Genomic DNA, 61,434 nt, shown 5'->3' with positions numbered 1-61,434 from the left:
TCAGATCCCACTAAAAGAGGAACAAAGTTTGGTAAGTGATACTCCTATTCGTGCAACCACAGAAAACATACATACATCTAATTCATTGAACAACTCAAGAACATGGGAATGAAAGCAGTTTAGCTCTGACGTCATCCTACGTCACAGCGTGAAGCCACGCTCGCGCTTGCGCTTCTTCTTGCATTCGCCTGAATACACCAAGAGGACCCAAACACACACGTGGTGTGTCCACAGAACAGCAGTCCTCCTACTTGTCTCAACTACACATTCTGACCTGCACTACGAAGTAACGGGTCTAAGCCAAATCAAACGGGGACAAGCTGCTGAGAAATTAAATAACTTAGGAATACGTAAGATAGATGCAAGAAGAATATATACGTCGTGTTCAATAAGATACTGACTCCAAGGCACTTAGCAAAAACAACAACCTGTATTTCCAATTTATAAATAAATTTAAAAAAAATAAGTTAGTCACGTTGTTGTTCAGAGACTCCACCGCGACTCGTATTCCGCATTAATTCACCTACTTTCATCTCAGCTCACAAAAACCACACCTTACCTTGATACTCCATTACAGAACCGTCGATATTTATACTACTAAAGTCCACCGCTTATCTAAAATGTTCAAGTAACCGCGAGTGCTGCTCAAATTTTCAAATAGTGGCGGAAATAGGGTGCGAGGCGGCAGCACTGAGGAACTCTGGGATGCGTGTGACGTCACAAATGACGTAGCGTGTATTGACCCCGCCTCATTGAAGTAGTTCGGCGTTTCAGTTGAAAGTTATGCTTTTCTGCTGGATATTTACGATGGATAAATTTAGGTTCTTTTGTTAGGTTATTTACTTAGCAGTAGTTATTCGATATTTATGGAGTTCACTTGACAGTAAGGTTCTACATTAATTCTTTAACTTTTTTAAATGTCCAAAGGACACGAATGTCAATATCCACTAGTTCTTTATTTTCGTACTTAAAAGTAGCCAATAGATTGCAAGCAAATGGCTTCGTTCGAGTCCGTTGTGTCTGTGATTCCTATTGACTGGCTCCTGTGGGTGTGGCGTAGCTTCCATACAGACTGGTCGAAAGCCATTCTTAACAGTGATTGGCTGCTTTGTGCATGACGTCGTGTCCCGGAGTTCTCGAAAAAACTGGTAAGTTATTGTCAACAGGTTAGAAGTACGAAATTTAAACGGATACCTTTAAAAGGCAAGTTTTTGATTGTGCTTAAACGAAAGTGTTTAGTTCCATTTTCTTTAGGTACAAGAAAACAGTGAACAAGAACAAGGTTTCCGGAAAGAAACTAAAGTGAATCGCTGACGTGAAGCACGTCGTCTTCGTTCATGATTTTGCGCGAGACAGATTTCCAGAGACCATTTGCCTTCCCGCGTTTGATTACGGTGCGCGCCACGTGTGTGTGTGTGTGTGTGTGTGTGTGTGTGTGTGTGTGTGTGTGTGGGAGAGAGTGAGTGAGTGAGTGAGAGAGAGAGAGAGAGAGAGAGAGAGTTTCATGATCGCACCCGCGCCACGCGGACTCTGGGAGGCGCCAGTTCTTCAGGGCCACCAGGTGTGCGGCGATTCCTGTGCATCAAGTAGCAGAGGAGCCACTGACTCCCTTGACAGTGTCATTCTTCATCATATCAGCTTTTTCTCCCTTACGGCAGCCTCCAGTGGAGCTCAGCTTTCATCGCTGAACGCCGCCTTTGTGGATCTGCCGGCTGCCTGCTTGGAAATTACAGGCAAGAGGCGAAGACGGTCGCAATGACTTTCTTCACACCAGAGCGAGAGCCCTGCCGTGTCTTCAAGAGGCCATGTGGCAACACACTGTTGGCTTTGATCATCATCATCGCCTCTTTGGTGGCAATCAGTTCCACCGATGAAGATTATTATGGCTTGCTGGGAGTGACCAAGGAAGCGTCCAGCAGGGAGATCCGACGTGCCTTCAAAAAGCATGCTCTGGCCACGCACCCTGATACGAACCCGGTGAGTATATCTACGTTAAGCAGGACACGAGTTAAAATCCTTGTAGAGCTGCCAGGCTCACCTTGACATCGGCATTTCGGTTTTTTGCCTCTTGTCCAGAAGAGCGAAGGTGTCCACACCAGGTTCCTGAGGGTTCGCAGGGCCTACGAGGTGCTGACGGACGAGGATCTGAGAAGGAAGTATGACAGATATGGAGAGAAGGGACTGCAGGATAGCCAGGAGATAGATGGATACAGAAGCTATGATTTTTACAGATACGACTTTGGTATGCAACATGAAATGAAATGTACCATATGCATTTTTTCTTTTGCATGATATAAAAGGCAAAAATAGGGGGAAAAAAATGAATTATAATATTACTGTGGTGCATTCTCTTGTGTTCCTTTCCAAAAGGTGTCTATGATGATGACCTTGAGATAATCACTTTAGATAGAGAGGACTTTGGTAAGTGAAATTTCTTGATAGAATTTGAAGTCTTGACTATAGTGTGTAATCTGTAGTGGCTTTGTGGTAATGTAGCGTATTTTCTCTATCTTGGCTAGAAATCCCGCAGCAGAAGATGGTCAATACTTGTCACTTTTTCATAACTCTGGTCGATTGATTGTTGTCCTACGTGTGCCAGCAGAATTTTTGAGGTAGAACAGCAGAAAGTGATATGAATTCTGTTGAAATGGCATTTTGGGGGTGGGGGAAAGAGCTCATTGTTGTTATTTTCTTAGACATGGCTGTGAACTCTGGAGAGCTGTGGTTTGTGAATTTCTACTTCCCCAACTGTGCTGACTGCCATGACCTGGAGCCCACGGTACGATCAACTCCCACACGCAAGCCTCTGTTCCTTCCCTCATTCATCCATAAATAATAAGAAATATGCAGGTGTATGGCATTTACATATTCGGTCACTTGCGTTAGCTAATCGGTTAAGTTTAATGTAAAGCACAAAATGCCTTTTTTTTTCTTTCTCCAAGAGGAAATCAAAAATAGTGTAGATCTCTTATAACGAAGACTATAAAGTCTGAAACTGTGAAATGATACATGCATGTCTATTCTTAATTTACCATTTACATGATATAGCAGCATTAAGTAAACATCCTATTGATTTTGGTTTGATAAAAGACTGATATCCTGTTACCGTGTAGGTTACTAGTTCACCTGCCACATGGTGACAATGACACTGCAGGATATTCATACTGACTTAGAACTGTATGATAGAAGAGGTAGTGAGGGGGACAAGTGGTTGTGCAGTGGTTAGAGCTGCTGCCTTTTGACCCAGAGGCCACAGGTTTGATTTTTAGGGTACTTACCCTAAAATTTGCTCCAGTAAAATTACTCAGCTGTATAAATAGTTTATTGTAAGTCGCTTTGGAGAAAGTCATCAGGTAAATGACTAAATAAAATGTAAGTGCCATAAATGCTTTGATGAAGCCATAGAACAACGAGAAGGGGATCACCAGTATCAGGATTTCAAAACTTGAGCTGTTCTGAATCAAATGTCCAGTTTCTGCATGCAAGCAGTGTGCCCAGTGTGGTGGTGTCCGGGGTCTGACTGTCCTGTTCCGCAGTGGAGGGAGTTTGCCAAAGAGATGGAAGGGCTGCTGAGGGTCGCGGCAGTGGACTGTGGGTACAGCGGGGATGTGTGCAAGAGAAAAGGCATTACCAGCTACCCCACATTTCTGCTGATCAAGGCTGGAATGGTAGGTGCACAGTGGGTGCGTTGTGGTGGGTAGGGTTGCTGACATCAGTCTGAGAAGCATCGTAACTGCCATGCTGGGTGACTGCCAACAGGATGAAGAGAAGTATTTGGGAGACCGATCGAAGGAGAGTTTGACCAACTTTACCATGCAGTTTGTGAAGAATAAAGTTACAGAGCTCTGGCAAGGTAAGATGTTTCTGAGGAAGGGGAACATGTGACAAATGTGCACTCCTTCACTGAAACGCGCTGTCTGAATGCCTTTAGGTAATGTCTTTGGGGAGATCGAAAGAGCCTTCGTTTCAGGAATCGGCTGGATCATTACTTTTTGTGCCGAGACTGGAGGTAAGATGCGATTGATCAGGAAGGGAAGGTTTTTGACATTAAATAATTAGTGGATGAGACCACTTTGAGCAAAGGTTTAGTGTTAAACCATGTGATGTTTAAAAATTAACAGACCATTGTACAAATTGTTCTTTTTTTTCTTAGACTGTCTGTCATCAGAAGCAAGACAGAAATTAGCTGGAATGCTGGTAAGCAAGGATGTGAAATGACGCAGAGCTGATCACCTGAGCTGAACAACACGTAACTTGTGGTGTTGCACATTACACAGTGTAACAGATCTTTTATTAAGTCTGTTTTTTATGTTTTCCATTCAGTTTCGTTAGATTAATCATCCTTTAGGCACCAGTTTGTACTTTGTCAGTTTTAAAAAAAAAATTCAACATTCTTGAAACTAGCAAATTCTTGCAAATTTTGGCACTGGGTTCCAAGCACCAAATGTTCCAGTATCTTTAAGGATCTAATGCTTTCTAGAATGTTCTGGTGCCTTCTACAATCTTCCAGTGGCTGTAAAGTATCCAACTAAAATTGATACTCTAGAAGAACCAGTGGTATTTTTGTATCTAATCATAATCAAGGCAAAAATTGACATAACTAAACTTTTTAAAAAAAAAATTTCCATTATGAATTAGTAATGGCTAAAATTCAAAGTTCTTTTTTTGCTGTACTGCAATATATAGCACATATATTGTAAATGGTTAAGAGCAGCCATTCCTTTAGGATCGGTTGTGATTCTGCTGTGGATTGATGATTTACTCACTGGCGTTGCTTGTTGTTCTCCAAGGATGGCCTCGCAAACGTGGGCTGGATGGACTGCTCCCGGCAGCCGGACCTGTGCGCCAGCTTCGACGTGACGTCCAGCACCACGGCCTACTTCTCCCCCAGCATCCAGACAGAGAAGCAGAGCACTCTGGTAAGAGCATGTGGCTCCACTTTGAAAGGGTTTCTTTGGTCTCCAGCCTCATGTGCTGCCAGTGATGAGTGTCACACTTTTGCACCAGGAATGGAGGTATCCAGTCTTATAATAGCAGATTGTATCACCAAATATATCCATTTCTGGTGCAAAAGTGACAGTTTTGCTCATCTGTACAGCTGGTTATATTTTACTGCAGATATTCTTGACTCGCATATACTGTACTGGGGCTCTTCTTGGTACCCTTCAGGTTACCAGGCCACTTTATTAACCGCTTTACTACCTGCTACTCTGTTTTTTTGAAGATTTGATTGTTGTTGATGATGTTTGGCTGCCCTCTGTAGTTCAAAACCTTTAAATTTTAACAATGACAGTGTTATAAGTATTGTATCAGAGGACTATTTTTTAATAGTTTCTTCAGAGCCTGGACACAAAGGAGATCTACTCTGAAGTGCTGCAAAGGATGCCAGATGTGGAAACACTTACAAAGGACATTTTTTCAGTAAGAGGGAACACCTGCATGACTGTCACCGGCGTCAATGAGATGCTGTAGCTGAGCGAGTGTCTTCTGGATGTCTTCGCTTTAGGATAAAGTGGCTCGCCATCGCTGGCTAGTCAGCTTCTCCTTTGGACAGGCAGGCTTGGCATCTCACAAGTACAAAAAGCTGAAAGTACTTCTGAAGGATTTGCACATCCAGGTAAACCTGCCATCGGCACTCACTAATAAAGAACAGTAAGTCACAGTAGTTGGTGAATAAAAAAGTTTCCTTTTAAACAAGATTTAAAAGAAAAAAAAAAAGCTTGCAGATGTAAATAAAATAGTGACTAAGGCTTCAATCTGTGCATCATGTGCAGTTAGTTTTGTCTTCCTGCTCAGGTGGGGAAGGTTGACTGCATCACACAGGCTGAGCTCTGTGGCTCCCTCTACATCCAGGAGCCCAGCATTGTGGTCTTCAAGGGACTTGGCATCAATGAGTTTGAAATCTACCATGGTCAGTGCCTCCTCATCAAACGGCCTTCCGGCACTGTGTATGTAATTCACGTCTGTGCACAGAGCTGATACGTCCTTGTTTCCGCTGGACTGCACAGGGGGTGACATGCTGTATGAAGTTGCATCCTTTGCGAAGGACAGTGTCCGTGCCCATGTGACAACCCTGAGGCCAGGACACTTCCCCAGTGACCGGAAGGAACCCTGGCTGGTGGAATTCTTCATTCCAGTGAGGCTCACCATCCCTCAGGCACATATACATACATACATACATACATAAACACACACACACACACACAGCCTAGTCTTCCTCAGGTAAGAACTGCTGTGTTACTATAGGTCACTGACTGTAGGTGGATGTATTCATAGCAGTGGATGAGGTGTTGATGCACCCTGGGGGTGGGGGTATATAGAGGGGTATGTCAGGAACCCTCTCTGACCAGATTTTGGCTGATGCTCTATCGCAGCGCTGTCCTCCATGTCACACTCTCCTCCCCGAGCTTAGAAAGGCTTCCGTCCAGCTGTTTGGACAGGTCAAGTTCGGCACCCTGGACTGTACCGTGCTCAAGGAGCTCTGCCGCAAGGTGAGGAACACAATCAGAATGGAACAGGAATGTTGCCCATTACCAAATGTTGGCTGTCCATAACATAACAATAATAGCATGCAGTTCATTTGTTCATCCATGCATTATCAGCAAGCACTTGCCCGAGTGAGGGCAATAGCAGTCCAGAGCCTGTCTGGGGATCAAGCAGGGTACACTTTGGGTGGAACACCAGCCCATAACAGGGTGGCCACAGACACTCAGGGAATCACACACTATGGGCAGTTTGGTGTCACCAGTCCACCTGAAACGCATCTTTGGACTGTGGGAGGGAAACGGGAGAGACATGCAAGCTCCACATCTGAAGCCACAGCCCAGAAGCTGTGAGGCACCTGGGCTACCTGCAGAAGGACTGCTGCCCGCAAACAAGAGCCTTCATACAAGCACACGCTCACACCGTCAGTAGTTTAGGACCTTTTCTTGCTGTCTGTCACATGTAATTCTCCAAGATGGAGTGCGTGGCTCGGTGGAGTTAGACGCCTCTGCTTCTCATCTCCACTCTTGGCTAATAAAGAGCAGGCGACAGTTGGGCGGGAGCCCAAGGAGTGTCGCAGCTCTCTGGAATGTGACAGCAAATTGTTGTGTAAATTACACAGGGAGGCGTGTAGCGCGCGGCACTCAAAACTCTTTCAGGGCTGCCACTGCCTGTAACGCATTAGCGCAGGGCACCTCTGTCCATCCTCGGTGCTGAGAGGTGGGGGGGTTGAGGTGGGGGGTGTCAGTGCATGGTCGATGAATGATGTAGATGCAGCTGTGATGCAACTTTGACATGATGAGTAAAATAAGGGAGGGGACACTGCGGTTCAATAGGACCACGTTCGCTGTTTGCAGCACAACATCCGCTCCTACCCCACGATGGTGCTCTTCAACCAGTCCAGCATCCACGGGTACGAGGGCCGCCACTCAGCCGAAGGCATTGTGGACTTCGTTGAGGTGAGGAGGCCACTCTGTGAGTAGTGTATGGTCTGCGAGTGGCTGGAAATGGCCTTCCTTTCTCTGACACGTCTGCCCCCCCCCGCAGCACCTCGTCAATCCTGTGGTGGTCACCCTAACGCCAGACACCTTCCAAAAACTGGTGAAGCGCAGGGAGTCCACCGAGGCATGGCTGGTGGACTTCTACGTGCCCTGGTGTGGGCCCTGCCAGGCTCTGCTTCCTGAGTGGAGGAAGGTTGCCCGGGTACGAGCCCTTGTGTTCATTAGTTTGCTACCTAGGTCAATGTTTGTGCTGTCACGAGTCAGATGGCAGCTTTTTGTGTCACCCGTCACTGTGTGTGTCTCCAGATGTTCAGCGGCATTGTCAGGGTGGGCACTGTGGACTGTGGCAAGTACCAGTCCTTCTGTGAGCAAGAGGACGTCCAGGCCTACCCCGAGATCCGGCTCTTCCCACAGAGCGGCAGTCACCCGGACCGGTACCAGTCAGTACCATTGATTTCTAGTCTTTGATGTCTTCATGTCAGTACAAGAAGAAAGGCGCAGATAACACAACGCAACACAATTTTCAAAGTTCTTAGTTGTGTCAAATTTTGCCTTGAATATGATTAGCTACAAAAATACCACTAGTTCTGACACTAGAGTGTCAGTTTTAGTTGGGTACTTTACAGCCACTTGAAGATTCTATGAAGTACCATAACATTCTAAAAGGTACTGGAATATTTGCTGTTTGGAACCTGGTACCAAAATTCACCAAAACTTGCTCAATTCAAGAATGTGGAATGTTTTTCTGGAAACTGACATATGGTACGAACGAACACCAAAAGTATGTTTAATGTAACAAAAGTGAATGGAAAATGCAAGAAATAGACATAAAAAAGTTAGTGATACATTGCGTAATAACTAATGAGTGTGTGTACATGGTTGGTGTGGTGGGAGGTGTTGGAGCGATGATGTGACGTGTGCTGATTCCTGAACCTGCTCTGCTGCTTTGGAACAGGAGCTACGGTGGCTGGAGCCGGGACGCCGCCTCGCTCAGAACCTGGGCTCTAGAGTAAGCAGCGCTTCTCCTTCTTCCTTCCAGCTTCTGGTACGGAACCGTGAGCCATCCAGATGGAATTAAGACTTGCTGCGGCGTGACGAAAAGATGCACTTACTGCTGTTTTAGTGGAAGAGTTGTGTCCTTCTCAGGTCACTGCCCCGGGCGTCTGAGGATCTGAGCCCCGAGGACCTCCGCAAGCACGTTTACAGCGGCAAGGAGCACTGGGTGCTGGACTTCTCTGCCCCGTGGTGCGAGCCCTGCCAGGACTTTGCCCCGGAGTTCGAGCTTCTCGCTCACGTAGGTCAACGCTTTTCAAAGCCTCTTCTGCACCCGTTCAGTCTTTCACTTCAGATTCTCACTTCACAGCCCCTGTGGCGTTGACACTTATTCATTTGGCCGATGCTTTTCTCCAAAGCAGCTTACAGTGTTAAACTGCATACAGTGATTTACCTATTAATACAGCAGGGTCATTTTACCATATCAGTTCAGGGCAAGTATGTTGAACAGGGGTGCTGCAGCAGGAGGTGGGGTTCAAATCTGGGACCTTCAAGTAAAAAGCAGTGGCTTTCACCACGACACTACCTACTCACTCACGCAACAAAATAATTTTTAGAAAACGGAAAAAATGGTACTAACCATTTGATAATAACCTAATAGGATAGTAACAAATCTGGTTTTAAAACTGCTTATGTTAAAATAAGCAATAAATATAAAATGGATGACGTAAATGCTGCTTTTCCATCACAGGTGGTGACTAACCACTACCCCACCTGCTGCCCTCTATGTTAAGTGATTTCCCCCCTGTCACGATAATCTTTGTGCTTCGCTCGCTTATTACTTGTCATCCTTGGTGAACCCCCTTGACATCCCTCTGATGTGTGGGTTATTTGGGCTGCACAGATGATGAAGGGCAGTGTGAGAGCAGGAAAGGTGGACTGTCACACTCACTCGCAGGCCTGCGAGAAGGCAGGCATCAAGAGCTACCCCACTGTACGCTTTTACCCCTACCTGGGGTCAAGTAAGGTAAGCGGCGCCAGCCTTTCCACCCACGTGGATCCCGCCTGCGTGCTATCTGTCCGCCAGAGCTGCCCTAATCCCGGCACCCGTGTCACCTGTCGCAGCAGGACCAGGCGGGAGAGCCCATAAACAGCAGAGATGCGAGCGGTATGGCGGACGCTCTGAGACGGCACCTCCGGCAGCTATCTGCTCGTTCTCCGAGAACATCCGCCAAAGTCAAGGTAAGCCTCTTATGTAACCTCGCAATTACCACGGTTTTTAATCTCACCTAGCTAGACGGGGGTGCTCTGAGTAAGACGCGTCAAGACCCAAGGGCTGCTCCAAAGCTGACGCGGGACTGGGATCAGCGGGCTTCATTAAACACGCTTTCTGCTCTCACACTCCTCCGCTTTAATGAGTTGTACAAATCCCGCAGCATTATTTGCGTTGCTGTCCTTCCGTTTGAAGGCAGAACATCTTCACAACACATGAATTAAACATACTGGACACACTTCTTTTAGCTGTTAATTTTTTTTTTTCCTCCCGACTGGTTGTCTTCTTAACAGGATGAACTGTAGTTGGGAGATGATGGAGTCCAGGTGACCACCTCCAGACGTTCAAGAGGACGTGACGATTGGCTGGACTCCTTTGCTACTGTGTCACTTTGTGACCTCACTGCACCACTGGACCTCTGCTTTACTGTAGAGCAGGGTGCGTTTAAGCACGGTGTTCCTCTTGTGATAAAATCCTGCGCAAATTACGTCCGTATGGAATGGTGTGTACACGGAGTGTATGGACTGAGTGTCTTCAGCTCCTTTCACATGACAGCTTGCTCTAATGTGCCTGTTGCGTCAGAGGCACTCATTTGTTGACCTGTGGTTACCATGACAACGTTTGTCCTGAAGAGTGAGACGTCAGTGTACATTACACATGTACTTACTTGACAAGGGTGAAAATTTCCTGAAGGATCTGTATGTTTACTGCCAGTCAGTAATATTAAAATCTGCATGTTTTTCTGACACTCCATACGTGTAATATTCACAGATTTGTCTCACCAGGCACTCCGTCTCTTTCTTAATTTAAATTTTGCAATGATACTGTTTCCACCGTAGTTAACCTCTGCAATTTAAGTAGCAGAACAGCATTAATACACTCTGCATTTTTGGTCATTCTCTTGTCGACCATCAGTTTAAATGAAATTTTCCGTAATGATTGTTTTGAGGCAGTGTTAGTTACGACTGCTGTTGCCGTTCCCTCAGGGTCGTTACTTTTTAACCTGTCATCGAATAAGTATTTACTTAAACATTTACATTTATTCATTTAGCAGATGCTTTTCTCCAAAGTGACAGACATGTCAGCAAAAATACAATTTGTACATTACATTAGGAGAGAGACATAGCTGCACACATGCGATTCTTCAGTAAACCTAGTTTGTTGCTTTCCACTTGATGCACAGATGTTCATCGCTCGAGTAGGTGCATAAAACGCAGGATAGATGAATCCTGATCACCTTCCTACAATTTTTTTAAAAACTTATTAGATACACAAACATTTACACAGCCGCTACTCCTATATTGTATGTAAAGGTTTATCAGGGGATGATCATGAAGTTACAGCGCGTGAACATTTACACCTTACATGAGCTGGAGAGATCCTGGGCGAAGTCAGTTGGGAAAAGATGAGTTTTCAGACCCTTCTTGAATGTAGACAGAGTTTCAGCAGTTCTGAGAGAGAGAGGGAGGTCATTCCACCGCAACGGAGCCAGAACTGAGAAACTCCATGCTTTTTGTGCGGGGGACCACCAAGCGAGCAGAAGTAGACGAGTGAAGGGGTCTGGCTGGGGTGTAGCGGTTGATCAAGTCTTGTACATAGCTGGGAGCAGTTTTATTGATGCATTTGTAGGCAATAACCAGGGTCTTGAATTTGATCTGGGCAGCTATAGGAAGCCAGTGCAGAGAAACGAGTAGAGGAGATGCATGGGAACGCTTTGGCAAATCAAACACAACTCGGGCAGCAGCTACAGAGGTTTGATGGCAGTAGTGGGAAGGCCAGACAGGAGAGAGTAGCAGTAGTCCAGATGGGATGTCACCATGGTCTGGGCAAGTAGCTGTGCAGAGTCTGTTGTTAGGTAGGTACGGATCCTGCTGGTGTTATGCAGGATGTATCTGCAGGTCTGGGTTGTAGCTTTGGTGTGCTGAGAGGAAGACAGACTTGAGTCAATCATCACTCCCAGACTCTTAGCCGAGGAGGCAGGCAAAATGAGTGAGTTGTCCAGTTTGATCGATAGATCGTGACAGGAGGACAGGCCAGCTGGGAGAGGTTGAGTTGTAGGTGGTGATCGAACATCCATGCAGAGATGTCCGACAGGCAGGCAGCAACGTATGCGGAAATGTCTGATGCTCCAGGTGGAAAGGAGAGGAAGAGCTGGGCATCATCAGCGTAGCAGTGGTATTTGAATCCATGGGAGGCGATAAGAGTCGAGGGAGGAGGTGTACATCGAGAAGAGCAGAGGACCTAGTATGGAGCCCTGCAGGACACCAGTTGAGAGAGGCAACGGAGAAGAACGGGAGCCCTGCCAGACCACTTGATAGGATCTGTCAGATAGGTAGGACTCAAACCATCTTAGTGCTGCTCCTTTGATTCCAAGCTGATTAAGAGAGGAGAATAGAATCCGGTGGTTGACAGTATCGAACGCTGCAGACAGATCGAGGAGGATGAGGACTGAGGAAAGGGAGGTGGCTCTAGTCGACCGGAGAGCGTCAGACACCGCCAGGAGTGCCGTCTCAGTGGAGTGACCAACCTTGAAACCAGACTGATATCCATCGAGGAGATGGTTCTGGGCGAGGAAATCAGACAGTTGATCACACGCCACCCGCTCTAGAATTTTAGACAGGAAGAAGAGGAGGGAGACTGGTCTATAATTTTGGACCTAATTGGGATCCAGAGAGGATTTCTTTAACAGAGGTGAAATGAGAGCAGTTTTGGAGGCAACTGGGAAACAGCCAGAGGAGAGCGAGGAGTTGATCTTAGGGATGAAGATGCAGAGTTGCAGGGAAATGTTCTGCGGGAGTGACGATGGGATCGGATCAAGCGAGCAAGTGGCGGCTCTGATCAATTCTGTTGTCTGCATTTATAACTGTATCAGCTGCATTAGACGACATATGGTTATGCATACGTGTTACACAGCGTAATGAAGTACAATACTGTAGTATCAGACAGCTGGTATACATATAATCTGCTTTAGGCTGGTTATTCAATTCAATTTATTTTTACAGAGCGCTCTTCTCATGCAGTGGTGACACTGCGCTCTAACACAGGCATAAGGTTATCACAATGGTGTTTTAAGGGAACTTTGGGTTATAAATGTGTGTAAACTATAAATTTGGTTCAGCTGGTACTCCTGAATGTTCCTCGGCATGGTGACAAGTTTCGATGCCTTTCCAAATGTGTGGAATGTCCCCAGTGTGGTGCCCCAGTAGTCAGTCCTTGCTGAAGGAGACTGTCCATCAGTGAGCTGCACTGCGCTGTCCCTTGTGTAGCCACGTTTGGCCTGCAGGGGGCAGCATCGGACAGTGGCAATATAAATCCCATCATTAAAAACATTTTGCATAAGCATAAAATTAGCATATGCAGCTCACTGATATAATTTTGTCCCATTTTCATAATTTCAATAAAGGATAAATGCACATAATGTTTCCAATATGCTTCGCCTGCCATATTAGGTCCCCAACACAGAAGAGCTGATGCCTTACAAGAGCTTAAACCAGGGTAATAGAATTTTGGAGCTGCTTTCATTTTAATTTGGTTTTCCCACTTCAGACTGACTGCAGACTAAGTATTTAAAAACAGAGGAGCTGTTTACAAAGCGGCAGAATTCTGAACCTTTAATTTGCCAAAAAGGCTTATCCCGTACACACACTTGCGCGCACAGACGCTGTCAACGGTACCGTTTGTGGTGTTGTCAGCGAGGCGCTGTGTTTCTGCAGGGCTCTGGCTCTCGCCACAAAGTGCAGCACTGGTAATCTCTTTATATTAAGCCTGCGAGTACAAAGCCTTGTTCAGTGGATCGACCCTTTCTTCTGCATACGGTCCGCAGTTTCCGTCATTCCTGTCCTGCTCGCTTTTTTCAACCGAAGAGCATTCTGTGCAACTGAATTACAGCACATTCGTTGCATAACGCACAACGCTCTTAGAAATTATAGTGGCTCTTGCTTAAAAAGACCAAAAAAAAAAAAAAAAGACATTTACAGCAGTTGATATAGCAACGAGTGACACGTGCGACTGATGACCTCTAAATGTCACGATACTGTGAGAAAGGACATTTTGAAAATAACGGAACTTTCACTTTATTATACAAGCTGTGTGTGTGTGTGTGTAAAGGAGGGTGGAATGAGGTGCCTTCCTGTTCAGGAGGTGGCAGCGCTGGCTGTGGCCACTTTCTTTTTGCAGTATTTAAATAGGCCTCTGTGTTGCACATGGAAGACTATGGGGCAAGGCGTTTATTTACATTTATTCATTTAGCATTTTTTTCCTTGTTGTTTCACCCATCTACCCCCCACAAAGGTCCTCCGTTGCTCCGCACGGTCATGCCGTTATAGAATAAAGAGCTGCGTCTCGAACCTCCTGCTCCTTCACGGAGGCCTGGCGACTGCGTGACCCCGAACCCCCCTTCTCCCCACCCCCCGCTTATTTTCTCCTGCACCAAAGTGGAAAAAAATCCCAGGCCCCACTGCTGGCAGGGGTTCCAGCTGGCAGCTCCCCCCCGTGTTTCTGGCGTCAAGAGCTGTAACACCTTGTTACCGCGCTGCGGTTCCGTGCAGGGGGAACACGGGCGTTCGGGGAAACGTGCTATAAAAGCGGACGGCGTTTTAAAGTTCTCAAGAATAACGCCTTCCGTGATTCATCTCGCGTCGACGGGCTTTATAATCCGCGTCGCTCTCATGGAAAGAAGCCGCGCTCCTCGTTACTCGCAGTTTTATTTCAGGAGAACCTCGCAAACGCGGGAGGGGAAAGCGAAGGTCGGCCTGGGCACAAAGGGGGTTTACTCTGAGAAAAACATTTTATAAGTGACCCGAGGCCCTTTTCTATTACTTTAAACATTTAAACCTTCTATTAGCGCAAATACTGTGCAGATTAACGATGCCCAGAACGTTCCTTCGTACGTAATGGTTTTCCTCTCTCGGGACCTCGGTGCGTGAGCGCGGCGTAGACGCCCGTGCAGCGGGCAGGTAGTTCGGTTCGCAGCCCGCCGGGCTCCGAGCCTCGGGAGCTCACGTTGTACGCCGAGGTCCTCCGGGGAACAGGCGGCACCCTACGTATCGCACAGCTTGTAGCGTAGTGCTTAGAGCTGCTGCCTTTGGACCCAAAGGTTGCAAGTTTGAATCCCACTTCCAGCTTTAGTACCCTTGAGCAAGGTACCTACCCTAAAATTACTCCAATAGGTAGGTAGGTTGCTTTGGAGGGAAGTGTCTGCTAAATGAATAAATGTAAATGTGTAATATCCAGTCGGGGAGGGGAGGGGACCTGCTTGGCTGCTCCCCTGATGTTATGGCTGAATTCCCATCCAATGAGCTGGAGGGGGGGCTTCTGCAATAACAATGTACCGGTAATAACAACTACCTCCGGAAATGGGATGATGGACATGTGGGCTCGCCATCACTCCGGTCCAGGTGTGACTGCACCCCCGTACCCGCGAAGGGTAAAGCAAGACAATTCTCACTGCTTTGTTTTTCGGGGCAGCTGGTAGCGTAGTGGTCGCGGGTTCGATCTCCAGCTTTAGTACGCTTGAGCAAGATACTTACCCTAAATTGCTCCTGTAAAATTGCCAAGCTGTATAAATGGGTAAATAATAGTTAACTTGTAATTGTTACCTTAACATTGTAAGTCGCTTTGGAGAAAAGCGTTCGCTAAATGAATAAGCGTACATGCGAATTACTAGGTGCTGGGGAGCTGTCGCCATGAGCCGTCGCCGCTTTCCGTTTTGCTCCTTCTTTCCGTTGACAGCCCCAGTGTGTTTTTGGCTCGCTCTCCCGATAAAGGGCACGGCACTCCCAGCATGCACCGGGATCCCCGCTCCCTCGGCCGCTGCCGAGCTCATCTGCGGCTCGGCTTCACACGGAACATCGCTTGATGGCTTTCAGATGTATGTGCGGGGCTTGGCGCAGGGGGCTCGGCGCACAGGCCCGTTTCACACGTGGGGGAGGGGAGGGGAAGGAGCGAGAGGGGGCAGGGGAGCCCGGGTCAAAGGGCAGGGTTCGGTCGCTCTCCGCTGATTAATCAGCTCCGCTGAATAATGCAACCAGCAGCCAAAAGTAAATCACTGCCATCAGCACCAAAGACAGAAATACACACCCGCTATCCTTGTCTCCCGTAGCTGCTCCGTGCGGACGGAGCAGGACGGGAGGACAACGGAGGACATCCTGAGGACCCGTTACCTGCTCCGCTTGACATCTCCTCCAACGCTTCCGCACAGTGGCGCGGTGGGCAGCGCCGGTGTCTCGCAGCGCTCGGGCTGGGTGAGCGATCGTGGATTCGATCCCCGATCGGCTCGTGCGAGGTTCGCGTGCTGTCCGCGCGTCCACGGGGCCGTCCTCCAGCGTTTCGGGCGAACGTGCGACTCCGAATTGTCCCGCGTGCGTGTGTCACTGACGCTAGGGAGTTCAGACCAGAGTACCCAGCAGTGTAAATGGCCCTGGACGAAGGTGTCGTCCACATACTATGAGGGTCAGTCCAGAAATTCTCAACTTTTTAAAAACATTATTGCGAATTCTTTTCGACTTTCCCTCGTGGCTAATCGGTGCGCTTGGCTTCGGAGAAATGCATCCGTTGCGTCTTCTCGTCATTGATGCGCGTGTGAGCTTGTGCGCGTAGAACAGTGCGCCGTACGCACACGTGACAAGCGCACAGAAGCCCTCTCAGCACCCTAATCGTATCCCGCTTACATAAACAGCTAGGGGGGCGCGAAGCCGGCTTCGCGATGAATGGCGCACACAGGGCACCGCGGAGCCCTCGGCTCGCCTTTCGCCTCATTAAAGGGCCTTGTTGTTCTTCGGCGGCGGAGACGGGGCCGAGGGGGGGGCGCGGGGTCATTAAGGCAGCCCCTACAGCTGTTCTAACACCGGCCGGGGAGAAAACGAGCGGATCGGAACGGAGCGCACGCGTGCGGCGAGCTTCACGTCGACGGGCCCTTCGCCCTCCGCCCGACGCACCCGCGGAGGGGCCGCGACCGACACCCGCCCGCCTTCGCGCCTTGAGCCGTCACGACTTTCGTAAGCGTTACTGGAAAGGGTTTGTTTGTTGGCAGGGATCGCTTCGATTCCGTCCGGTCGACTCGCTCCGTTGCCCTTTGCTCCGGTTCTGGAGAAAACCCCAAACGGAGCGCGACTCCCTCAATGGGTCCATTGTTCAGCGGGGCGAGCTCCCAGCCGGCCCGTCGGCGCAGCATCCCGGCGAGGCCCCCCAGGGACGGCGCCTGTCCTCTCTTATCTGCCCGACGGCAGGGCTTTCTGGTGCTCCCTGTCAGGTCCTCCTACATGTGCCGCACACACACACGCACACACACACACCACAGTGACCTCAGCGAGACTCCGCACCTTTCCGTCTGCGCCAGGTCCGGCGGCTCTGCTCCCGGGGTTCTTAAACGCTACGTTGGCGCTGTCAGTCTGTGGAAAGCACCGCTTTGCTCTGAATAGTTCAATTGCCCACATGGAAACATTGCAGAAACATTTCCTGTGGTTTATAGGAAACATCCAACATGGAAACATCCTTCAAACCCACAGATTAATCGGTTTTCAAAATTTTCGCTCATCAAATAGGGCGTGTACCGCAGCACAATATTTGTATTTAATCGAAAAATCACAGCTTACATGTGCGTAAACTCCTTACTATTTTTTCCCGCTAATCTCTAATGCTGTATGGTTCATGCGGCTCCACGGCACTTCAACTGCAAACCAGCTCCGACTGGACAGCAGCCATTAACTCAGATAAATTACGCTTATTTAACGTATTTTGTTAAGTGGTAAACTGTAGAACTAATTGCACCGCTAATTGTAGGCGTAATTGTGTTTACTCTCCGGCTGCTGCGAGACTCCGGCGTCCTGCAAAATAAGAATTAATTTTGCTTCGAAGCAAAGGTGAATTTTTGGCTTCGCCCTCGGCGCGAACAGCCCTTTGCGTGCAAACGTTAATTTGCGCTTCTGGGAATATTTCTCGATTTATTCCGACCTGTTCGGGAACCGGATTGCCCAAGTACCGGAGGAACGGGACCCAAAGGCTTTTGAGCGGAAGCCAAAGGGAGTTGAAACGAGACGAAAGCGGCGTCTGCTGGCCGAAGAACGGCGAAGGAACTGATTCGCGGTTGAACGTGGGATTTAAGGTTAAAGTGAAGCGTCTCGTTAACAATATTGTCTTCCTTTCGCCGCAGTTCAACACGGACGTGCTGTGGATGAAGCTCGGAAGAAGCCTTCCATTCCCGCCCGGGGGTTTACTACGCTTTACGTTACCTTACTGTCAAGGCCGGCCGGCCGCCCACAGACCGGTGACGGAGATATTCGTTGAGCGCGAGGCTCGGTGAGGGTTCGAACCCTCGTCCGCGGCACTGCTCTGTCCCCTCTCGGACCCCGACGTCCCCACCGCCGCGACGGCGTCCGGGGGACAAGGAGACGGGGGGCAGGGTCGGGAGCGCCGAGCGCTGCAGCACCTGTCCGGGTACGCTTCTCATAGCGCTGGCTGCGGGGTAAATTTTACTTGCCTTCGTCACCCTTGTATTCAACCGCAGTCCTTCCTTTAAACCGTTTGCTCTTCATCTCTTTCTCCTCCCACGAGTTTGGCCACGCATCAGCGTTCAAGGCGTAATGAAAGTTTGCCCAACCTCTGAACTGGCTCCACTCCCCGGGGGTTACAGCCAGTCCTAAGCAAATATGTATCTTGCGCGGCGAGTCCGAAGGGTCCCGGCCTCGGCCTTCGCGTGCCGCCAGATGCCGATTGGGCAAAAAAAGGCTCCTTTCTTGTGCTCGCACCAGTAGGGAAAGGGAACGGCCAGATTTACACCTCTGCTGTCGCGTTTGATGGTTCCCACATGGCGCATAATTTTGGCGAGTGGAAACGCGAGGGCTCGGATCGGGGGGCGGGAGGCGGGGGAGGGAACCGCGGAGGCCTTTAATTCTCGGAGCCGGAGCGCAGTGAAATATTGCGAGCTGCCGAGGGCCCGTCCTCGATGCAGAGCGCTTCTTCTCCGCCGCCATCAATAACCCGTATTGTGTTAATTCTCCCATAAACCCGGCGCTCCGAGTGTCCGAGTTCAGTCCCCCGACGCATAAATTACCCCGAAGTGATTTCCTACACCGTCTCTCTTTGTCCGGGAGCCGCGCGGTTGGGGGGGAAAGCTTCCAGCGGAGGGATGCGGTTGCAGGCCACCTCTCTCGAAAGGCAAAGTAGCATGTTGTGACGGTCAGCGTCCTTATAAACGCAGTAAAACGCAGGCCTTAAAAAGGTCCTGTCCCCCCCCAGTGTGTGTGTGTGTGTGTGTGTGTGTGTGAGCATCACTCCTGAAGAGCTGGAGTTACACAACTGGAGCGACAAGTGGCTGTAACCCTACTCGGCTCTTTTTCAGGATGGGATAGGATCACACTCTATTAATCCTGCAGGGTAATTCACAGTATTTACCATAAATTATACGGTATTTACCCAGGACAATATGTAGCTGTTTTACTCCATTTACCCAGATGACATATTTCAACACCAGCTGTTACTGATTTACTCACTTTGCTTTCTTTCTTCAATTTAAAATTTCAGTTAAGGGACTCCGGTAAGAGAGGCCTCTCTCATCTCGCTCTGGCACTGGCAGGACACACACATTAGTGACATTGGCGGGTGTGTGTGTGTGTGTGTGTGTGTGTGTGTGTGTGTGTGTGTGTGTGTGTGTTGTGCTGCCTAGTGCCCCTGTCTTTGCCCCATCGCTCTTCCTTCACGCTGGCGTCCAGATCCAGACAGGGACGGAGCCCTTCCCGCACCCCCCGCGGCGGCGTTGTCTCCGCCGACGACCGCGGCGGGTCGGGACCACGCTCCCACGTCCCGCTTGGGAAGGCGCTGTGCCGGCCTTGCGTCGCTCTCTAATCTGCGCCAAAGAGCCGGCTGCAGGATGTTTATTAGATTAGTGGCGAGCAGTATTTCTAAGGTAAACAAGAGCAGGATTACTCTGGGGGTGTGGTTTACGTCTCTGCTGACGCCCCCGCCATAAGATAAGGGCCTTCGGCTCGCCGGCAGCACTTAATCCTCTTCGAACCCAAACATCTCTGGTGTGTGTCGATCTCGGGACAGATAACTGCCCCCGTGCCGCTCTTGCTAGGGGCTTCATCTCTCACACACACACCAGTGTCCTATATTCTTATCCCCCTGACACTTAACCCCCCCCCCCTTTTAACATGGTTCATATTCCAGGGGAAGGTCTGCATATTACACCTCTGCAGGGTAAACGTACACTCCGAAGACCGTGTTTTATCGCATCATTTTTTTTATTATCGAGTTGCTTCTCATCTCCAGAGCGACTTACATAGTTCGAAATGACACTTTTCCCCTTTTACGCAGCTGGGCCCCAACCGACACTTCAACCGGTCCCTTAACCACCGTTGCCTCCTGCCCTCCTTCTCAGAACCGCGTAGAGTTGATAAGCTACTTTGGACATAACAAGTAAGGTGATAAGTTACATACTGCATTGTGAAGGTGCACAGCATTATATTTCACCACCGCGGTCTATAAAGCCGCCTGCCTCTCCTCCGTGGAGCATCAACGCGGCCCACCGGGGTCCCCTGGGCCGGAAGAGCGGATCAGAGCACCTGGGCGGAGCCTGTTGCCTCCCGCACCCCCCCACGCCGAGCAGAGACACGGGCCCCGTGTGCGGTGATCCCGGGGGTCCTGTAGAGCACAGGCTCCCTGGGGTCACCGACAACTACTGACCGTTCATGTCCATCAGCTGCACGCGAACCCGCCCCCGAGAACGCGTTCAGCGTTTCTGCGCTGCTGTTGCTTTAAATTTGCATCCGAGCAACTTGCTCATCGGTCCTATATGTTCCACTAAAGAAAGAGGAAGAAAAAAAAAAAAAAAAATCCTTATACCAGGTTTACAGCTTGATTACCAGCTCTTCAAGCGCGATATACGAGTACAGCGCTGTACAAGCGGAGGCGGAGGGGTGGCTCACCCTGGGGGCTCAAAGAAGTTCAAGCATCGGACCCGCCGCAGAAAAACCACAGAACAGCCGAAGCGACCGAATGAACCGACGCGAGTTACTATGTTTTTACAAGGCGAGCCTTCGAGAAATAGAACAACTAAGTCTGAGGCACGTGCAGAAGCGACGTCGCACACCGGCGAGGGGATCGCGCCCCTTCGGAGCATCTTCGCAGCAGGGACCAAAGTCGGTTTTGTCGTCCACGGTGACAGAGACGCTGGGACTCCTGCGTGAGAGCTCTTTTTAGTGTGTGCGTGAGAGAGAGACAGAGACAGCTCTCTCCCCACTACCCATTCCCCATCACCTCGTCTTGAGGCTGAAGGCACGGAGCTGAAGGGACGCAGCGGGATGTGGGGTGGGGGTGGTGCATGGAGTCATCGAATAAAAGCCCGACACTCCTGCACCACCTCCCCCGTGGTCAATGCCGACAAAAGGCGGTACGGTTACGTTTAAGCAAAAGGAAGCAATAAAATGGAAAGCAAAAGAAAGCACATAAACAGAAACACAACCTACATTCAAACCGAAGTTCAATTAACATGAAGACAACTTTTAAAAAAAAAAAAAAAGTGTGCAATAGTGCAAATTTTCAGTTTCTTTTTTTGGGAAACGCTGGTCTTCGGACGACGTCCGCATCCCCCGGGGGGAGACGCCTCGGCCTTCAGTGGCGGCCTCTCCTCACGCCGTTCCTCCCCGAGTTCGCCTTGCCGTGCTCTCGAAGGTTTTGGTCCCACTGCTGGAAAAGGGCGAAACGCACGGACCTCAGGGACCGATAACTTCAGCAACGCCTGTAATATTGGACCCTCATCATAGTACGACGAGCACAGTCGTCTATCTGCTCCTGACGGTGACCCAGAACCCAACGCTCTCTCCCTCAAATCGGCCCCTCGCTCACTAGTTATCGCCCTTTTCGCCCCCTCGACACACCTCGGTGCCCCCCGTGGACCGCGCTCGCAAACAGCACGGGAAGAGAAACCTTATCCTTGGTCCAAGAGGAGCTCCTCTCCCTAACCGCCGAACGAATCCCGCAGCCCTCGGAGGAAGGTCCTCCCGTTTCTCCTTTCGCTTCTGCTCCGGTTCTCCTGGCTTCTCCTGAAGGGCTGCGGCTCAACCCCTCGTTTTTTTTCTACCCCGTTCCTTATAACCTTAAGAGCGGGAGTGCGAGTTTGAAAAGGGTCGCTTCTATTCGCTGCAGCTGTCCAGTTCGGGGACATAGAGCCCATGACACTGGAGAGGGGCAGCTCTGAACCCGCACTTCTTGGGCAGCAAGAAATCAGTCCCGCTGACTAAATGCCTGGGACACACACACACACACACACACACACACACACACACACACACACACACACACACTTTCTGAACCGCTTGTCCCATACGGGGTCGCGGGGAACCGGAGCCAAACCCGGTAACACAGGGCGTAAGGCCGGAGGGGGAGGGGACACACCCAGGACGGGACGCCAGTCCGTCGCAAGGCACCCCAAGCGGGATTCGAACCCCAGACCCGCCGGAGAGCAGGACCCGGTCCAACCCACTGCGCCACCGCACCCCCCTCTGGGACTAACAGAGCAGCGAAATTAAACGGGACACAAGGAACATCTGGAGCACCTTCACTTTCCTGCCCATCCGGTCCTTCCACTTCTGAGCGATGGACCCCTCGATGAGCAGCAACCTGCGGGGCGGGGAGAGCGTCAGAGGGGCACGCAAACCCGAGCGCGAGCGGAACCGGCCGACGGGGACCTGCTCGAACCTGGACTGCTCCTCGCTCTCGTAGCCCATGATGATGTACTCCTCGTTGGCGGCGAGCGGCGGACACAGGCAGCCCGAATTGTAGTACAGCGTCACCGTGTCACGGGGGATGTTGACAAGGGACGACTTCAGGATGTCCTTAACTTCGACGATGGCGCTGAAGTCATGGTTTCGGGTTCTGATCTCCTTCACTCGGGCTCGAATTACTGCGGGGGAAACGAGACTCGGCGTCAGCGGTAGCGCTTTTCTCTCTTCCCTTTTTTTGCATTACAACCAGGGCTGTGGAGTCGGGACACAAAACCTTCGACTCCGACTCCAGCAACCCGATAATTGCTTCCGACTCCGATTCCACAGCGCTGCCCGAAAGCCGCGCCTTATTTTAGGGGACGACTCATCCGGCGAATGTAGGCCTAAACCTATCTTACATCTCTAATTTTTGGGGGTTGACATATGCCGGCATATACGCTACATTTAGTCGGAGTCGGTACATCTTTATCGACCTCCAGAGGAAAAAAAAAAACAAGAAGAAAAAGGGACGGCAGAGCGGCGCAGCACGCCACGCCATCGCTTCACAGCACCTTGGCTGTTCAGGCATAGGTTTAAATCCGGCTCAGTCTGCGTGGGGTTTGCATGTTCTCCCCGTGTACGTATGGGTTTCCTCTGGGTGCTCCTGTTTCCTCCCACAGTCCAAACACATGCAGCTCAGGCAAATGTCACTCTAAATTGCCCATGTACAGAGTGTGTATGTGTGTGTGTGGCTACCCTGCAATGGACTGGTGTCCCATTCAGGGTATGACAGCGAGGTTCTACGTTCTTTGTCTTCTTCTGATAACAGCTCTTAGAGACACTTTTCTTCCTCACATATCAGGCATTTTTATCTTTCCGTTTCGCTCAATATTCCTTCTTCTGATTCACCTGCATATTTTACTGAAGTAATACCAGGTGTGTTTTCCCCCCCCTCTGCAACAGGAAGAGCAGGATGCTCTAGGAACCTGACATTGTCATTTTTTTTTTTTGAAATTTGAAACAAAGCGTTCCTTAACCATTTTGTCAGACACACTGCTCGCAACTCCTTCACGACAAAGTCAGTAGAACGACTTGGCGCACAGGACAGTCTTCAGAAATTCATATCTGCAGCCTTGCGATCTGAACATCCCAGGTTCGAATCCCCCTCTTGCTGCAGCACTCCTTAGTTGTATAAACAGGAAAGGACCACTTGCATATAGCTGACGCTTTTCTCTGAAGCGACACTTAACGCAGCTGGGTAATTTGTTACCGGAGCAATCTGGGGTAAGCACCTTGCTGAGGAGCGCTGCAGCTGGAGGTGGGATTCGAACCTGCAACCTTTGGGATCAACCTCTTTGTTGCCCGGGAAGGTATCCAGTAAATGAAGGTCAGTAATCAGTATGGCACAGGTTAACATCCATGAATGTTAATTTGCAACAGAGGTCCACCATCGTCCTTCTGAACACTCACCGTAGTTGTAGTTGTTCTTCAAATACGTCTTGGACCCGAGTCTCACCGTCTTGCACTTGCACCTGTCTGCGGCACGAGGAGAAGCACATCGATCGTTACGAGAGAGAGAGAGAGAGAGAGAGAGAGAGAGAGAGAGAGAGAGAGAGAGAAGCACCCCCTCGGAGAACATGTTTACATATCATGCACTTTCATTCACAGCGCGAGTCGCCACGTGTCTCGGCTGCATCCTTCTGACGTCAGAGCCAGACTAAGGCTGCGGCCGGTGACGTCATCAAGCAACGAGCGGCCACGGAGCCGAGGAGGGAGGGGAGGGAAGGTGGCGAAGCCCAGGGCGCCCCCCCTTGGCTTTACCGGGTCCGTCCGCCTTGACGATGGCCTCGGGCGAGATGCACACGCCGCGGTCGTACACGGGCAGCTCCTCGCACGCCAGGCTCTCGGGCCACGTGTGGTTGTACCTCCGCATGACGGGCTCGCAGCCGCACTTGGCGCGCTCGCACACCGACTTGCACGGCTTGATGGGATCGTGCTGGAAGTCGATGGTGCAGATGGGCGCGTACATGGCGCACAGGAAGAAGAGCAGGTCCGGGCTGCAGCCGGTGCTCAGCAGCCCCTCGAACTGCTCGATGGCGAGCACGGCGTTCGCCTGCGTGCTGTGGTGCAGGTGGTTCGGCATCTTCGTTATGTTCCAGGGCATGGACCTGCACATGGGGATGCGGATGGGCTCGCACGCGGCCGCGGACGCGCGGCGGGGCGCGCCGCCGACGCAAAGCGCCACCAGCACGCCGACGTACAGCTGGTGCGAGAACATCTCTCTGCGTTAGGGGTGCGCGAGGGCCACCGACGGGAAGAGGCGCATCAGACGGAGGGCAGCTCGTGCACGGGAACAACGGCGGCGGCGGCGGCGGCGGCGCGCGGGCGGGCGGCGGGCTTCCTGTAGGGGCGCGGGGCAGCGCGCATCCCTCGGCCGGCCGGCCGGCGCCTCCTCCTCTTCTCTCGGTCGCTCAGCGAGTCAGTCGCTCCTCGAGCCCCTGCTCGTTCATCGCCGCTCGCGGGGGGACCTCCCGCAGGAAGCACTTCGCCGAATCGTGCATCACTTTGCGGGACCGAGCGCTTTTGAGCTCGCGGGTCTCCACCCGCCCCCGGACCCTCCCCGCTCGCTCCTTAGTTGGGCCGAGCGGCTCCGATAGACCTGCCCCGTCCTGCCCTCCCCCCTCCCCGACCCACGGCCGAGGGGCGTCATCATCGTCTCGTCTGCGCGGCATTTATTAGCGCTCATCCCTTTCTCTGCCTGAATCTGCGGAGATGTTAGCAATATGATTGAGCGGAGCTGTACATTAATACTGGGGGGGGGGGGCGGGAGGGTGTATATACTAGAGTTGCCTGGATACCCCCAGCAGCGGCAGGGCTGATAAGGACAGACACTAAGGCCGCAATTAGTGTGATGAGTGTGTGATGAGTGTGTGAGGAGCTCCCAGAGAGACGAGCACCGATGCTGGGTAAAGGAGTCCAAGCGCAGATGGAGGCAGAAGGAGGCAGAAGGTCATTTGGTCACAAAACCCTGTGGGCGTACCTCACCCCTGGCCCAGGGCTGATTTATCTGCTGGGCTCCCGAGCTAGACAATGCAGAGGCAGAGGAAGGGGAAGGGTGGGCTGCTTCATGACTCCCCCCAGACAAATGTTCATGTATCAGAAGTGCAAAGCTAAACAAATTGATCTAAACTCACAAGTAAATGCACAATAAAAAAAAAAAAAGAGACATTAGTAGCAGCCAGTTAGCACATTGTTACCAAATGTGGCTTCCTTGAAGCCAAATAAATGAAATTTGATCGTTTGACATTAAGTTCACCCCAGCAAGGGCTGCACTGCATTATAAGTTCCTTCTGAGAACTGAAAGTCTAAATGTGTTTCTCGAACGAAACGCAAAAAGCAGATTTAGCTACTTTTATGTTCGTTCAAAGGATATCTAGAATTCTCTGTAACGTGTCTATCATTTATCTGGATGATGTGCTCATGCAATACAACCCAAAGCTCATTACAGAAGTGATACTTGATGCTTTTCCTGGGTCCAGTATGATATTCCAATTAATCTAAATTTGCCAGAAAATCTGTTAAAACAGAAAATGGTTAATCTGTTAAAAGCAAATTCCTGGCTTGAGCCAATTTCTTTGGTAAATCAAAAAATTGCCAGATGAGTTATTACCATTAAAATGTCTCCTAAATACAAGAAGGCGTGCTTGCACACACACAAATTCAAAGAAAGCTGGAAAATTAACAGAGGATTATAACCTAATGTTTATTATGTTATGGAAGATACACTGGAGTTTCCAAAATTTTAAAACATATAAAAAGTGGTTAAGGAGAACAGTTCATAAACATTCAATAAATATGTAAGAATGTTTATCATACCATACAGATGGATAGGATGGGGTGTCCATGCCAACACGGCATTATGAGAGTTAGTTAAAAAAATTATACTATGCTTTGTACAAACAACACCATCTGTTGCTCCTGTTATGTAGTTACCAACAACTCGGTTCAATTCCAAACCAAAAGGGAGATGTAGAGTGTCAATAATTTGGCAAATATTTCAAAAGGAAAAAAAAAAGTGTAAAAAAAAATGCAAGTCCACAGAAAAAATGCACATTATAACCCACACACATGAAATCTAGTACAACCATCTAAAAAGAACCACTGCGCATCAAAGCATGTCAATAAACAAGCAACATATTCTGCATTATTGAAGAGATATTTAAAACCAGCCTCCTCCCCCATGTTGTGTTGCATTTCTATTTAATTTTTGAAACACAAACGCTCTTCAAAACTTAAACGTAATAGTGTCACTAATTCTCATAAACCAAGCTTATATGTTACTGTAACTGTTATAAGAAACAAATGTTCATTAATACAGTTTTATGAAAAAGAAAAACAAAAAAAAAGGTCTTGTTCCTCAAAATTCTTGCATGTTTCGATCCCACGCAGTTCCTGCTCTTTCCCTTAAGACTATCCAATAGGAGGAGCCCACAGTGGTCATGTGACTGAGGCCCATGTGGTCCCAGGAGGGTGGTCTTTAGGCTGAGGCGCTGACGCTCTGCTTGTAGACGGCGTGGTAGGCGTTCCTCAGCAGGACATAGGGGAAGCAGGACTCTAGCAGGTCCATGGTGAGGAATGGAGACTCCTGGACGATCTGGTGTCAAACACAGAGACAAACGAAGGCAAGCTACCTGGTCAACAACTCTTGCCTTTTTGTGTTCACTCTCCACCGCTACATTAAAAGGCGAGGCTCTCTTGAAGGCCTGTCAGTTCTACTCTAGTCTGATTCCCTTCCGTGCATCAAATAAAACATTTTAATATGCATTTTAGTTAAAAGCAACTTTATAATAACACAATTATAAACAAAATCTGTTCATTCTTCATCACTGTAATCAAAATGTTCTATGACTGTTTCCTATGTTAGTCAGGGATTACATACACCACAAAAAAATACTTTTCAGGACTAAATTATTTTGTTGGCAACAAGAATTCTTTGAGTGAATCCTGCTAAAGATGAACAGCTCCATCACAACAAAAGATATTTTGCCTCCTGTCATTTCAGATGCACAAAAATCTTAAGACATACGGTGAAGCTCTGTGTCGCATCCTCGATTTTTCAGTTAAACGGTGTCATTGAGCTGCTGTCTCCATGTAACGTGACTCACCATGTCCAAGAGCAGGTAAACAGATTCCCTGTTGCGTGTGGTTACTTTGTCCGTCTCCTGGCCGATCTTCAGCAAGCTGGACGAGGCGAGCTGTAAGGCACAGCAGAGAGCACAGGTCTCAGCTCTCAACATTTACCACCAGGGAAGGGGGTTATGTCACAGAAGTGAAAATAAATGGCGGTTTTAAGATATTATCCGCCCCCCTCCTCAAATCATGAAAGCAACCCCCTCACGTTCCAATTTCCTCCATGGGTAGGGAGGGGGGAAAAAAAAAAACACGTAGAGTGTCAAGAACATACTGTATTATACAAATTTTACAGGGGAAATTAGATGGAAGGAGGGAAAACTTTCGCAGAATCTCCATTAGAGACAACGTTTCACTTTTCATCAAGTGTGTAGTAATGTGTTTTTGAGGAGCTCAATAAAAATTCAAAGTAGACATTGTAAACTGCAGTTGCTGGCCAACATTAAAATAATTCCACTGAAAACAGGGAAAATAGGATACATATGCCTTCAATGATGCAGAAAGGCGCTCTGTCGTCCAGGAAAATACATTTCAGATACAAAGAATGATTGAGCCACAAACCTCTGTGGAACATAAAAGTTAATCAATCACAGTTAAGAAAATAAATAATTACATAAATAAATCATTTTTTCTCAAAATCATAATAAACGAAAGGCGTAATGAACGTGCAACACTAAAAGATAAAGCACTCACCAGAGCCAATTATTTAAAAAAAATAAACTGCTCGAATGGCTGGATTTTCTATAAACAGTCTAAACTAACAACTCAGGAGCTGCGAGTCAAAATGAAAGTCGCACTTACAGCCAGGAACTCTTTCAGTCGATCCTCAATGCTGCCCTTGTGGATCGTGAACAGAGCAGCGGCTATCTGGTTTATCGCTTTGGCCAGACAATGAATGTTGTTGCAGTGTCCTTCAAGAAATAAACGTAGCATTTGTGCATCCTCTATTACTTCACAAAGAGAAACTCCTACCAAGACATGCCTTACACATGCACACACACATAAACCTGTCTATTTCTACACTCCCAAGTGTCGGTAAATGATTCTTTTGGCTTATTTTACGATGATCCTACAAGTTTAACACTTGTTACCTTCAATTGCAGGACTGTACTGGGACATGACATTGCTTGCCAACGTGGGCAGGGACACCGCTACGAAGACCATCAGCAGGCAGGCAATCTTGTACTCTTCCTCAGGACTGATGTTCTCTGAAAGGTCAAAGGAAATGAAGGTGAGAAATCAGAAAATTGGACATTGGAAGGACGTGTTCTCTCTGTGGTTATACCGGCGCGACTTGAACAAGCCTAAAATGCCAAGACAAACTGCTGTAATTAACTGCAATCTACATTAACAGCACAACATTTGGGAATGATTCAAATAAGGCAAGCTGGGGTCAACAGGGGTTTAATAACAGGGACTATTTTGATACCAAACACTGGGGGCTTATGCTGAGCAGCAGGAGCACATAACAAAAATGTATGCTTAGACCAGAAACTGGGCTCAGGTCCCAACGGCTCCACGAGGATCGAGGAGTCTAGCAAGGAGACACAGCTGTATGGCAGGGCCTGCCGGGGTGCGCGGTTTGGCCGCTGTTGCCTGGGAGTGACTGGACAACCTGTCGCCCGTGTATACAAATGCTTGCAAGGCTGTTGAAGTAGCGCATTCCTCCACTGCACCCGGTTATGAAACACCATCTCTGTTCCAGTATGTGCTCCATCTTATGCAGCTGCCAGGCCATTGCCTTCTGAAAATTAAACTGCATACAACTTCACAACCAAACAATACTTTAAGGGGGGGGGGGGGGGGGGGGCATAACATGTTGACTCCTAGTTCAATTTCATTTGGAACACAAATGAGTGCATTTGGATATCAAAATAATAAATTAAGTTCAACATGTCAGTGCTGAGCAGTAACACTTTTTCACCACATACACAAGGTATGGCTTTCACAGAACAGATTCAGAGCACCAAAACCCTCAGGAATGCTCATCAGTTCACCACGCATCCCCTTCACATCTTCAATGCATCATTGTCTCGCTCAGGAAGCTATTCTCAAGTACCGCAGATGGACGGTTCCTCTGTGCTACACCTGTGTTCAGTTAGCCTCTTCTCTACGTTGCCATGAGACTTGGAACCCTTTCCTTTTATTCCGACACATGACTGTGACTTAAAAATAAAAATAAAAAAAAAAATCCATCACAATGGAACATCTCATGTTCACCTTTATGCAGTCTCAACAGGAAAACACATATAACTGTGTGAGACGCACTTCCCAACATCCAGCGTTTCCATTAAGCCATACGGAAAACATGAGCCAGTCAATTCCACGTGTTTCCTTTGACTCCTTCGGTGTACAAATAATGTGTTCTTACATCTAACTGGTCCTCCTCTTAGGCTGTCGAGGAATGGGTTTTCACTTGGTGTCAGGTTACATTCCACACTCTGTATGAATGTGTACATTGGGAGGAGGGTCTGCCTCACCAGACTTTTGTGAAGACAGTGCCACGACTAAAGCCGGGTCAATCTCACAGGGCAGTCCTGCAGCAGAAGACAGCTCGTACACGTTCATTGCCACCTGAAGGGGGAGAGCAAGAAATTATTCATCTGTTTCCTCATTTCCTGTACTGATGTCACACACACACCTCCATCATTCAGTCCAGAGACAACAGAGTACCAGAAATTTATACCTTCATATCAGTCTCTCTAGGAATGTGGTCCTTGAAGTCCTCTACTGAGCTGACAAGGAATGGAATATGATATGACAACACCTAAAGCAGGTTGGGGGTAAGGGAAAAGGCAGGCATTTGAATCTTTCTTCAATTCCTGTGAGCCACATGCCTTTCATACATTTTTTTTTCCAATCTAAAAAGCTGTAGAATAAATAGTCAATGTCTGCAACATTAAAGCATAATAATGGACTCTAAAGGGAGAAACTCACATCTCTAAGTGCCTCCTGAGCCAGGGATCGGAATGAGAGGATCACGCCAATGATGGTCATCCTTTTCAGCACACTGTCAACCGCTAAAACACAAGAAAGAAATAACTGAGTTCCTCAGTGAATACACACGACCCCTACACTACCGCACTACACTACGGGCACTGGGTAGCCATTTTCAGCCCATTTAATGCAGATGATCCTTTGCAAAATCAAATATAGGTGGAACAGCTTTCAGAGCCTGTAAAATTTAACAGACATGAATACGAAAGGAGATAATTTTACTGTTCTATAAAAGCCATCTGCTGCTCATTTGGTTTTTGGCAGCACATTGCATGTGTCTTTTGGCCCCTGCCAGGGTACTCACAAGTGAGCTTTTTGAATAGCGCCGCCATCTGGTCAGGCTTATCAAAGCTGGTCCTCATCTGAGTCAAGACCTCCATGTTTTCCACCACCAGTTTCTGCCAAAAAGAATGGAGGGTATCATGGTCTGAGTGTTATGAGCTGTATCTCACAGACTGTGCTCTCATAAAACGGTTATCTAAATACTCTCATTAGCTGCACTTCTTTGATACGACAGAAACTATACAAATGTATAAGGGAACAAAAGAACATCTACATAAAGTTCATAGAGCTTAAATAAAAGCTTTTGGTCATCTTTTTAAACTTTTTATGGTTAAAACAAACCTTCTGCATATTCTGTAATCGGCACACTGTGAACCACTAAACAATTTGTTTGTTCAACCAACAACTGAATTGTTTTAAAAAGTAAACTACGACTTAGAGGAGTTACACTAAATCGGAACCAAAATTGCTTCCTCCGTTACATTCACACACCCACAATGAAGAGTAAAGCATCCATTTTGGCAGACTGCAATGAGACACACAATCTTTATCTAGTTTTTTAAATTCTGTAACACCCCGTTCATATATGAATTACATTTTTTAGGGTACAAAATTCATTATTCGTTTGTTCAGTGCTCCTACTGCAGGACTAAAATGCTAAACTTTTTTTTTTTTTTTTTTTTTTAAATCTTGGCATAGTTCATGTTTCAAATATTTTGAATGAAGATAAAAAAAATTCCTGACAAATTTCTACAATAATAACCGCAATCCACATATACCCTGTGGGTAGATTTGTTGCCTTGTTTTTTTGACTGCCTGAAATATTTCACATAGTTTATCTAAAAATCATATAAACCACACGCATCTATAAAATTCTTAAAAATGCAATCTAGGTATCTGAAGAAAAGTGACCTGAGTGCAACTAAGCAACTTCCTCTAGCTATGGGCAACACCTCATTAAAAATAATGAGCAAAAAGCTTAAGAGCTCCAGAGCAGTTCCCAGAACAGGCTGCGAAGCTGGCATCAAACTCTTTTTGAAACTGCCCATAGAAAACCAGGCCAACATTGGATTCCAGTACATGGCAGGCTAGAGAACCCAGCAAAATTGTGTGCGCTGACCTCACCTTAAGCTCAGCCACCTGGGAGGAGATGTGCCACATGAGGCTCTCGCTGAGAAACTTCATGCCATATGGTCCCAAAAGCTCAGAAAGCGACCGCATCTCTGTAGGAGACAAAGGGAAAGTCCAGCTTCACTGGAAGCTTGTGGATTAACACTCAGCCTGGACCAGCATCTACCATCTCCAGCTTCTGTCACGCATAACTACGGGACCTCTGCATGCATCTAGACCAGATTTCATCACTTCACTGGCTGAAAGGATCAAATGTCCCACAATGGCCTGAAAATGCAGCGACACTGGGAGGGTTCCTCACACTGTCTTACCAGATATATCAGAATACTCCTCGGCATTGAAGGTTAGCTCGTTTTCTGTGGGTAGGTTGACAAAGGCCTTCATGGCTGGGAAGTATGCAATGTGACCATTGCTGACCTGGCGCAGCAAAGTTTCCAGATACCTATAGAAACAGGAAGTCTCTTGATGACTATTCCTATGGGCCAGGGGTATCAAACTTGCTCCATAGATGGCTTCTGAATATGCTGCTTTTCCTGCAACCAATTTACCTCTACTAACTGGTTCAACTAGTTAATGCATAGTTCCATGCTCTCCATGAAAAATCACAAATTCTGAACCCGGAGAGGAGGTACAAGATGAGTGTTTCACCCACCAGTTGGTGTAGAGGCTGGTGATGGTGGGTTCCCCATGGCTGTCTAGGTGCTGGGTCTGCTGCAGTAGCACATTGTTGAAGACCCTGGTGATATCAATCTGCACGTAGTTCTCAATGGACTGCAGCACGGTCATGTAGGCACGCACGCTGGTCAGCAGCTCTGAAGGCTTGGCAATCTCCTGCGTGGCTTGGTTATACATGGTCATGCCCACAATGGACCTGCCGGAACAACGGAGCACTGTCATCAGTTTCCGTTTAGCACAGCTGGATGTGTCTTCTCAACATACATTATGACACAGAGATCCAAGCCATTCAAAAAACAAAAACACACCTGTGTGAAAAAAACTGTACATTAAGCAGGGAAAAGGACATTAGACCTTTTAGAAACAATAAGTCATGCTTTTCCCTTCAAATGTAGCTTAAATTCCTCAGGGCCAGTATATTAAAAAAAAAACAAAAAACTTTTATCCTCCTTTGACCAATAGGAACGGATCCGAACTGCAGTAGTATACGCAACTAACAGACCCCAGCGTCTGCAAAAATGGCCCATGTTAGGGTTTCACAACCCGGAGGGAAAGGAGCCGGCCAAGGGACCCACATCACTGCCTTGAATCCCACAGTGGAAAATACCTGTTATTCATCTGCTTGTTTATTTAGTTGGACAGACCCAATTCAAAATGGCAATCAAAATCTCTTGCCAAACTAAAGGCAATATTTTGATTTTATGATTTAAGTGAAAATCCCTACAAGAGAATGACGGACATGAAAATAAAGCATTGACACAAGGTCAACATAATCCAGTAATGGACTCAAGTGCACACACAGCAAACAAGTACTATAACCTAACACGGGGGAAAATATGTGAAAATTACATTTTCTGTGGTCTCCACTATTACAAGGACCGGCCTCACTGCTGGGGTATGTGCTGACACAAAGGTCTCAACTCACTTAGTGAAGCGGATCTCCAGGTGAGATGTCAGGTACTCTCGTGGAGTGAAGGTGTGCTCCCAGACCACCATGTTGGGCACGTAGTTGATGGAGAAGCAGAGCTCTGAGAGTGCAGTGTGCAGCTTGTCCAGGCTAAGGAGAGCACACCAAACATTGTTGGGCATTAAAAACTCATTTCCTGCAGATTATGGGTAGAGCTGGCGACTACTGGGGGATGGCTTTGCCTGCCGTCTCCTCTGCTGGCCAGTTTTCCTTCTTGGCACTGCACTGACGGCTGGAGGGGCCTAATGTCTCTCTGTGTGGTGCTGGGGGCCCAATGCCTCCGCACCCTGTATGAGAGTGGGTTAGGAATGGACTGTAACTGAGTGGCTTAGATGCAGTGGGCTTCTGACCACCCTGAGAGATATCCTCCATCTTCTACCTCCACTCAAGAAGCTTAGGTTTAGCCCTCTAGCCCAGGCGTGGCTGTTTGTTTGAGAAGCATCCCATGTACTAATGAACTTTGGAGTCACTGACCCTGCTCTGCTGCTCTGTGTGAATTCTCTCAGCAGGAAGAACCCAGTGGGTTTTCTTACTTGGTCACCAGGAGCCGGTTCTTCCTCATGCTCTCCACCCCTGGCTTCTCACGTTCCGGCTCCCCCTTCTTCCCTGTCTGCTTTTTCGACTTCTTGTTCACCGCTTGACTAATGGTTTTGGCGCAGTGTTTTGGCAGCAGCTGTGCGGGAGATGAAAAAGAACATTCCATAAATTACCTATAAAAACGGCGAAAATGAGAGTGACAAATTGCATTCAGTTTAAGACAGTGGGAAGGAAGGAGAAGTGATGATGGTAACATGACACATTTTCATTACCGCAGTGCTATTAGAAACACATCATAAAGGATCATAAAAGAACATAAAAGGACATAAAACTGTTTCCTTAATGATTTCTTTCTGGAGAAAAGACTAACTAGTTTCTCAGGATAACCATCTTTAAAATCTGTCTTAAGGCAAGGGCTCACAAGAAACAACTAATCTCCCTGAAATCATTTCCTCACGGGCCCTAGACCCCCAAAAAATATGCTTAGGCAGGAATGACATGAAATGAGTCCAGGAGCCCTGTGGTCAGTTGCCTTGACGACAAGAGCTCACCTGGTCGCTCAGAGTGCACTGCTCAGTACAGATGTCCGTGATGAGGTTCCGTGCTTGCTTGGCCATCTCGTCCAGGAACATGTTGCACAACGACAGGCTGCGGTCCCCAATGTGGTGCCGCTGGGAAAGGACAAAGCGACAAGGTCATAAGTTTTAGTGCAAGGCCCCGTGAGCACCTGGAGCTGCAGCCGCAGCCACAGAAGAGTCTGCGAGGACACAGTTGAAGAGCGCCTAGGCAAACTGAAGGGGGAATCTGTAGTCTTCTAAGAAAGACTAATAAAAGGTTCTCTCTCATTTTATAATATTCACAAAGAGTTCTCAGGGCTGCTCGCTGGACACGACTAGTTCCAGCAATTATTTTCTGCAGAAAAATGTGTGTTAGTGTATCTTACTCTTATTACAAATACACACATTATCACAAAAACACCATTATCATTAGTTTTTTCCTCATTCAATTTTTTCAGTTAACCATATTCGCTACCAAAAGAAGTATTTTTTTTTAAATAACAGAACAATGTCTTCAAATGAACGTATTTTTTGGCAAAAATAGCTCAAATGACGTTATTTCACCGAAAGCATGAGTGTAAATAAAATAGTGTATGCCTGGTTGAAACTGGCTACATGTTCTTCAAAATGGGGCGGGTCCAGCTTTAGCCATAAATGCACAATCTTTCAATGTTACCATAAACCACTGTGAAGGATTTTTTTTTTCTGCACAGGGTGGAAATATTTCTGGAAACTTTTAGTGCCTGTCCAACATAAATAAAGTTTGCAGCTGTCTAAAGCTGAGCACAGTGGACATAGGAAGAGGAACATTTCAGGGACATGCTGAGAGAGGGAGTTTCATGTTTAAATAAGGGAAATCCAAGCCTTCTACTGCTCAATAAATCTCTTTTATTCCTCTAAATGCTATCAGATAGGGGTTTTCTAAAGGCCTCCTTTTGACCACTTGCAGGCCCACAATAAAACATGCTTTGTGCCACTTATTTTGGTGCTGTTAGAAAACCAATTAAGAACACAAACTTGCACTGTTTACAAGCGTAAATGGATACTGGGAGAGTGTGATGCTTTGCCGGAACAAATACTTCATGAACGTGATAGGCACATTTCATCCCAGTGAACAGCAACCTGTTGTGCGAGAGGATTTCGTGTTCCCAGGAGAACGGTAGTCACCGGCCCAGTATTTATGTTGGTTATTCTATTAATAAATCAAGCTTTTCAGCACCAGACCCTGTCGGATCGCCCTGAGATGTGTTGTTGGTTTTTCTTTGCAGGTTCTCATCATTGCTCCATCCTGTTCATCGCTCTTTTGGGAGAAAGAGGGGGGGAGGCTCTGTGCCAGTACTGCCATTGCAGGAACACGAGAGGACCTCTGTACGCTGGCTCTTTAGAACCCATTCGTGTCAGGGCTGTTTTTTTTAAACATTTTTTCAAGGTGGCCTTACTTGTGATGCTCAACTGGCATAAAAACAGCTGCATAAAAAAACAATCAAAACAGCATTTTGGAGCACCTTAAATGGAATATTTTTGTAATGTCATGTATGTAGTTGTGTTCCCACTGTGTTTGCTGACTCTGGCGGTGACTGGTAAGTGCAAACGTCCAGCAAGTAACCCCATGTAACCCCTGCACTGCAGAGCGATCCTCTCACCTCCTCGGGACACAGCTCATGGGTGCAGCTCATAAAGTGCATGCACAGCAAGGGGAAGGAAATGGAGTAGCGTGACTGGGAGGGCAGCTCCAGGCACTGCTGGAACATCTTCTCGAATGCCCGGCTGTAAAAGCTATCAGAAATAAAGCAGAAAGCTCAGCTGGCACAGCAGCTCTCCCGTCTGGTAGACACATATGTACACTGCCACTATGGTCCAAGTCAGATCTTTTAACCAAACACTATCCTTCACCATTTGGAAAAAGTACTGCTAATGGAACATTTTATTCTAGCCAAACGTTATCAGACGTAACTGCAATTTTTAATAAAACAGCACAAAGAAATAATCTTGGAAAGCTATAGCTTCAAGAGAGCTAAAAGTTGGACAAACGTCAAATGGGTCAAATACACTCTGAGATGATATAATGGATATGACTGTTTCTCTCATATGCAATTATTTTTCTTCCTGAAATGATAAGAAGTGATTTCCTACCAGAATATGGAGAGATCAGAGGTTTCCACAAGCATTTCCACAAGGGAGTCGACCATTTTAGTGTGAAAAATGATAGTGTTCATCATCTTGCCCAATTCCCTGTGATCAGCGATTCCCAAAGAGGCCTTGGACACACTCGTGTAAGCCTGCACAGGGGAACGTGAACATTGTTAGCACATATATATTTCAACATTTCCACCATTAATGTTCCACGGTTATTCCTGTCAAGGATTACACATTTTTTTAAAGCTACATATTACTTTTAGTGGATTTTATTTTCACTGGAACAACTTCAACGGGGGAAAAAAGAGAAATCAGACCAATTGGAAATTCAACCCTGGAGGAAAAAAGTGTGGTTTGTTGCTTTCCCGTATAGTTAGCATCTAAAGAGGGTTTCTGGGAAAGATTCACATTAACCTGATACTGTTGATGTCGACAACGGCCAACCAAAATAATTTCTTTCCTAGGCATATATGAGTTCAAACAAAGACAGTCAAAACTATTTTTGCATGTGTCTCTCCCAATGGCATATAAGGGAAGGCGCTGTGCCGGCCATCGTGATGCACCAACTCCACCCCTCCACAGGGATCGAGACCAACAGAAATGCCTGCATTGTCTTGCTGCCAGGGCTTGGAGAACTGCAGTGACACGCTGAGATGCCAAATCCCTTTTGTAAACAGAGCTGGTGGCCATGCTGACCGTTACATCAGTGTGAGAAAGCGACCAAGGCACTGACATGAGCGCTGCCCGGCACAGCTGCCAACTCAGAGTTCAGTGAGCCCAGATGGTACCGCAGGCCACACGTTGACATTTAACAGGTGCTAAACCCGAAACACACCACACGCAGTTCCCCAAGTCTCCAATGTAGCAATAAACAAAGAATTAAACATTACAGCATCACCATAAAACCGACACCAGGACACAGAATTTGTACAAGACTTATTCACTCCATTGTTGGTAGCAGAACAACAACCTGAACTTCTTGCACATTTTCCAAAGTCAAACTCTTCCGAAAGTGATCATACCTTGGAGAAGACTGGAAGCTAGCAAACCTGAGCAGGTTGAGCTGGATGGTACAGAAATTGAGAAACCCTGACTCCTTGAAAAGTCTACTTTATAGGCCACCTAGGAACTGCTTTGCCATATGTAGTAGCTTCTTGCAAAGACAGTCAAACTTGTGGAAAAAAGCTATAATTAGAGAGGCAAAAACATACAACTCTATACTTAATTTAATTTCCTTTAATAATCACTACAAATTTCATAAAGCTATTTTAACCTCTCTGTCAGAAACAGAAAATATTACCATCATGTTGGAACAAGGACTGCTAACTGGAGCTTATCAAAATCAATTAAGACAAAGAGTTAAAATGAGAAACGGGACTATGACTCAGACTTCTCTCCCAACACAGCTGTTTCACATGTTCTGCTGCTTCCCCTTGTTGCCCTGTGCATTAAGCACTTGAAGCAGTCCCAGTGCGGGGACACGTTCGGACGAAACACACCCCTTTATCCCTCAAGTCCTGTTGTTGCAACCTCTTGGACGAGGGGACGCTGGCTGCAGAAAGCGCAGCGGCTCAGAAACGTGGATTTGAGAAAATAGTTGTTCAGCTGCATGGGAGTGCCCCTCCACCCCACGGCCGTCCGTCTCTGCACATGGAAGCTTCTTGGAAAACTACAAGTGAGAGCTTTTTTTTTCCGTCTCTTTTTAAATCTGGAGTGAAGCCCCTCCGGCTCAGCCCAGAGCGGAGATCAAACATATTTTCCAAGGGAGCGGAATGGCCGGGACACAGAAAACACTTCCCTGCGAGGGCTGGGCCCCATCCCCGAAGACACCCCAACAATCGGGTCAGGGAGTCTTTCAGGCCCTGGCAGCTGGAGTGGGTGCGATGATTTAAGCCCGGCATTCACAGAGGCCAAGCCCCATGACTGGTGAACCACACTTGAAAATAATACCATATTCCAGAGGGCGAGTTCTGATTCATTTGGGTCAGGATAAAAGGCGAATGCCATTCTTAAATAATCAGAGCTTCAAAGAAGATTATTTATTGTCATTCATTTCAAAATAATTTCGGAGGGAGAAACAAATCCCAGAAAGTATCCTCTCCAGAAAACTTCTTCTCCAATTTATAATTTATATTCCAAATGCAGGAAATTGCTTTCCTCTGTCAGTTCAGTACTGCTGCACTTTTTCTGAATAGTGAACTGTTGCCGAAGGACAGGAGCCATTTTATACACATTTCTCAACAATGAAAGTATGCTACTATTTTAACGCATTTACTTGGACCTCTGAATGCATGTTTCACAGACATGAGCAGAGCTGAATCCACTGAAAACAGCCCCCTGGAAGCAGAGACAAGCTCCATCACAGCTTGATCAGACCAAATGCAAAAAAGGGTGTAAGCAGGTGCCAGGACACCTTTTACCTGGCTTCAAATCACAGAAGCAAATCCTTTTACTCTGCTGACTTACCTGCAGTCTGAACCAGTCCAGCCTCATGCCCCTGAAGTCAAAGACTTCACCATCCTCCACTACACAGATGAGAAAGAGATAGCAAGATGGGACTAGCACAATAAGAGGCAGCAGTTTACCACCTAGCATTCCCCTTAGTCTGAGATTGTTCAGTTATGGAAGATGGAGTCTTTCAGGTTCCATACCTCTCCTTAAGGAACTCATGGTTCAAAAAGTCCATTCAATGGGTTCTACTAAGACAGTAAGCTGAATTTTGTGTTAATTTCTTTGCTCTAAAAGAAAACTCCTGCTCCCCACTAAAACAATTTCAGAATTATCTACACAGCTTCCCAACCTCACATTAAGCCTTACTGCCATTAATGCCTTGTGTAGAAAATCACTATGGGGTGAATACCTTGTTTTACACTGAGGGAGGTCATAGTGTTCACGAAGGAGGACATGATGATGGACTCATCCTCAGGACAAACCGAAAGGTTCTGGAATAAAAGCGCAGAGTTAAAGAGGGCTTCCAAAGAATCATCCAGCCTGAAGGAAAAGCAAGTAATTCAGAGTGAACCTGATGAACCGGCTCCGGTTCTGCTTTGCTGGATTTAGACCTCAGGCCTCAGACCTGGGCCAACACTTGGCCTCCACCTAGTGGTGGACTTTCAAACTAGACAAACGAGACAGAGTTCACTTTCTGTCCTGTTCAGGGGTGACCAAACATGACCTTGTAGGGTAGCGGCCCAGCAGTAATACATTCTATTTAACACCATGTGAAGTGACTTGCTAACTAACTCCTTCAGTAAAACAACCATCAGCAAAGATGAACAAAAAAAATTCAGCATACTATGGACACATCAGTGACCAGGGATAGTACCAAAGCAGTAGTACAAGCCATCTTTAGATTTAAAGACATTCAAATGCCAATGAATGAAATATCAGTTAGTCTACACAGAGATTAAAAAGGTGCTTTGAGTGACTGCTGAGTTTACAAAATGCAGATGCATTCATTAATAGAGCTCATGCATCTAATGTTTGGGGAATCAAACATTTCAGCCAACCATATACATTTATTTAGCTAATGAGGGATGTGAACCTAGGTCCTTCAAGTACACCTACCAACTCTAAGTACTCTGACACTTGATGCCCTTTTTAAATATATAAAATACTTTCAGTATTTGAAGAACCTCAGCAGTGTCAAGTAAGATCACATATTATCACATTGTTTGGCTTCTACATCTCCCCCACTGCACAACACAGCCAAATGTCTTGATGTTCTAAGCACAACACAAAATGCTCTACTTCCCCTAGCACTTTTCTTAATTATTTTATGTTATTGATTACAACGGTTATCAGGTACTGTCTTGAATATGTCAGAAGTGCCATCTGTTCACATTCACAGTCTGTGCTGCTGTGACTCACCTGTACAAGTTCATTGAGCACCACAGCGTCAAAGCCAGACAGGTACTGGACGTAGTACCTCTGCATGACGGGGCCGTACTTCCGCACGTGAGCCCTCAGTTCCTCCATGTAGAAGATCAGCTCTGCGATGTGCCTGAGGGAAAAGGGCCCTCTGAGTGCTGACCACTCTTCCTGCCTCCACATGGCTAGGCTTTACTTTACACATGCCTGTGTGGGCTGGTGGCTGCAATCTGTGTATGATGTAAGGCCTCCTGCTTGAGATGCATTCAGTGGCCACACAGATTTGGGCTAATTAGTATGCAACCACTCATGAGTCCCATAGTGCAATAACTGTGAGCTATGAAGCAGTTAAGCCCTTACTTGTCGATGAAGTCGTCTGTGCTTTTCTTTTGGATGTTATCGGCGTGGCGCAACAGCCAGATGATCTCGTCGCGGGCAAAGGAGAGGGCCATGAACACAAAGAGGGCCTGAGGACAGAGCAGCCATGAGGAGCTCAAACAGACAGACACAGACAGCTGCTTCTGGAGGTCAACATTAACAATTCATCACAGTTATCAGTATATCTAACATGTCACATTTAAAAACTAGTTTAATCCAGTGAATCTTTTCGGATTACAGTACAGTAAAGAAGTAAAGTGGAATCAGGTGCTCCCAGTGTGTATCCCGTACCTTTGGTCCAAGGAGCCCTGGCTGGTCAGCGAGCACTGTCGCCAGCTCCTTCAAGGCAGACCGCAGGAACTTGCGTCTTTCTCTGTGCATGGAACCCCTATGGAAAAAAGCACATAAACAACTGTAGTACTTGCAGGGCAATCCATTTTAAAACAACAAAAAAAAAAAAAAAAAAACGGTACTTTAAATGCACTGTGAGTACTCACGCGTGGGACAGAGCTGCTTCTTTGCATTCCCTTATGTCATTTATACGTTTGTTGTAGCTGCAGAAAAAAAAGTATTTAATCAGTAGTTACACAAACACAACATATGACATAAGGAACAGTACAGCTTGCATCCCATCTGTTTAAAGAGAAGCACTGTCCCACATGGGACAGCTTGCTGTGAAATATTTTCTCACCCGCGGATATTGACAAAAAGGTCTTCGGCAGCTTTGTGGATATGGAAGACCTCATCTCGGAAAAGGCAGAGACAGGAGCTGCTCTGGAGGGAGAGCTTCCAAAGACTGAGTGCTGCCGGGTCACTGTTCAGGGCTGCGTGACTCAGGATGAACCCGACTGCAAAGACAAGTGAGAAAAGAGCAGTACAACTTACTTCTGCTCATTCAAGTGCATGCCACATTTCTGAATGACTGAAAAATAATTTCTATTGTACGACATGTCAAACACCTGCTTGTGGCAGAAATATGGATAAAGTTTTTACTCTCAAACCACTGCACCTCTTTATGGCCCAGTTACCTCAATCTGTCCATCAGGAGATAATCAGGCACTACAAAGCTCACAGTGACTTAGCCAGTATTCTACATATACTACTTACACACAATCCACTTCTCCATGGTATCCAGAGACAGGTATTCACATGGCATCTGAAACAAAGAGACAACTTGGTTACAAGGATGTGTGTGCAAGTGGCAGGACCTGGCTCTGTGAATGACTAGCCCTCCACAGAGGGCTGGCTCACAGTGTCCGACTGGGCTGGGTTCAGCATGGTGCTGGGAGCACTGATCAGACTCAGTAGCTGGGCGTTTCTCCACTGGTCGGCCGACAGGTTCCGCCGGGGGTACACCATCTGGAGGGAGATCAGGGCATCCGACAGAGACTGTAGGGAAAGAAGAGGGACAAGCGCAGGTGAAGGAAGCACTTCTCAATAGGTACACAGAAATGGTACACAGCTGTTGGCGGACATGCCACTAACCTTGCCGTGAGGGACAAACTCTTCCATCATCTTCTTTAGTGGATTCTCATAGTCTACTATCATTTGTCCCAGTCTGGGATACTCCCGGTCACTAGAGGCAAGTGATAATTATAGCAGTATTAATAAAAATTAACTTTAAATGAGCAATAATCATTTATTATTACATACCTAAAGCTATAAATGAAAGAGTATGTCTACTGAAGGACTGAACTTATACCTTGATCCATGCGTCATCTCATGAGCATAGTTGTAGAGTCCAATAATTGCTTTGCGCTCTTCAATCCGAGACAGCAATATCATTAGTGTAGTGTATGTTACAACAAGGTCCAGGTAGTTCTTTGTAAGGTCAAAATTTACAGTCTGTAAAAAAATGGGGAAAATTAAATCAGCTTTAATACATGACACACTTTGAAAAGCCAAAATGCTGTATATCTCTTGTTGCTTTCACACAACATGTAGCTATGAAACTTACAATGTCAAAGAAAACCTGGCAAGCATCAATAGTGTTTAGCAGTTCACAAACATGATCCTTGAAAGAAAGGAAAGAAAAGGCAACGTTAATGGAGGTTTCTCAAAATCTACTCCTTCGGTGCAAAGACGACTACAAGAATCACACATCTAAACATATATAAACCAGATTTAACCAACAAGCTAAAAAGAAAAGCACAGATAAAACATTCCTACACACCAAGAAGGCATCAACATATCGTACAAAAAAAAAAAAAAAAGGTGTTCTTACCTTAAATTCCATAACATCAACAAATGTGAAGTAATATAAAGCTAGATTCTTTAGTATTTCTGACTTTTCTTTTTGTAGTTGTGCAAGCTGTTGCTGTGAAAAGAAATCAGTGTGATTGTTAAACCTGAGGAACCAGGATGAGCTCTGCAGCAATTCATTTATGTCAAACTTTTCAGCAAGGTTCATTCTGAATTCTGATTTGGGGCCAACTGTGATTTCATAGCACTTTTATGCTACTTTGGTCTCAATTCAAAGAGATTGTTATGGTATATATGTGGGTGTAATGTTCTAATGTGAAACTGGGTAAGCAAACTGAGAGGGCCAAATGGAACTTGACTAGGAGCTACTTTTTAGCTGACTGTTAGCAGGGAGCACGCGCATATCGCACTGACATTAAGCACTGTGGAAGGGACCGTTGGCTCTCCGGCCCTCCTTTGAAGCCATGAGCACTCAGTGTGGTCCCAGTATGGGCCCAGAAAGAAGGCTGAGCTGGCCTCTGAGTTGCTGGAACAAGTTCGTTCCTCCGTTTAACCTCCATAGCAGTAGCATGGCATAGCATGTTACTTCATTTCAATAGACTGGAAATCGCGACACAGTGGTAAAGCCCATTTTCATAAATTCAGGAATGAATTAATAAGGCAGACCTTTGCCTTTATGTTAATAATAATAATAATAATTTCATTTAAATAATGCCTTTCTCCAAAGCAGCTTCCAATCTTAGTTCTGTATTATAGGCTGCTTACTATGACTTACTCATTTATACTACATCTGGGTATTTTATACTGTAGCAATTAGGGGTAACTACCTTACTCAAGGATATAACTGGAGCAGGGATTTGAATCCAGGCTCTCCAATTACAAGGTGACACCTCTAACCACTACATTACCTGCTCCACATAAAACAACCTCTCCATGTGTAGTTTTTCAGCACTGAGAATAAAAACCAACTGAAATTAAACAAAATCTGAGGAGATGAATGACAACTATATGAACCCTGCATCCAGTTGTGACAAGTAATTACTATTATATCTCTAGAAATGAAGTTGTCATTTCCTTGCACATTTCTTGCAACTACACCAAAACAAATATGCACTGCTGGAAAATCAACTGATACTTCCAATACTGAACAATATAAAGGAAGCAATAAATAAACATAGACCTGACTTGCTGCAACTCTACAGCAAGCGATCAATGCTATTTTTTCCTATGGCAATGTCTGATTACATTGTAAAAACTATGAATATGACACACTTTCTTAAAATGTCTAGTTTGTCCATGGGAGTTCAAAGCAAATATTTGTCAGCAGAATTATGATAAAATACACACTATTTATACTGAAGATGCTGGGATAAAGGTATTTCATCCAAGGAAGGTGATTCTCAAACTATTCTTGATCTCTGAGAAGTCAAAACATTTTCAAAAGAGCTCTTTAAATATCCATTCATCCATCCATCCGATGCACAGAGCATAAGACTGTGAAAACTAGAATGAAGACAGGCTGCTAGTGCTTCACAGGGCATAAATGTTGACAAAGGTTTCAAACGAGAGGCACACATGGGATAGTCACAGACAAAATATGTGTCATTTAGTCACCCGTTCACCTGAGCAGCATTTCTTTACTGGTTGTGGATGATAGAGCAGCTACAGCAAAGTCACCCAATCATGTGAAGAACATGTCCTGCACAAAAATGGGGTCCAAAATAAATCTTACAACCCCTGAGCAAGGAGGTGACAATGATATACTCCCAAAACCACTTTGCAATCTCAAAAATGCACTCAAATTATAATCTAAAAAAAGAAGCAAAATTGTAAACTAAATGGTTTTAGAAAGATTTTAATTTTCTGAATTCCTCATCATTAGTTAGAAGACAGTAGTGTGTCCAAACACATTTTTCACTTTGGCACTATACTAAAACCAGTCAATGTTCCAGTCAGTGCATACTTATTATGGAGAAACATTAGTAACGTCTTGTTAAGATCAACTCATAACACACACACAGCTGTAAAAATATCACATTTTAAAATCCGTGTTTAACTACACTTAAGTCTAAAAAGAAACTAATGAAAAGAAGAACTTTAAAAAAAAAACAAAAATAAATAAGACAAGAATTTGTCTGGTATGATAGATATAATATTTTTAATGGAATTTTGATATTGTCATTGAATTTGTTACTGCAGCTGTTAATATAACAAATGGTTCTAATATAACATTATGATATCTTTTTTAAGGTCTCCAAATCATATTCAAAGAAAAATAGCAAGAACAGATTTATTTTAAAGCAAATAAGTTGTTTTAAACTAAATTATCCTTTGATTTTTTTCAACTTCACATAAATGTATGAATCACTGACCGTTTATTATTGCCTGACATCAGTGAATCATACACTTGGGAGTAAAATTTTAATTCCTTGCACGTGCTATTTTTCACTGAAAGATAATTTTTGTAGGAGCTGAATTATTTATGAAATAACACTCAGATTAGATGAAATATTTCACAGAATGGTTTAATGACCAAACAGACAGGTTGTTACTAAGCAGTAAAGGACTGAGGAATCCAAGAGCATAATTTGAAAAATTTTCCCATATTTCTTTAGCCACATTTTGGAAGTGTTGATATTTAACAAAATGCTTTCATTTTTGTGAAGAATGCTTAGGTATTTAAAAATCTATTTGTTCTTTAAACCAATTCTTTTAATGGCTTCTTAGACTCCTTTGTACAGTCCTTGAAGATAAGCTAAAAATCGGCCAAGGTGAAAGAAATTAAAAGCGTAACTACAGAAATAAGATCTGGTATTTAAAGCAAATGGGACTCTGGCGAGTCCAAACTTACCAAAAAGAATAATCCAGAAAAAGCCAAGATAGGCATGCAAAAACAAAACAGATCGAAAAAACAAAAAAACAAAACAAAAAAAAAAAAAACAACAACAACAACAACAACACAATAAGAGATAGTTAAACAGGATGAGGCACAATGTCATTCCAAGAAGCACCTTCAACACAAACATGGCAGGGACCAAAAGTGAATGCTGAAGAAATAATAATAATAAAAAAAAAGCATCTGAATAAAACCACTGCAAAAGATAAAAGAAGCAATCAGAACTGCAAAGAGGCTCAAATACACTTGACACAGATATAAAAAATGGCACACTGGAATCATGGAAATGTGTGAGTATGAATGAATGTCTGCTGTAAATGTTTTTTTACAGGTTATAAGTGATTCTATTTTAAAAGATTTGGGTGCATTTGTTTTCAGTGTTCAGTAGACCGGCAATAACTTTCATTTTAAAAAATAGGTAGAAAAGGGCACTGCTATATAAAAATAAGCAAACAAACTGAATGTGACAAACAGCTGCAATCGGCTGCATTGGCAAGGAATCACTAGGTGTGTCCACATGGCCCACGCACATTCCATTCCTACCCCTGACTGTTTCAACACAGTTTGCTGTGACTTCATCGAGACCAAAGCCAACAGGCTGTGCACTCCAAACACAAACACTTGAGGGAAGTGCAAATTCACACATCTTTTAGATTAGCACCCTAAAAACACTGTGTACTTATTTGCAAGCTACAGTGTGATCTCAGAGTTACCCTCAGTTTATTGCTTTACTGCTGTATTTTGCCTTTAGGTACTTTCCAATGCATATAAGTGGCTTTAAATATGATGATAAAAAAGGAGGAAGACAGGACTTTCCACTTCAAAATGCATCTTCTTACTGTGCCACTTCCAGTCCCTGAGAGACTGGAACACTGATGTGGCCCTGGAATAAATGACTGGCCCTGGTCTGCTGCACTAGGGGATAAATAGCACTGGGCCTATTCTACGCAGCAGGGGATATCAGTGCAGGCTTTGCATTAGTCAGAGTCATCTGTGCACATGAAAAATAGCTCATCTGTGCTTAGGGGACCCAGCCCTTCAGTACTGAGAAACAGCCACTAACCAGCCCGTATGTCAGAGAAACAGTCATCTTGTACTTAGGGGACACGGTCCCTCAGTCCTGAGAAGCAGTCACCAGTGCACGGTGAAAGAGCTGTGTGTGCTGAGGGAAGACAGTCCTTTGGTTCACACTAACAGTCACCTTGGAAACATGAAGAAACCCCCTCAGCTGAAAGAAACTGATACGGGAAGTATGATGATATCTGCAGAACGTTCAGTCGGTAGAAACGGTGTGAGAACTAGTAAGTTTGCATCTTTGTGTCACTAAAGGCAGGAGAAACAAAGGCTAAACACAGAGTGTCTATGTATTTATCGTCATACTGGGGCTTTCAGAGGACTGTTTCATTACTGGTTGTACAATAAAATCCTACTCCACGCTCTCATAAGACTTACTGCAGTAGAACAATTATTATTATTATAAACTAATATAAATGTCAACAAACTACTTCATAAAAATACGTCTTTGGTTTGTAAGGGCAAGAGCTGTAGATGTGTGGTTATTTTATTTTCATTGTTTAACTGTGGCACCGGGTGAAAATGTAAAACATTTCTATTACAATACATATTACTCAAAATTAACCATTAACATTACAAAACATTAACCATTCCGAAGTCATAACTCAGTGAGTGAATTCTACTTATCCATTTATCTGCAAATAGAAAAATGTCGAAAAGGTCAGAACTTACATTGTTGTTGCGCGTTTCCACAGCTGGAAATTTTCGGACAATGAACTTCACGGCTGACTCAAGGTTTTTGTCAATCAGGTAGGAAGGTTTTGCCTTGGGATCTCCACAGGCCTGCAAGAGAGTGTCAGAGACAGACAGAACCAGATCAAAATGCTACAACCACAACAGTGTGGTAAAGCTAAATGATGGTAAGGTCAAAGCCAGAGGTCAAACACAAGAGCTTGATTTATTGTTTTGTTTTTTTTTTTGGTGGACAGGTGACATGATGATAAGACAAGAGTGCAGGGATTTTTTTTGTCACAGCTGGAAAATGTAATGAAAAAGAAAGAGAGACAGAAAGTGCACAGACAGCTCCATAGATGCTGCATGAGAAGTTTCCAACAGTTAGCGCCACACAGCAAGGCGTGAGCACGCTCATTCCTATAGGAAGGAGATGTGGCTTGGCTGGTTGGCTGCTTGTGGGTTTTTTCTGTCTTTTAGAATGGCTTTCTTTGAGTGGTGAATGTGGCACAAAAGGGGGAGCTGGAAGAAGTAAGCAGATATGCATTTGCAGTGCAGCGGTGTGTGGTCACATGACGAACATGATGCTGAGCATGCACCTACAGTATTTAACCTAGAAAAGTGTCATATATAGAGATGGATTTAAAAAAATAAAAAAATAAAAAATCAATCAACAAAACGCACAGTTGAGAATAAACACAGGATTTGTGACCTATATAACTACTGATCTGACTGGATGCCAAGAAGTATAAACAAACACAGAGAAACAGCCCTGATACAAATGAATTAATGTGAAGTCCAAGCCTTTGCAGTATTGAGGCCAGTTTAGATACTGTTGACATGTCACACCTGCCATGCAGCAAGGATGTTACCTCCCATCACAATTTAGAATCTCAATCAAACGAAACGGGTCATACTTTCTTCACCTTCCTCTGGATCAGTGCTCTTAATTTAACATCAAGTGTTCAACCGGGACTTACTGAGATCAACAAGGATACTGTATCCTCAACTTTGAGTAGTTAAAACTTTTAATTCCAAGAATTAATTAACCTAGTTAACACTACACAGGGTCACAAGTCCTTCACAAACTGTCTAGTCTGCAAACAAGGAAGAAGGCAAACTGGCGAGCAGGTGCTCGAGACCCAGTCTTACATTGCAGGGACAGTTTTACACATCAGAAACTATACATCTGAGTTTTTTGACACTATACATAATGTCACAACATTTAACCCCGTGCTATACTCAAAACATTCATCACAGACTATCAAACCAAGAGGTGTCCAGTCATGTCACATAAGGAACACAGGGCGGCAGGTTCCTTCTTGACCCAGCATGCATTACTCATTGCGCACACAGTAATATCACCACACTCTTGAAGGTGTGAATAATTTTGTAAATTATTATAAATAATCTGCCAAAGTGAAGCATTCTTACTTCCTTCCCAGAGAAACACTTTAACAAGCCATCTGTGAGCTGAGACAGAGAGAACCTGCAGGCCTAGAGGCAAGTGGGTCACCCCAATCGCTCCTGCCAGCGGAAAAGAAAACGAAACAAGCAAATAAGACAACACCAGTCTCCACTTAGGGACAGCCAGTGCATAGGGAAATACCTGTCTTTATTTCTGTCTGAGAGGCTTGCTTTTCCTTTGCCTCCAATAACACAAAATATCAGTCTGCATCTAGTGACAGCCTTCATGTACTAGGGAAGGAAACATATCTGCCTCTATTACTGCATCAGAGGCACGCGCTGATTTGCCTGAACTGTGCTGCTGTGTTGTGAGTTACACACAGGAAGGCCATGGAGCATGAGGCTGGTCAGAGAGCAGAAGGGAGCAGGGAAGGGGGGGCTGAGGTTTAGGGAAGGTGAAAACTGTGCAAACCTTCCAAACTTGTCCTTGCTGGGGGAGGCATTGTAACAGAAAAAGAGAAAATTACACATAAACACAGGTTGCCAACGTCTATCATGCATGTCCACTTGAAAACAATTAGCTTTGGGAACTGACAGTAAAATTAGCCAACTTAGCATTCAGATAACTTTATATCATGGCTAACATATATAAATGTGCTACTCCTATGTTCACAAACTTGTATACACATAAATGTATATATTTATATATATATATATATCTAAAAAAATTCTGTATCAGTTCAGCTTTGTATCCATCATTGTATGCTGTCTGGTTTTGTTCCCACAGCTAACACACACCATGCAGAGTCCAGACCTTGAGGAGCAGGGTATAAATCATGGTATTTAACACTTCAGTCTATGTTTAAGAGACAGTCGGGTGGTGTGTGACTAGTAAAAAGGAACAGCAATAACAACAACAGAAACAGCAACAGAAACATGCGAGTAACATAAAGGAAATTGATACAGTTGTTTAAATCAAGGTCAATGCATTCATTTATTAATCTAAAAAGAAAATGCAAGAAAAAAGCCATAGGCAAAACAAAAGAAAAATACTATCACACGATTAATGCCTCAGCTTCTCTGCAAATCTGAGGCATCACAAACTGTACAGGGCTCTAACAAATCCAAACACAAAGAATATCCAGGAAAAACTTAATGAACCAACTAACGGCTCTACCAAAGAACAAGTTTTAGATCTCCCTAATGTTTTATATGCTTTATTTTTTATGAAATGGAAAATGCAAGAGTTCATATATGGTAAAAGAAGCAAACATTAACCACTGCAACTTTTATACGATACCCAAAACAATCTTCAATTATTCATATAAATCACATCTCTGTAATCAAATAACATATGGTATATGCCCTGCAAAGTCATACCAAGGGTGTAGTAGGTGGCTGTTGACTGTGCACACAGATCCTAGCCTTAATAAGAACATATCAGCTACACCAAGCAATTCCTCATTTTTATGAGGCACAAAACACTTTATTCCTCGAGAGATTCCTCAGAATAGAACAACCTTAACTAGCAACTGTATTTGCTAAACAACTTACACTCCAGCTGACTGTGTGCAGGAAATAAATGGGTCACTGATTCTAAACTCTGAGTATGTGACAGTATAGGTGTAGCCTAAATCGGAGCATCAGAAACACAGACTGGATCCTGTCCAATATTATACAACAGCAAGGATTTTCCGGGTGAGGATTCTTGCTGAGTGTTCCCTCATCCTCAGAACATCCAGCACCAAACTCCAGTATGACTGCCAACACTGTTTGACTATATCAAGCAGCAGTGTTCCAAACTGCAAAAAGGGAGGCAACAGGGAAGGAGACTGGTTAAGGAAAGAAAAAAAAAAAAAAAAAGGCTTTGTACCATTGATAAGGAGACATCTGACAAAGAGTGACCAAGCGAGTGCCACTTCCTCCTGAGTGCCCTCCCATTTCAGCCACAGTATTACAGTCCGGCTCTTATACTGGATTCAATCAACAATCAGAGCAGTGTCACATCAACTAAGTTCAATGAGCAAAGGCTCATAAATATTTCACAAAGCAGAACAATCTGGGTCCAATTCAGTAAGACCTGTCTTTGGAGTGCATGGTGAAAGAGCTATTTACTGGGCAAGTTGGCAACTCACATCTCACTCTGCCTGGGTTCCTCAGATCCTCCTCCCTGGCCAATTATCACTTCCCTCGGCCTTTACAGTTAAACATATGAGATAAGAGTGAACATCCTGCGCCTGCTTGCTAAGCCTTTTCCAGGAATAGACAGGAAGGCTTTCAATGGCATAGTGACTGTTCAGATTTTTTTAAAACCATCCAGCAGCAAGAAGTGTGTTTTTACCAAATATCTCTTCTAGAGGTCAAGTATACTTTACATGGGGGGAAACAAAAATCTTCAAATACCTGAAATAAATCAGATTAGAAAATATGTTTCACATTTAGACATCAAAAACCACGTAACAAGAGGTGGCAGTTCAATAACGTATATAAACTTAAGTGTCAAAGGAAAAATCAGGAAAACTTGTGGAAAAATACAGAAAACATACATTTGGATAGTCTGGTGGTACATTTCCCTCAAAAAATGTAATTTTAAATACACTTCTCATCATAAACAGCACTTTAACATTTGTTACAATGTGATGCTTCCAAGTGGTAACATTCCTGGGGTACGTTCTTTCTGTATACAATGTAGAAATTAAACTGTTCTAAAAATGAACTGGGTCTTCGTGGGCTCAAGCTTCAAACAGACCATGAAACAATGAAGAAAAATATATACTTTTTGCCACGTCAGACAGCTGTGGTGCAGTCCGTCCACATGCCGTGGCTACTTAGGTGACTGGCTTGGAGTGGCTTTTGTAGCAAGTGATTAAAATAAGAGGGAACTGTATGAGCTGGCCACATCATTAATAATTCAGTTTGAATATTCTTTGCTTTTGTTATTTAAATTATATTAAAATTTTTATATAGCAGATGGGATGTTATTGTTTCATATATGAACTATTTCAACTTCATGCATTTTCTCAGCCACAGCACAATGACAGTTTTTTTACATTTTGGGAGCATCCATATGTTGGAATTCATGTGAGTGCCTGCCAGTTGCCTAGCAACCAAGCATGGTAGTAGAATCCTGTCTAAATGTTGTACATCATTGCTTAAATCCTTAACTACAATTCATGAAAACAAAATCAAAAATAAATTGGCCCAGACTAAACCTTTGATTAAATTAATAGTTAATTTGCATCTTTTTTCTTTAAGTGTCTGTGATGATGTCAAAACATCAGTAAGAAACCATGAAGGTTTACTGTTATGCCAGACATATTTAGCAAGATAAAGCGTGCCTTCTAGCTCTAGAAACAGAAGACAGTGTTGGCCTAGTGTGAGATGAATCATTCAGTAGGTGCTGGCCTGTGTCTGAAAGTTTGATTCTGCCTGAGACTGTGCACCCAGCGCCAGCTCAATGCCCCTTTTCTGGAATCTCCTTTAAGGAAGAAAAACAGCCCCAAGCCACTTCCGCACAGGCAGGCCAGGCCTTGCTAAAGCTCCACCTTATCTGGATGACCAAAAGGAAAAACACTCAGACACAGAGGGACAGTTAAACTAATGTTTTATTCTACATGTACCCTAAACTATAGGTTCTGCTTTTTAAATAATGCTCTACAGTCCACAAAAACCTTACCTTTGTCAGCAACCACATCAGAGCAGACTGTTAATTAGCCACAAAAATGCATACAGCATCAGGGTGGGACTTTAGGGTGTCACCATGGGTAAAACTAGGGTATAGGGAAGGTGCAGATAAAAGGCATAAGGATTTCACATGTTTACTGAGCTGTTCCCCACAAGAAAAAACAAATGGCATACTACTGTACAACTGACCCACATTCTGTACATCTTCTTAGAACACTCCACTGCTTTCACTGTAATCAATCAGGACTTCAGCTCTGCAAGTTCGATTTGCAATGCCATTCTTGCTTAGTCCAATTTACAGGTGATGTCAATTACAGCAGACAATAATTAATATTACTGAGATTTATTTAATTAAATCTTACCTGTTTTCAATTGTGGCAATATAACCTTTATAATATATATTTTAAATGGAAAGAGAAATGCAGCTATAAGAAATAAGGAAAAATTTACATGTTGCACTCCAGCAGATATAACTGCATTAGTAGTCATTTAGACTGGTACCCTTCTTATATTCATCATGGAGACTCAGGGAAATTGAATGGAATACATAAGATTGACTAAGATCCTAAAAATCATACATGATTACGTGACAGTCTATCATTGACTGAGTAATTTCCACCAGGAGTTGAAACTTCCAGTAAATAGACATTATTTGTGTCTGCAGGGGTTTGTTGTATGGGTGCACAGTGCCTCAAAGAGTGCCTGTTATAAGCCTCTATGCTATGGCACAATTTTTTCAATTAATTTTGGCAATATTATATTCCAGGTTTGTGTCAATTTTCTTCTTGGACCACACTTCTGGTTGTTGCATCACTGTGAACAGCATCTTTCAGTTTCATAACACGCTACCTTATTCAGCTGCACATTTGATTTGCTTAATTCTACCCTAGATTTCAGCACCCCAAGCACTTAGACAGCTCCAAATAAATCAGTCAAGAAGCCCACACAAGCAGTATGTTTTACCACTAGTAACTGTACAATCAGTGTGTGGTAATCAATGCATTCATTGTCAATCTGTTCCTGCCACAATGCCTCATATGCAGAATGTTAAACAAAAAACGTAAACGTGTATGTAGGATTCAAATGTAACTGAGTGTCAGTGTGTAGTGTCACCAGTGTGTGTGCGTTCGTTCCCCGCCCAACGGGACCCCGTCGTTCCCTTCGCGGCGGCGAGCGCGAGCGCGGCGCGCGTCAAAACAAACCTGACGACGCTCGATTCAACTGATCTGCTAGGGATGTGCCTGTTTTTTTCAGTCAGAACTTTCCAGAACTAACATCGAAAAAAACTGCCCCACATGATAAATGGTTCGGTTTCGTCGTTACCGCGAGTTAAATTTTCATTTTTTACGTGACGCCCAACGCCGAAGGAGACGTCGACTCGACACGACCGCGCGCCAGCCCAGTCCTTTATGAAACCCTCCTCCCTTTACACGACGCTGGCGACGTGCTTTTCACACTGTTAGGTTATCAATTAAGACTCGGGGTTGTCGTGGGGGTGGAGGCGGTATCTCGAAATCCCGTCCCGAAGAGCAGGCTAGCTAGTAGCTGCAGCTGTGCTTCGGGGCCTCCGGTGCATTCCTGTCCATTCAATGCGCCGCAGCAGTCCTTCCCACGGCTCACTGACTGAGGCACAAATTCATAAAGCAGCAGCTGCGGCCCAAACCGCGCTGTCAACTGGACACGTTGATCTCTCTGGAAAAAATGTGTGCGCACGGCGCTGATCTGCCTTACCTTTTTGATGTTGTAGATGCGGGTGAGCATCCCGATCCCCCTGTCGTTCAGGATGGTCAGTTTCTCCGCCAGCTTCTGCTGGCTCGGCTGCAGCGCACCCCGCGACATGCTGCTCTTCAGGCGTGTTTCAGAAAGCTGCGGAACGTTGTCCGTGTAGTGTTCGAAACGGTAAGAATGTCACCCCCTGCGTTTTAGTGTTAAAATTCGCCCATATTACGGGTGGAGAGCCGATCGAAGCCCGCAGCGCCCTTCGGCCGTCTCCCTGTTTTCGGTAGGTGTTGCCCGGATTCCCAGAACGAGGCCGCTTCCTGCGACGCTGACGTGGGTCACGTGATCCCGTCACATCCACTCGCACTTCCGCCCGTATGATTCATAACTCGAACGCGCAGAACGAAATGATGAGTGGTGGGTGGGCTATAAAAAAGGAAATGTTTACTTCTACTCTAGATATTATATTTCCCCTGTCAAAATAGATAAAAAGAATACTTTTCATACTGCAATAAGAAATGTTGTCATTGCTGTGGCTCGGTTTATGCGAGATGTGTTTCACGTAACATGAAAGAGTTGTAACCTTCACTGCGGAAGCTCGGCTGTGTGCGCATGCGTACCAGAGCTGTCTCGGTGGCCATTATTAATAGTGCCTGGAAATGCCTGCTGTCAGTGTTCGCTGACGGTTCTCCAAGCGGCAGCTTTAACTGCTAAGTGAAACTGCGAAGAGCGGAGCCGCGTCCTTACAAAGAGAAGTACACTGCAATATCAGAACAGGATAAGGGAGGGATGGCGTTGCCGTTGCACCCCAGGCCAGTAGATGGCAGTATTTTTTTTTTGGCAGGACGACGTGATCTTTTTTTATGGCAGAGGAAGAGGGCGCTCCAGCTGGCCCACACTCAGCTCCTGTTTTCTAGCAGCGCCACATTTTTTGGAACTGCTGCCGTGCGCGCGCCCGCCTCTGTAATGGTTCGTCAGCTGTCCAACCGAAGCACTCAGTGACCAGCGCTTTACCCTCCTTTACATTCCCTATTAAAAATACGCAATGCATTCTCTTGCGGAGGAAATTAAAACGTTTTCGAAGGCCAGCCTGAGAAAGCAGTGCACCCACGTGACGACGCTGACTGGGAAGCGGCTGCTCGAGACGTGGAAAGACTCCGCGCTGCGCGTGGAGGAGGAAGAGGAAGAGGAAGGCGCGTGCGGCTACGTGCAGGATTTCAGTTTGGACCTCCAGGTGGGGCAAGTGAGACCTCACGTGCTCCTGGGTGAGAAGGCCGGGCCGCTCGCACAATTATTAGTAATAGATAATAGTAATAATACGTAATTAATAATAAATATTTGTAATAATACTTATTTGTAGTTCTGTGTGTACAATATAATTTTACGTCACACACAAAAACATTACTGTCATCTATAATAATTCATGATGATTGCATATAAATATAAGTATTGTTGCCATAAACTAAGAAGTTATTCTATAGAAATACTGCAGCATGGTGTATAATTACTATAAATTAATTATTGTATAGAAGTGTGTTGTAATTGCGTAAAGAATTCAATCTAGCAGAGAAGTGAGTGATAACAGTAAAAAAAAAAAAAAAAAAAAAAGTGTACAGAAGTGTGGGGTATAATTACCATAAGCCGGTTATTCTAGAGTATAGATGTGTTGGGTTTAATTGCCACCCTTAAAGCTGAAGTACTTGGGGCTCGTTTGTGCTACAGCATGATTAATATTTATTATTATTCCTGTTTTTCCAGCTTCACAAGATGCTGCTCAAGATTTAGACACGTTGAGGAAGTTGAAGGTGGTTCTCGACAATATGGTAAAATTGTTATACAATATATACAACATTACTTTAATACATTTTAATACTTTTTTTTTTTCTTTCTTTTAAAGGTTTCACACATATTAAATGTCGCATATGGTGTGGAAAACTCTTTTCCTCATCTGTTTGAGTATAAAACTCTGAATATACTGGATCTTCCAGAAACTCCCATCACCTCATATTTCCGTGAGTGTTCACAGTTCATAGATGAAGCCAAAGCAAAGGTAAGGTCCTCTCTGTTCCCTGTGTGATAACTGATAACAAAAAAAGTTACACAGAATGCTACTTCTAATAATAATGCAATAATATTTAACTTAAGAAAATAAACAAATTTAAAATAAATATTTTCTTTATTTCTTGTGAGTATAGTCAATAAGTGAAATCAAAATCAAGAAATGTAGCAAAACACCCAGTAAGCCTCTTTGAGAAAAGCATGAATTAAATGAATAAATGTAAAGGTAAGACAATAAACCTCAGTGTGTTACTTTTTCTGGTAATTTGGGTTTTTTTTTTTTTTTTTTTTTTAAAAAGTTCCAGTTATAACCCAAGTTTACTTCATAGTCTGCTACCATACAATCTCTACCAGTCATCCTTACAGGTATCCACAGTATGCGATGAATAATAAAAGGCAAGTTTTAATAAAGTGTTGTTAATTAAAGTTCTTTTCAGGAAGATCACATCAGCAGCTTTATTGTCAGTATAACTCTTCACCGCTTCACGAACAGGCCGTAACAGAACGCTCGTCCTATGAACATTCACATGGTTTTATAACAAAGTCACAAGAAAGTCTCAGAGTTGTTTTTGTAGGTTTTCAATAAAATGTTTCAAAGCATGTGGTCTGATTCATATTCATACTGCTTATCGTGCACCCCAGATGGTGCTCTCTGATTTGTTGTATTTGTTATAAGGGGCAATCTGTTATACTGAAAAAACTGACAGTGTCTTCTCTTCCAGAGCTGAAAGCAGCAGGTAAACCGGGATTGAAAATTTTTATCAGATTTTATGATGAAAACAACAGTGCAGGAGCTTTAATGTACTAGTTTTGTGTGGTTTGCATGCAGTGTATGTTTGGTACTATTTGATTACAATAAACCTATAATGGACTGCAGGTGGCATAGTGGTTAGAGCCACTGCCTTTGTACTTAGAGGTCATAGGTTTAAGTCCTATGTCCTGCTGCAGTATGCTTGAGTTGACAGTTAAAAACTACCCAGCTTGATAAATAGGTAAATGTGTGTAGGCAGTTTAATATATAAGTTGCTGTGAAAAAAGGTGTCACCTAAATGAATAAGCATAGATATGGTAAAATACAGCATTTCCTGTGACTTTATTTCAGTGCCTGTAAAAAAGATTGAACACACACTGTTTGTCTCTCCTTGCCCTCAGGATGGAGTTGTGCTTGTTCACTGCAATGCAGGAGTTTCTCGCTCTGCGGCGGTAGTCATTGGGTACCTGATGTCCAGAGAGGGGCTCACGTTTGATGACGCCTTTGCTTTGGTGAAAGCAGCGAGGCTGGCCGTCCGCCCAAACCCGGGTTTCTATCAACAGCTGAAAGCTTACAGGCCTCAGGAGATGGAGAGGGATCATGCCAGAGATGTCAACCTTGAAGAGCACTGAAAGGTGGAAGGATCAGAGGTGCTGCCCAGCTGCTTTTGACCAGCGGTGTCTTCCCTGGGTGCAGAAGGACATGCTGAGAGTTTTGAACTGGTCTCTCTGCAACATGCAGCTGTTTCTATACTGATTGAGCTCTGAAACCAAAGTGTTACCAGCTCTCAGCAATCTTCAGAGGTGCTTAGTGGACACAAAGGAAACAAGTGAATGCAAAACATGTGAAAGTACTCCTTGGGCTTTTTGTCTGAAGCTTAAATAAATAAATTGTAAAATGGTTTTATAATGTGTTCTAATTTGGTTGAGTCGGTTCAGTGTGTGTGTAAACGATGTAAATCAATAAACACAGTGAGTGATGATGGACAGTCATCTGTTTAAAAAAATAAAGATAAAATTTAAGGTCTAAACCTATATTTACGTAGCCTGCTACATGTCAAACATTTACTGTACCCGTGGCTATTTCTTTGAGATGGTCAGCAGTAGCTGAAGCACTAGTTTTAGGTGTTTCCATGTTCAGTTTGTCATAAACATTTAATGAAAAATACTAAATATTGTGTCCATCTGTCCTCATTCAGCAAGCAGTTGCATGTTTAGGGTCACAGTGTGTTTGTGTTTTTTTTTTTTAAGATGACTATATTACCAATAGTATGTATGTGATATATTAACTTAAATATGCTTCAGTAACCTGTGAAAGAATTTGTTGTTCATGCCTGTGTCTTAGTTTCTAGTCAAAAAACAAGCTTGAGACAAATTTGTGTCTTATGACTGCACTTTTTTGGAAAAAGTTTTTCTTTGGGTTTGGCCTGTGCCTGCTCCCTGGAAGGTCTGGGGTTCGAGTCCCGCCAGGGGTGCCTTGCGATGGACTGGTGTCCCATCCTGGGTGTGTCCCCTCCCCCTCCGGCCCCATGCCCTGTGCTGCCGGACTAGGCTCTGGCTCGCCGCGACCCTGCTCGGGACAAGCGGTTTTAGTCAGTGTTTGTGTGTGTGTTTACAGCATAATGTACACTTATTTTTACTACACATCCATGGTATGAGTATTTTCTACTACAAATTCCAAGAAGACCTGCAAGAACCGCATTACGTGGCTAGCTAGCTCCAAAGGAAGTGTTAGCTTTGTAGGGGTGCCTTACCTGAAGCTGTTTGAATTTAATATGATTTATCACAACTATGTCTCTTGGAGCAGGTGTTCTGTACGAGCACAATTTCAGATTGCTTAAACGCTCTGAATAAAAGTTCTTCTGGTTTTCATTTGATTAACACATTTCTCATGTACGTTGTCTTAGTGGCACAGTGGGTAGCGCTGGTACCTTAGAGCTTTTGTGCAATGGGTTTGAAACCAGTGATTCCTGTGCAGAATTTTTGTCTGGACTCGCCTTGGTTTTATCCTACTGCCAAAGAGATGTGTAGAAGTGGCAGCTGGCAGTTTAGTGGTTAGAGCTCCTGCCTTTGGATCCAAAGGTTGCAGATTTGATCTCCAGCTGCAGTACCCTTGAGCAAGGTGTTTACCCTAAATTGCTCCAGTAAATTTACCCAGAGGGATAAATGCTTGTAGCCTTAACATTGTAAGTTGCTTTGAAGAAAAGTGTCTCGTAAATGTCAAATAAGGTAAATGACTTTCTGACCCTCCAGTAAACACCATGTGCATTTTTGCTAAGTTGACTTTTCACATACCTGTAACTGCACAAAGCCACAGGCCTTGGAATTCCGTTTTATAGTCTTAATTCCTTTATCAGGGAGTTTCGCACTCCATGGGGTCCTGCTGTGTTTGGTTAGTGGAAGTGATTGTGCAAATATATTCTGTCTATATAGAACAAGAACGTATAGAACACACACCGGCCTTCTGTGCACTCAGTCTGAGATCTATGTGCAGATATTAATATAAAAGAGGAATGTTAATTTCTGCCTAAACATTTCTTACGTAGGAAAATGTGTTTCCCTCAGTGAGCAACAATTAAGTACTTTTGGGTTTGGTGGGGAAAAAAAAATCTATTATTTTATATTCTGATTTTCCACCTTTTGTACTTACCATGGGGAGTAAAAATCATCCCTAAGATGAGACGCAGTCAGTGAACACGGTGCTGTGCTACACTCCTCATTGAGCAACACCCTGCTACCCAGTGAAGGAGTGCACCGGAGGGGGTCCTTAGCTGAGTGCAGCGGTACGGTACAGCACGGTACACACAGCGAGCCGTGAGTTCCCAGCTCCGGCGGCTGGGGAGTGGGACGCCCATCATTTGGATGCACATACTCATCCCGCGCAACAAGAAAGGCAGATGTTCGTCCCCATGCGCTCCCTTTCAGAAGAGCCCTCTAAGAGCAGCGTGTCTCCCTCTGCCTTTCCGATGGGCTCCCTGTCGTCCGCGCTCTCCAGGAGGAGAACCGTTATGGTGTCGGTGAAGACTAGCGAACCCGGGAGGTCCGGCAGGTCTGCTCTCAAAGGCAGCAGGAGCCCCGCGGTCAGACAGGTGGATCAGGAGGTCGAGAAGATCAGCCTCATCAGCAGAGAAGGCAAGTGGTGAGGAGCAGTCTTGACACCATCGCTTCTCTCATGCAAAGTATATTTTACATTTATTTATTTAGCAGATGCTTTTCTCCAGATCAACCTTATTTACCAAAGTGACTTACACTGTTAGATACACTGGTCACTCATCCATACATCAGTGGAACACACACACACACACTCTGTCACTCACACACTATGGGTGCTCAACTGCATGTCTTTGGAGTGTGGGAGGAAACCAGAGCACCCAGAGGGGACCCAGGCAGTGAACGTGCAAACTCCACGCAAACTGAATAGGGATCGAACCCATGTCCTCTCGCACCATCCAGGCGCTGTGAGACAGCCGCGCTACTCGCTGTGCCGCCGTGCCACCTTCAGTACACGATGAAGCAGCCTAGGCCAGCGAAGACGAAATGTGGCTCTTGACGTGACGTCACGCAGGGGGGAGAACACACACGTAGGCCTCATACAAGGTGGCGCGGGCAGAATTTACACCGGAACACGCGGATGTGTCGTGCACCTGCTGCATATGACAATGCAACATTTTGAATCGCAAGTTGTTTGCTCGGTGATGGATGCGTGTTTTTCGCAGGAACCAGGTCCAAAACTACGTGAAGAACGCAATCTGTGTGCTCATGTGAAACTCGGCTTATGATTTCATACCCTTTTTATAATATGTG

At 45.3% G+C, this 61,434-nt stretch overlaps 5 protein-coding genes across 14 annotated transcripts in view; 2 read left to right on the top strand and 3 right to left on the bottom strand.

The window, feature by feature from the left end:
• nup35 (nucleoporin 35) overlaps nucleotides 1–698 on the bottom strand; it is a 5,557-nt gene extending 4,859 nt beyond the window's left edge. For both annotated transcript variants that reach the window (XM_018728889.1, XM_018728888.1), the window contains exons 1-2: nucleotides 560–698; nucleotides 1–10 (exon numbers count right to left, since the gene is read on the bottom strand). The exon at nucleotides 1–10 is cut by the window's left edge and continues 161 nt beyond it. In XM_018728889.1, coding sequence (XP_018584405.1) covers nucleotides 1–10; nucleotides 560–572 — 23 coding nt within the window. In that variant the 5' untranslated portion in view covers nucleotides 573–698. The remainder of the gene's footprint in view (nucleotides 11–559) is intronic.
• Nucleotides 699–782: 84 nt separating this feature from the next.
• On the top strand, nucleotides 783–10,577 carry dnajc10 (DnaJ (Hsp40) homolog, subfamily C, member 10). Of its 6 annotated transcripts, none has more exons than XM_018728821.2 (23): nucleotides 783–1,148; nucleotides 1,659–1,977; nucleotides 2,077–2,242; nucleotides 2,371–2,421; nucleotides 2,697–2,779; nucleotides 3,537–3,668; nucleotides 3,760–3,853; nucleotides 3,932–4,009; nucleotides 4,154–4,197; nucleotides 4,791–4,919; nucleotides 5,332–5,421; nucleotides 5,507–5,617; nucleotides 5,797–5,911; nucleotides 6,009–6,136; nucleotides 6,375–6,491; nucleotides 7,341–7,442; nucleotides 7,531–7,686; nucleotides 7,791–7,924; nucleotides 8,440–8,493; nucleotides 8,631–8,778; nucleotides 9,382–9,504; nucleotides 9,603–9,719; nucleotides 10,044–10,577. In XM_018728821.2, exons 2-23 carry the CDS (start codon nucleotides 1,756–1,758, stop codon nucleotides 10,053–10,055), a joined length of 2,406 nt encoding a protein of 801 aa, XP_018584337.1. In that variant the 5' UTR covers nucleotides 783–1,148; nucleotides 1,659–1,755; the 3' UTR covers nucleotides 10,056–10,577. The 6 variants fall into 6 exon arrangements, with proteins under 6 accessions (XP_018584337.1, XP_018584339.1, XP_018584338.1 ...); XM_018728823.2 differs by having other exon boundaries at nucleotides 1,137–1,394; nucleotides 7,791–7,918; XM_018728822.2 differs by having other exon boundaries at nucleotides 1,137–1,394; nucleotides 9,606–9,719.
• A 9,393-nt stretch (nucleotides 10,578–19,970) lies between these two features.
• Nucleotides 19,971–25,043, bottom strand: frzb (frizzled related protein). Its single transcript, XM_018728887.2, has 5 exons — nucleotides 24,270–25,043; nucleotides 23,919–23,984; nucleotides 22,444–22,648; nucleotides 22,302–22,365; nucleotides 19,971–21,432 (listed from the first exon to the last, which is right to left on the bottom strand). Exons 1-5 carry the CDS (start codon nucleotides 24,724–24,726, stop codon nucleotides 21,358–21,360), a joined length of 867 nt encoding a protein of 288 aa, XP_018584403.2. The 5' UTR covers nucleotides 24,727–25,043; the 3' UTR covers nucleotides 19,971–21,357.
• A 1,149-nt stretch (nucleotides 25,044–26,192) lies between these two features.
• On the bottom strand, nucleotides 26,193–55,150 carry nckap1 (NCK-associated protein 1). Of its 4 annotated transcripts, none has more exons than XM_018729035.2 (32): nucleotides 54,835–55,150; nucleotides 49,892–49,909; nucleotides 48,013–48,123; nucleotides 43,393–43,485; nucleotides 43,126–43,182; nucleotides 42,871–43,013; nucleotides 42,654–42,744; nucleotides 42,420–42,557; nucleotides 42,276–42,324; nucleotides 41,860–42,016; nucleotides 41,666–41,722; nucleotides 41,460–41,556; nucleotides 41,151–41,257; nucleotides 40,791–40,923; nucleotides 39,781–39,862; nucleotides 39,387–39,445; nucleotides 36,918–37,063; nucleotides 36,428–36,560; nucleotides 34,779–34,898; nucleotides 34,224–34,363; nucleotides 33,649–33,780; nucleotides 32,701–32,919; nucleotides 32,360–32,490; nucleotides 32,043–32,140; nucleotides 30,940–31,033; nucleotides 30,576–30,658; nucleotides 30,325–30,405; nucleotides 30,119–30,212; nucleotides 28,730–28,846; nucleotides 28,440–28,549; nucleotides 27,614–27,703; nucleotides 26,193–27,102 (listed from the first exon to the last, which is right to left on the bottom strand). In XM_018729035.2, exons 1-32 carry the CDS (start codon nucleotides 54,940–54,942, stop codon nucleotides 26,986–26,988), a joined length of 3,405 nt encoding a protein of 1,134 aa, XP_018584551.1. In that variant the 5' UTR covers nucleotides 54,943–55,150; the 3' UTR covers nucleotides 26,193–26,985. The 4 variants fall into 4 exon arrangements, with proteins under 4 accessions (XP_018584551.1, XP_018584552.1, XP_018584554.1 ...); XM_018729036.2 differs by having other exon boundaries at nucleotides 43,393–43,479; XM_018729038.2 differs by lacking the exon at nucleotides 49,892–49,909.
• A 66-nt stretch (nucleotides 55,151–55,216) lies between these two features.
• On the top strand, nucleotides 55,217–59,090 carry dusp19a (dual specificity phosphatase 19a). The gene is made up of 4 exons (XM_018728884.2): nucleotides 55,217–56,087; nucleotides 56,581–56,627; nucleotides 56,720–56,872; nucleotides 58,033–59,090. Exons 1-4 carry the CDS (start codon nucleotides 55,868–55,870, stop codon nucleotides 58,261–58,263), a joined length of 651 nt encoding a protein of 216 aa, XP_018584400.1. The 5' UTR covers nucleotides 55,217–55,867; the 3' UTR covers nucleotides 58,264–59,090.
• The last annotated feature ends 2,344 nt before the right edge of the window (nucleotides 59,091–61,434 follow it).

Source organism: Scleropages formosus, chromosome 21, assembly GCF_900964775.1.
Source record: "Scleropages formosus chromosome 21, fSclFor1.1, whole genome shotgun sequence".
NCBI classification, from domain to species: domain Eukaryota; kingdom Metazoa; phylum Chordata; class Actinopteri; order Osteoglossiformes; family Osteoglossidae; genus Scleropages; species Scleropages formosus.
The sequence above is the reverse complement of the archived record's forward strand: the minus strand, read 5'-3'. Positions and strand labels throughout refer to the sequence as shown.

Excerpts from the sequence above, each read along its gene's own strand:
- dnajc10 (XM_018728821.2), top strand. The coding sequence starts at position 1,756 with ATGACTTTCTTCACACCAGAGCGAGAGCCCTGCCGTGTCTTCAAGAGG. Across the intron at positions 5,422-5,506 it reads TTACAAAGGACATTTTTTCA|GATAAAGTGGCTCGCCATCG; the intron begins GTAAGAGGGAAC and ends TCTTCGCTTTAG. Across the intron at positions 8,494-8,630 it reads CTCAGAACCTGGGCTCTAGA|GTCACTGCCCCGGGCGTCTG; the intron begins GTAAGCAGCGCT and ends TGTCCTTCTCAG.
- frzb (XM_018728887.2), bottom strand. The coding sequence starts at position 24,726 with ATGTTCTCGCACCAGCTGTACGTCGGCGTGCTGGTGGCGCTTTGCGTC. Across the intron at positions 22,366-22,443 it reads GAGAGCGAGGAGCAGTCCAG|GTTGCTGCTCATCGAGGGGT; the intron begins GTTCGAGCAGGT and ends CCCGCCCCGCAG. Across the intron at positions 21,433-22,301 it reads GGATGGGCAGGAAAGTGAAG|CAGTGGGACCAAAACCTTCG; the intron begins GTGCTCCAGATG and ends GCCCTTTTCCAG.
- nckap1 (XM_018729035.2), bottom strand. The coding sequence starts at position 54,942 with ATGTCGCGGGGTGCGCTGCAGCCGAGCCAGCAGAAGCTGGCGGAGAAA. Across the intron at positions 33,781-34,223 it reads AACCGGCTCCTGGTGACCAA|CCTGGACAAGCTGCACACTG; the intron begins GTAAGAAAACCC and ends TGCTCTCCTTAG. Across the intron at positions 28,550-28,729 it reads GTACAGTCCTGCAATTGAAG|GACACTGCAACAACATTCAT; the intron begins GTAACAAGTGTT and ends TATTTCTTGAAG.
- dusp19a (XM_018728884.2), top strand. The coding sequence starts at position 55,868 with ATGCATTCTCTTGCGGAGGAAATTAAAACGTTTTCGAAGGCCAGCCTG. Across the intron at positions 56,628-56,719 it reads ACACGTTGAGGAAGTTGAAG|GTTTCACACATATTAAATGT; the intron begins GTGGTTCTCGAC and ends TTTCTTTTAAAG. Across the intron at positions 56,873-58,032 it reads TAGATGAAGCCAAAGCAAAG|GATGGAGTTGTGCTTGTTCA; the intron begins GTAAGGTCCTCT and ends CCTTGCCCTCAG.